General features: G+C 40.6%; 8 protein-coding genes, 1 long non-coding RNA gene and 1 pseudogene across 9 annotated transcripts in view; 9 read left to right on the forward strand and 1 right to left on the reverse strand.

Annotated features, from left to right (window-relative positions):
• Positions 1–412: 412 nt before the first annotated feature.
• Positions 413–2,270, forward strand: LOC115676688 (LEAF RUST 10 DISEASE-RESISTANCE LOCUS RECEPTOR-LIKE PROTEIN KINASE-like 2.7). Its single transcript, XM_030599651.2, has one exon. The coding sequence runs from the start codon at positions 987–989 to the stop codon at positions 2,079–2,081; it is 1,095 nt and encodes a 364-aa protein (XP_030455511.2). The 5' UTR covers positions 413–986; the 3' UTR covers positions 2,082–2,270.
• Positions 2,271–3,180: 910 nt separating this feature from the next.
• On the forward strand, positions 3,181–5,681 carry LOC115676692 (LEAF RUST 10 DISEASE-RESISTANCE LOCUS RECEPTOR-LIKE PROTEIN KINASE-like 2.7; annotated as a pseudogene).
• Positions 5,682–10,205: 4,524 nt separating this feature from the next.
• LOC115676581 (PR5-like receptor kinase) lies at positions 10,206–11,431 on the forward strand. The gene has a single exon (XM_056319334.1). It carries the CDS (start codon positions 10,245–10,247, stop codon positions 11,160–11,162), a length of 918 nt encoding a protein of 305 aa, XP_056175309.1. The 5' UTR covers positions 10,206–10,244; the 3' UTR covers positions 11,163–11,431.
• A 2,018-nt stretch (positions 11,432–13,449) lies between these two features.
• On the forward strand, positions 13,450–14,656 carry LOC115676691 (LEAF RUST 10 DISEASE-RESISTANCE LOCUS RECEPTOR-LIKE PROTEIN KINASE-like 2.8). The gene has a single exon (XM_030599654.2). It carries the CDS (start codon positions 13,596–13,598, stop codon positions 14,094–14,096), a length of 501 nt encoding a protein of 166 aa, XP_030455514.2. The 5' UTR covers positions 13,450–13,595; the 3' UTR covers positions 14,097–14,656.
• Positions 14,657–16,140: 1,484 nt separating this feature from the next.
• LOC115676580 (LEAF RUST 10 DISEASE-RESISTANCE LOCUS RECEPTOR-LIKE PROTEIN KINASE-like 2.4) lies at positions 16,141–17,531 on the forward strand. Its single transcript, XM_056319338.1, has 2 exons — positions 16,141–16,489; positions 16,669–17,531. The coding sequence occupies exon 2, from the start codon at positions 16,671–16,673 to the stop codon at positions 17,367–17,369; it is 699 nt and encodes a 232-aa protein (XP_056175313.1). The 5' UTR covers positions 16,141–16,489; positions 16,669–16,670; the 3' UTR covers positions 17,370–17,531.
• Positions 17,532–24,877: 7,346 nt separating this feature from the next.
• On the reverse strand, positions 24,878–28,820 carry LOC130140300 (uncharacterized). The gene is made up of 3 exons (XR_008818311.1): positions 28,707–28,820; positions 28,244–28,346; positions 24,878–25,083 (listed from the first exon to the last, which is right to left on the reverse strand). It is a non-coding gene; the product is annotated as an uncharacterized LOC130140300 (long non-coding RNA).
• Positions 28,821–33,350: 4,530 nt separating this feature from the next.
• On the forward strand, positions 33,351–36,283 carry LOC115676684 (LEAF RUST 10 DISEASE-RESISTANCE LOCUS RECEPTOR-LIKE PROTEIN KINASE-like 2.1). The gene is made up of 3 exons (XM_056319332.1): positions 33,351–34,206; positions 34,884–34,919; positions 35,030–36,283. Exons 1-3 carry the CDS (start codon positions 33,420–33,422, stop codon positions 35,884–35,886), a joined length of 1,680 nt encoding a protein of 559 aa, XP_056175307.1. The 5' UTR covers positions 33,351–33,419; the 3' UTR covers positions 35,887–36,283.
• A 16,263-nt stretch (positions 36,284–52,546) lies between these two features.
• Positions 52,547–53,514, forward strand: LOC130140286 (uncharacterized). Its single transcript, XM_056319308.1, has 2 exons — positions 52,547–52,618; positions 52,726–53,514. Exons 1-2 carry the CDS (start codon positions 52,547–52,549, stop codon positions 53,512–53,514), a joined length of 861 nt encoding a protein of 286 aa, XP_056175283.1.
• A 1,160-nt stretch (positions 53,515–54,674) lies between these two features.
• LOC115664091 (LEAF RUST 10 DISEASE-RESISTANCE LOCUS RECEPTOR-LIKE PROTEIN KINASE-like 2.3) overlaps positions 54,675–70,506 on the forward strand; it is a 16,247-nt gene continuing 415 nt past the window's right edge. Inside the window, exons 1-3 of the mRNA XM_056319331.1 lie at positions 54,675–55,925; positions 69,494–69,526; positions 69,737–70,506. The exon at positions 69,737–70,506 is cut by the window's right edge and continues 415 nt beyond it. Coding sequence (XP_056175306.1) covers positions 55,121–55,925; positions 69,494–69,526; positions 69,737–70,506 — 1,608 coding nt within the window. The 5' untranslated portion in view covers positions 54,675–55,120. The remainder of the gene's footprint in view (positions 55,926–69,493; positions 69,527–69,736) is intronic.
• LOC115664092 (LEAF RUST 10 DISEASE-RESISTANCE LOCUS RECEPTOR-LIKE PROTEIN KINASE-like 2.7) lies at positions 58,055–61,323 on the forward strand. The gene has a single exon (XM_030586039.2). The coding sequence runs from the start codon at positions 60,124–60,126 to the stop codon at positions 60,964–60,966; it is 843 nt and encodes a 280-aa protein (XP_030441899.1). The 5' UTR covers positions 58,055–60,123; the 3' UTR covers positions 60,967–61,323.

Genomic DNA, 70,506 nt, shown 5'->3' on the forward strand with positions numbered 1-70,506 from the left:
CTCCAAGGACATACAAATAATAGGGGGTAGAGACAGATCCCACGTCTCGATAAAGATAGTGGCTAGGTTAATGCCCATAAGATTGTAGTAAAATCCTCCTAAGCAAGAGGTTAAACTGCTTCAACATATCTTAGATGTAAAACACACAGAGAGTATTTCCTCCTCTTGGGAAAGGCAAAAATACATGAAAAATTGGAAGGAGTATGGCGTGCGAGCACCGGCACAATAAAATAAGAAACACGGTCTCAGCTTGCCGCGTTACTGCCTTTGATCATATTCCTCCTAGGAATTGGTACCTAAAAAAAGGATTATTTTCAATAATACTTGAGGCCCGAGCGATTTATGAGCTTTAGCAATTTTCTGTAATTGAAAATGATGGCAAGTTATTGCTTCCAACGTGGGTCACCATCTTCATCATCGTGAATCACGAGAGATGGGCCCGATTCGGCTTGACCCTGGAGCCATGGCCCTTTGCCATCCACTGATCTTTAACCAAGTGGCTTTTTCTGGGGGCTGATATATCATCAGGCAAAAGTTTACGGAAACTCGTCCAGATGACAGTTTAGCCGCCTCAGTTCTGCTGAGGCTCCGATCCCCTTCTGTGTTTCTAGTCTATCTAGAACGCTGCTAACCCATCTTTGAAGGAGATTGGCAAAGCTCGTTTGATTAGTCGGGGCTGCCGCGTGAAGGAATTGTAAGATGCGGAATACTAGTCCAAGTCCTCCAAAGTCAAGTATACAATTAGCCAACAGCTCAAGTTGCTTGGCTAGTTTCCACGTGCCTCCTCCTCCTCCTTCTTTTTTAGCTTTTGTCTCGGGCGCCAAAGTCTTGGTCTTCGGATGACTTAAGACAAAGAGGTTCTCATTTTAGTGCATTGGGGGTCAAGTCATTTCCCAAAAGCAGCATTGTTCTTATCCCTCTGCATCCTCTTCCTTTTTACATGCACCCTCCTCCCTTGTTTTGCTCCCAACGCCATCTCCCTTCGGATGGATCTTACCATGTCGTGTTCTTCTCTCTCCTTGCTCTTCTTCATCTCCCTCCATGTTCACTTCCTCTTGCCAGCTTCCAGCGAATTCCAGCCGTTCCAAGAGTGCGCTCCTTTTCATTGCGGAGATCAACAAATCAGCTATCCTTTCAGGCATAAAGAGCAAAAAAGTTACTGTGGGTATCCCGGCTACGAGCTCGGCTGTGACGGACATAACCTGACCCTTCTCTCCATGGAGTCCCTGGAATATCGGGTAATCCACATGACTATGAGCACGAAGATCCTTGAGGTGGCAAGGATGGATTTATCGGACGATATATGTCTTGGAAGACATGTCGACACCACTTTAAACTCCATTCTCTTCGACTACACTTTCAATGACCGCAATTCCACCTTATTCTATGATTGCGATTCATCGCCAGTCCCTGAATCTCATCGATTCTCTTGTCCCCAATCTCAAGATGGCTACTTTGCTGTTGATGTGGACCATGCAAACCCACCACACGAGCTATGCAAGTTCAGTGTCCTTGTCCCAATTTCACAGAGTGATGACGCTCCAGCTCTACCACCACTACCACCGGAGGACAGCGCTGTTAGTGCTCCTATTAATCGTGCCGCTATTAGTTTGTTGCTGAACAGAGGCTTTGAGATCACCTGGATTGCCAACACATCGCAGTGTGAAAATTGCATCAAATCAGGTGGAAGATGCGGGTATGGCTGGAAAAGGCAAGGATTCAATTGTTTTTGCGCCGATGGAGTCCATTCAAAGACTTGCGAGGGTATGTATGCTTACCCTCACCTAATATCTGGTTTTCAATTAGCTAATGTTCTTCCATGGGAGGGACACTGGGTTTGCTTGTTAATTGGACATCGCCCCGCTCATGCTTTTAAAAGCCTGACGATCTCATTTTGCTGGGCATGCCCTTCCCTCTTATATGATGAAGTGCTGTCATCTCATCCTCGCTATGACATGATCACGATACAATTTAGACTGCAAGTCCTAAAACTATATCACCCCATTCTCAACAACCTTCCTTGCCTTAACTGTTGGATCATTAGGTCGGTATCTGTAAACCCACGAGATCCAACGGTTTAAATACAATTAGCGAAGACGCTCCGAATTCACCATAAAACTTCACATCATGGGCAAGTAATTTAGGTCGGAATGCCTTAGCCGAATAGTCAATTTACATAAAAATTTAGGTTTGACTTGTTCTTTACTACTCATAACATGAACTGTTGACCCATCAAATGGGCTAGACTTTTTCACAAGTGGGAACCTAGAGAAAAGTTTCACTCTTCAAATTCAACTACATGGAAAGAAATCCAGAGGAAATTGCTTTGGACGGGGAAAATTGTCAAAAAAATCCTAAACCTATTGTACGGCGGCCAATTCAATCCTAAACCTTTTAATTTTGCTAATTCAGTCCTAAATCTATCTAATTCTTGCCAATTCAATCCTTCCGATCAATTTTGACCGGCCGGCGCTGACGTGGCCGCCAGCCGGCGCCGGCCATCCAGCCAACGCTGACGTGGCAATTTTTTATTATTATTTTAAATCTTTTTTAATCTTTTTTTTCTTTTTTTTTTTTTTCTTCCTCTGGCCAGTCCGGCGATCGGCGGCCAGCCAAAGGGCCGACCTCGCCGTCGCCTGGGTCGCGACGGCGAGGTCGACCCTCGCCAGATCTGGGCAAGGGTCAACCTCGTCGTTGCGACCCAAGCAACGGCGCGATCGGCCTCGCCGCTGCTGGGCCTCGCCTTGCCCAGCAACGGCAAGGCCGACCTCACCCAGCAGCGGCGAGGCCGACCTCGCCGTCGCGACCCAAGCGACGGAGAGGGTCGACCTCGTCGTCGCGAACCAGGCGACGGCGAGGTCGGCTTCGCCTCAGCAACGGCGAGGTCAACCTCGCCGGCCCTCCCCTCTGGCCGACCGCCGGTCACCGGTCGCCGGACCGGCCAGAGGAAGAAAAAAGATTAAAAAAGATTAAAAAATTGAAAAAAAAATAATAAAAAATTGCCACTTCAGCGTTGGCCAGACGGCCGACGCTGGTCGGCGGCCACGTTAACGCCGGTGGGCCAAAATTGACCAAAAGGACTGAATTGGCAAAATTAAAAGGTTTAGAACTAAATTGATCGTCCGCCGTATAATAGGTTTAAGACTTTTTTGACAATTTTCCCGCTTTGGATGTGTCCTTGCCACTCTTTCCTCATCACTTCCTCATCACCTTCACGAAATGTCAGAAGACTGGAACTGGTCTCGGTCAAAGTCAATGGTCAGAATAGTTTTTTTTATATTATACTTAGAAGAATTAACCACATCCATCTCTTTTACACTTCAGTCTTCGGAGAAATTGAATAAGAAAAGAATTTCTCCATCCTCAGCATGCCCCTCTGAACTCTAAACCTTCATTCCACATGATATTATCCACCCATGAGAGCGTGAACTTACTCAAATGGGTGACGCGGCCCCTCGCCATCTCTCCTCCCCTTCGCACTCCATCCTCGTCTTCATCCTCATCGTCGCATGAGTTCGAAGGAGACGAAGATGTCCACTGTACCGAATGCCGCCACTTTTTTATTTGCGGAACCGTCCAAAATTGAACTTACCCTTTCTGGGGAGGCGATCGACCCCAGTTCTGTGGACTTGAAGGATTCAAGGTCGAGTGCTCTGAGGACGAGTACCCTATCCTTGAGTACCAAGCGCAAAAGTATCGAGTCCTCGAGATTGATCAACATCTTCGTTCGTGCTTGCGTGAGTTTAGGAAATACTAGCATGATGGATTCCACTCTCTTCCATATGAACCCCGCCGTTAAGAGCCTCAGCATCTTCTATGGATGTTTGGACACGTTGAAGAACAGACACAACGAGTTCGAGCGCTTCTATGACGACTCCAGGAAGTCGGCTTTCTTCATGGATGACATTTTCTGCCGCCTCCTTCCAGTCCAAATGAATCTCCAAAACTTCATGTGTGGAGCTAATTGTCGCCAATCGGTCCTTGTCTTCATCTTCACCAACTTAGTCTATCAGGCTCTGTTGGATGATGCGCAATACGAGGCCCAAATGAATAATTGAGGCTTATAGATCATGTTCAAATGAATCTCCAAAAAGTATATGTATTTTTTGAGAGTTTTAGGATTTAATTGTACTTTTCCGACAAGTTTGAGGACTTAATTGTACTCTTCGAAAATTTTAAAACTCAATTATACTTTCGCGACAAATTTTAAGACTACCAGTGCACTTCTTCATATCAAATATCATCAGTCATAGTTAGAGAAACTCGTCCAGATAAGGTTAGCGTCAGTTTTTGAGGCTCCCATCCCACTTCTGTTTCTAGTCTTAGGCGATGGGCCTGCGCCTATCTAGAACGCTGCTAACTATTTCTTGAGGTCCTTATGAAGGGTCCTCAAGTGAATCGTGAACGAGATCGGCAAAGCTCGTTTGATTAGGCGGGGCTGCGTGTGGAAATTGTTGCGTGGGGATACTAGTCCAACTCCTCCTAAGTCAAGTTTACAATTAGCCATCAGCTCAAGCTACTTGGCTGGTTTCCACATGCCTTATTCTCCTCCTCCTTTTTAGCTTTGGTCTCGGGCGCCAAAGTCTTGGTCTTCGGAAGACTAATTCAAGAGTTTCTCATTTCAGTGCATTGGATCAATTCATTCCCCAAAGCAACATTATTCTTATCCCTCTGCATCCTCTTCCTTTACATGTACCCTCCTCCTTGTTTAGCTCCAAACACCATCTCCCTTCGGATGGATCTTACCATGTCGTGGTCCTCTCTCTCCTTACTCTTCATCTTCTCCCTCCATATTCACTTCCCCATGCCAGCTACCAGCTACTTCCAGCCGTTCCTGGATTGCGCTCCTTCTAATTGTGGAGATGAAGAAATCAGCTATCCTTTCAGGCATGTTACGCAACCAACTTACTGTGGGTATCCGGGCTATGAGCTCGGCTGTGACAGAGATAACTTTACCCTGTCCATGGGGTCCCTGGAATATCGTGTGATCCACATATATAGGAGTGAGCAGATCCTTGAGGTGGCGAGGACGGATTTATCGAAAGATATATGTCTTCAAAAATATGTTGACACCACTTTAAACTTCAGTCTCTTCAACTACGATTTCACCTACCTCAATTATACCTTATTCTACAATTGCAACTCATCCTCAACCCTTCAACCTTATCGATTCTCTTGTCCCACGTCTGGCGATGGCTACTTTGCTCCAAAAGTGGACCTTGGAAACCCACTGCACGAGCTATGCAACTTCAGTGTCCTTGTCCCAATTTCGTTAATTAAAGCTCTAGGTCTACCACCACCATCGGAGGGCAACAATGATAGTGCTACTATTAGTGAGGTCCTGAACGAAGGATTTGAGATCACCTGGATTGCCAACAGATCGCAGTGTGAAAATTGCATCATATCAGGGGGAAGATGCAGGTATGACTGGACAAAGCAAGAATTCAATTGTTTTTGCCCTGATGGAGCCTATATACCTGCCACAGACCGCCAGTACCAGCAATCGCCCCTTCGACACCGCCAGTACCAGGAATCAGCCCTTCAAGTATGTATGCTTACTCTCACCCAATATGTGGTTTTCAATTACCTAAAGTTGTTCGGTGAAAAGGATTGCTGGGCATAACCTTCCCTTTGCTTGTTAATTTGGAAAACTTCCCGCCCATGCCCCTAAAGCCTCACAATCTCATTTTGCTGTGCATACCCTTCCCTCAAACAAAGTGCAGAATCCTCACTACGATATACATGATCGTGTTACAATTTAGACTCAAGGTTTAAAACTTTATCATCCCATCTCCTGCAACCTTCCTTGCCCTAATCGTTTGATCATAAGGTCGGTATTTGCGACCCCCAAGATCCAACGGTTTAAATACATCGAGTGAAGATGCTCCGAATTCACTGTTAACTTTCACACCAGGGAAGAGTAATTCAAATGGGAGTAGTGCATTAGCCGATAGGTCAGTTAACCTAAAAGTTAGGTTTGACTTATTCTTTACTACTCATAACATAGAACTCTTGACCCCTCAAATGGGCTAGACTTTTTCACGAAGTGGGAACCTAGAAAAAAGTTCTTCACTCTTCAAATTCAACTACATGGGAAGAAATCCGGAGGAAATTGCTTTGCATGTTTCCTGGCCACTCCTTCCTCATCACTTCTTCATCACCTTCGCGAAACGTCAGAAGACTGAAACTGGTCTCGGTCAAAGTCAGCGGTCAGAATAGTTTTTTTATATTATACTTAGAAGAATTAATTACATCCATCTCTTTCACACTTCAGTCTTCGGAGAAAGTGAATAAGAAAAGAATTTCTCCATCCTCAGCATGCCTCTCTGAACTCTAAACCCTCATTCCACATGATATTCTGCACCCATGAGAGCGCGAACTTACTCAAATGGGTGACGCAGCCGCTCTCCTTCTCTCCTCCACTTCACACTCGATCCTCGTCTTCATCCTCGTCATCCTCATCGTCCCGCGAGTTCTTTTGTGCGAGGGAGACAATGATGTCCACTATACCAAATGCTGCCGCTCTTTTAATTGCGGAACCGTCCAAAATCTAACTTATCCTTTCTGGGGAGGCGATCGACCCCAATTCTGTCGACCTGAAGGATTCAAGGTCGAGTGCTATGAGGAGCAGCACCCTATTCTTGAGTACCGAATGCAAGGGTATCGAGTCCTCAAGATTGATGTCAACATCTTCATACGATCACGATTGCAAGGATGGATCTGATGGACGGTATGTGCTTGCGCGAGTTTGTGAATACTAGCATAATGGAGTCCACTCTATGCCATATGAACCCAGCCGTTAAGAGCCTCAGCATCTTCTACGGATGTTTGGGCACGTGTAAGAACATATGCAACGAGTTCGAGTGCTTCTACGACGACTCCAGGAAGTCGGCTTTCTTCATGGAAGACATCTTCTTTGACAGAGAGCTCCCTTTTAACGTCACCAGCTGCCTCAAGAGCATCAAGGTTCCTGTTCTACAGAGCACGCTCGATGATCTCGAAAGAGGCAATATCAGCTTGCAGGAAGCTTTGAATCGAGGGTTCAATGTTCAGTATAGTGACCAACCTGAGTGCTCGTCGTGCGCTTCTTCCGGCGGGTTTTGCAGTAGCAACTCCTCTTTGCCATCATCTAGTTTCACGTGTTATTGCCGCGACGGACCCTACGCTCGTCCCTGCAATCACCCTGGTACGTTCTTTAGGTAGCATTCCCAGGTGATCATTCTCAACTTCATTTGGTGGGCTCTTGTTTACATAGGCGTGTGAGATTCTGTTTTCGACCACGTAGAATATGCACGAAAATCGCTAAACCTCGAGCTGCTGTGGAGTTAGTTTCGATTAGTGCCTCGAAGATCATATGGCCAATGGACCCCAAGAATTTGTCGAGAGAAAACTCGATCCGATCAAATCTGATCCGCTTGTTTCTTTTGTTGGAAATTCGATGGCGCCATACTTTGTTTTGTCTTCCTCCATCTAAGAATATCATGCGACAAGAATGACTTCTCTTTTTGGGGCGCCTAGCAGGAGGAAATTTCAAGTTAGCTACTGCTTGGCCATCAATTCTTCAGGAGAGAGACTCGTTTTCGCTGACTAGTCACGAAGATTTGTATAATGGGAGGCTTGTTCCTAATTGTAATTTAGAGGTCCCTTTGACTAGGAATTTTCATGGTTTGTTCCACAGGATTTTGTGGAGCAATTTTTTCGCAAATTTTCTTCGTTGGGTGTTCGAATAATGCACGCATCAGACCACTTTTTGCCTCGCTTGGTATTTGCCTAGAAGTTGAAGAACTACTACACGACAGTGATAGGAGTTTTGACCAATTCAAACCAACTCCATTTGATGTTTCTGCAAATGCTTTCCACCCTCTCTCCTACCTCTTTCTCCTATACTCTGGAATCCTCTGCCTCCTCCTGGTCCAAATGAATCACCAAAACTTCATGTGTGTAGCTAATTGTCACCAATTCGTTCTTATCATCATCTTCACCAACTTAGTCTATCTGGCTCTATCAGATGATGCACAATACGAGGCATGCATGCCTCGGAACTGTAGATATGGGCCGAACATCAGCTACCCTTTCTGGCGAACAAGACTCATATTGTGGCTATCTGAATTTCGAGATTTCCTACAAAGAGATATACCCTGTCCTGACTTTCTCGGACGGGGAGTTCATTATCAATAGTATCTTCTATGCGAACAATTCGTTCCTCCTGGTTAATGCCCCTGTGTACCAGGAATCCTGTGATGCTCCGCGAGTAATATCAGCCTTGAAAAGACACCTTTCAATCTAAGTTTCACTAATGCCGATTTGTTCTTCTACTATAATTGCACCTCGCAGCCGACAGGTTTTTACTTATCCAGTGGATTGTGCTAGCAACTCCACCCACCATTCTTTTGCTTTTCTTCCCGAGAAAGCATTGCAGGAAATGGATTACTATTTTGCCGTCAGCACCTGCTATTCTGCAGTTAGCATACCTGTTTAGGTTAATGTCAACTTCACTCGCTTGATGACTATGAATTACAGTGAGATTATGAAAAGAAAGGGTTCCCATTGAACTGGACTGCAATTAATGCAGCAAGCGTGAGGCAAGTGAGGGATGGTGTCGATTCGAGAACACTAGTTTTGTTTGCCATTGCCAAGATGATCCTCATTCTCATGCCTGCAATGATGGTAAATGTGGGGGTGTCGTTCATACTTCCTGTTGGGGGTCGCCGGGGCAGCGCCCCTAAGCCGCTAGAGGGTTTTTATAGTTTGAGCCCGATAAAGGAAAGTTTCCTAATTTTATTAAGTTTCACAATTGAATGTGATGGAAACAGACGCGGAAAAACAAATACAGAACATAAGGATTTACGTGGTTCGATCACAAGGTGATCTACGTCCACGGGCGAGGCAAGACAAGATTCCACTATAATCAAAGAGAGTACAGTTTTCAGAAATCGAAACAACGACAAAAGCTCACGGCTCACAAAACTCTCCGAAAACAAAATTCTCTCTCGGTAACAATGAGAAAACCTAGCCGCGGTATAAATAGGGCTCTCCAAAAATTTTCTCGAGGGCTTAGCCCCCGAACCTCCCGAGGCATTTGTTCACTTGTTCCAGCTCGAGCGGACCGCCATAAAGATTTGTTCACTTGCTCCAAATTGGGCCTATCGGCCCAACCCTCCGCGTCACGAACCAAATCTCAATTTTTCTCCACTTTCGGGTCGCACAAAAAATATGTCAAGTCGGGTGATGAACTGGACCAAGTATATAAAATTCAAGACATATTTAACAGAATGGTTTCATAATTGGAGTAGGTTTCCTAGAAAGAGATTTCCTATTTTGAATTAAAATATTGCCTATATATATTTTCTTTCTCTTGTAATTGAGAGATATAATGGAGAGATGCGAGTTGCTAATATAGTGGAATTCTCAGCTGGACTAGCCCTAATTTGAGGGTGAACCAGGATAAAACCTTACGTCTCAAATTCTCTTTCTCACTTTTACTCTCTATTTTCTTTGTGATTGTGCGGCGAATCTTAATAGTAAATTCCTGGGGGATTCCTTTTTCTGCTTTTGCTTCTTGACTGAGATTTCATATCTACTGTTTTGCTTGATCTTTCATTTCTACTTGCGGAGGGATGGTGTGGATTAGAACTTTACCGCAACCTTCTCGGCCTTGATTGTTTGATCATGACGTTCCCTCTTGAGTCCCACAAGATCCAATGGTTTATATGTATTGAGTGAAGATGCACCGAATTCACGGTAAAATTTGCAAATATCAGACGAAAGCAACTTGCTTTTCTTGGTGGGATTCTTTTGTGCACGCAACCAAACAGAAAAAAGCTTCCGCCTCTGCTAGTGATGCTAAAATCTGATCCAGTGTGCAGTTGAAATATATAACATTGATAGATTTGAACTCTACATATAAAACCGTTTTTCAGTGTGGATCCAAGCATGAACAATACATACTTCCATTCGAGATATATGCACGATCTATTGCACCGTAGGCAGCACTCTTTTACTAGTTTCATCACAACTTCATTCAGGATTTATTTGATAAGCCTTTGTGTCCTAGCAGGGAAACGTGACATTTTGGGGACAAAAGCAATAATAGGTAATCCGTTAAATTGTGTTTTCATTGAATATTTTCTATAAAGATCCGCAACTTAGAAGCCTCGATGAAGTAAGATTGTTGTTTGAAAATGTTCTCTGTTTTTTCAGGAATAGCAGCATCAGGAGCTGGATTTGGGATTGCCCTTATATTGATGCTTTCCTTCAGGAAGAAACCAATGATCAGAAGAATAATGGGTTTGATAAAGCAGGAGAGTGAACATTACGATGGCGAAATGAAAATCGAGGGACTCATCTCTTTGAAAAGATACACCTACAAAGACATCAAAAGGATGACCAACTCTTTCGAAGAAAAGTTAGGCCAAGGAGGCTATGGCTGCGTGTACAAGGGCAAGCTTCGAGATAGTCAACTTGTGGCGGTGAAGCTTCTAAAGAAGCTGACAGGTGATGCAGAAGAATTTTTCAATGAAGTTGCGAGCATAAGCAGGACTTCTCATGTCAATGTTGTCAACCTCCTGGGGTTTTGTTTAGAAGGAAGCAAAAGAGCGTTGGTTTATGAGTTCATGCCCAACGGATCACTCGAAAAGTTCATATTCAGTAGGAGTAACACTTTGGAGGTAGATCAACAATTGAGTTGGGACACATTGTACCAGATTTCGCTTGGCATAGCTCACGGGCTAGAGTACTTGCATAGAGGATGCAACACAAGGATCTTGCACTTCGACATAAAGCCTCACAATATTCTTCTTGATGCAAACTATTGTCCTAAGATTTCCGACTTTGGTCTTGCCAAAATATGCCCAAGAGAAGAGAGCATCGTGTCAATGCTAGGTGCCCGGGGCACTACCGGATACATTGCTCCGGAGCTGATCATTAGGAACATCGGAGGGGTTTCTCATAAATCGGATGTCTATAGTTATGGCATGATGGTTCTGGAGATGGTCGGTAGGAGGAAAAACATTGAGGTCATGGTAGATCGTACTAGCGAAATATACTTTCCTCATTGGGTCCACCGACGCTTGGAGCTCCAAGAAGAGCTTGGGCTACATGGGATCACAAATGAGGAGGAAGAAGGAATCGCGAAGAAGATGATTATAATAGCCTTATGGTGAATTCAGATCGATCCCAGAGCTCGACCATCTATGACCCAAGTTGTGGAGATGCTAAAAGGAAGCGTTGAGGCCTTGCAAATTCCTCCCAAACCAACCCTGTCATCTCCCTCAAGATTGCTCACGGCTTGTCCTTGTGAAAGTTCATCTACGCGAGAGAGTAATGACTCGAATTTGGGTTATTCAATATCAGTTATATCAAATTGACATAGTTTGTAATAGAGTATTATTTAGAAAAAAAAAACAATCGTGACTATTGAACTGTTGACAAATTTGCGATCAAATGTCTAGGTTTAATTTCTATAGTATGATGCACACAAAAAAGTGAAAAGTGCATTAATTTAAACTATAAGTAGAGTTTGGCATTTATCCAAATAGAGTTTAGATTGTGTAAAATGGATAACATGTTAAGCAAATGTATTATATAACCTCCTTTTATTTGAGATCTTTCAAATGAACTCTTGAATTGGATAGGCCTAATCCATATATTAAGTATAGCTAAGAGATATGTCAGTTCATAGAAAGACTTTATTATAGATTATTCTAGATGACTAATTAAGCAACAAATGTTACTCTAACATGCCGACTTCCTTTGTAACTAAGATTGATCAATGTCTACAAAATTCCTTGTTATCTAGGTTTAGTAAGTGATTCTGAGGTACTCATTAATGATACATGTTCCGATATAAATTCCTCACAAATCGTTTTGTAGAATTTTCATTCTCCATTCTCCATAAAGTAGCTATCTACCTGACTGTAAAGGTATCGACAGATGATCCTGCATTATGAGAAGCTGATTTATCTTCTTCTATTTTTGTTTGATAGAGTGATTGTGCTTATGCTTTGTGACTCAAAGTGTTCATCTGGCATGATCTCAGGGATATATATTTTCTTCTAAAGTTAGACATTCTAAACCTCATTCCATTATCACATGTTTACCTGACGTTTTTCTTTTTACTCGTGAATCAAATGTTGACAGATGGGAAATCAAAAGGAGAGGAGTGGAGCTACCTATGATAGAAAACTTCTCGGTTTAGAGCATCCTTAAGTTCGTTGATGAGATCCCTGTTTTGAAATGGAGATATTACGCGATGCTCTCATTCCTCGGAGTATCTTGCTACCTAAGTCTCGTGCAGGAGCAGTTCCCCATTATTAGCTTAAACAAATATCCAATTTGACTTTCAACCATTACGCACTCTCTCGGTATAATTTTAAACCTTGAAAAAACTGTTCTTAGAGCTCAAGATGATTCACTTGTGCAAGCAACCGATCAGGATGGTGGGCTTACTTGGTCCTTTCTCCTTATGAATCCTTCATCTCATGTAATCACTATGAAATTGACATTTTAAAACTTGCATCATCTGCTGCATTTACATAGAATGTTCTGCAGTATGTTTTCAAATACAATACTGTAATAGCTTCTGTGATTCATATCATGGATTACGTATTTTAGGCTTGATTACAGGCATGAGTTTTCGAGTCCACTCGAATGAAGTCGGTTTCGCCATTGCAGGAAGGAATATGGGATGCTACATGTGCATGGAAATGTGAAAGACTCAGAGGAGAGTAGATGGGCTGAGTACGATGCAATGAAATTGCCAGATCTAAAGGTAAGAATTTGCACAATATTTTGGTGAACTATAATGTATGCATTTCGAGAAGGACTGAGAGGGGAATGATTTTCACACTGAGGAAGAATCAACCACATCCATCTCTTTCACATTTCAGTCCGGAGAAAGTGAACGAAAAACGAATTTCTCCGTCCTATAAAAAAGTCTTTTTCACAGTGAGAACCTACAAAAAAGTCTCACTTTTCAATCTCAACTACATGGGAAGAAATCCGGAGGAAATTGCTTTGCATGTTTCCCGGCCACATCTTCCTCATCACTTGCTCATCACCTTCACGAAATGTCAGAAGACTGAAACTGGTCTTGGTCAAAGTCAGCGGTCAGAATAGTTTTTTTTATACTATACTTAGAAGAATTAACCACATCCATCTCTTTCACACTTCAGTCTTCCGAGAAGGTAAATAAGAAAAGAATTTCTCCATCCTTGGCATGCCTCTCTTAACTCTAACCCCTCTTTCCACATGATATTCTGCACCCGTGAGAGCATGAACTTACTCAAATGGGTGACGCAGCCACTCTCCTTCTCTCCTCCCCTTCACCCTCCATCCTCGTCTTCGTTCTCGTCGTCCTCATCGTCCCACGAGTTCTCTTATGCGAGGGAGACGACGATGTCCACTATACCAAATGCCGTGGCTCTTTTAATTGTGGAACTGTCGAAAATTTAACTTATCCTTTCTGGGGAGGTGGCCGACCCCAATTCTGTGGACTTGAAGGATTCAAGGTCGAGTGCTATGAGGAGCAGCACCCTATCGTTGAGTACCAAGTGCAAAAGTACCGAGTCCTCAAGATTGATCAACATCTTCGTACAATGACGATCGCGAGGATGGATCTGATGGACGGTATGTGCTTGCGCGAGTTTTTGAATACTAGTATAATGGAGTCCACTCTCTTCCATATGAACCCAGCCGTTAAGAGCCTTAGCATCTTCTACGGATGTTTGGACACGTTGAAGAACGTAAGCAATGAGTTCGAGTGCTTCTACAACGACTCCAGGAAGTCGGCTTTCTTCATGGATGACATTTTCTTGAATAGTCACCCGTTTAACGTCACCAACTGCATCAAGAGCATCAAGGTTCCTGTTCTTCAGAGCGCCCTCGATGATATTGGCAGACGCAATATCAGCTTGCAAGAAGCTTTGAATCGAGGTTTCGATGCTCAGTATAGTGACCAACCTGAGTGCTCGGCGTGCGCTTCTTCTGGCGGGTTATGCAGTAGCAGCTCCTCTTCTTCATCATCTAGTTTCACGTGTCATTGCCGCAACAAACCCAACGCTCGTACCTGCAATCACCCTGGTACGTTCTTTAGGTAGCATTCCCAAGTGATCATTCTCTACTTCATTTGGTGGGTTCTTTTCTGTATCAGCGCATGAGATTCTATTATCGACAGCGTAGAATATGCACGAAAATCACTAAACCTTGAGCTGCTGTGGAGTAAGTTTTGATTAGTATCTCGAAGATCATATGGCCAATGGACCCCAAGAACTTGTCCAGAGAAAACTCGATTTGATTGAATGTGATCCGCTTGTTTCTTTTGTTGGAAATTTGATGGCGCCATACTTGTTTTGTCTTCCTCCATCTAAGAATATCATGCGACAAGAATGACTTTTCTATGATTTTCCATTTTGGGGCGCCTAGCAAGAGGAAATTTCAAGTTAGCTACTGCTTGGCCATCAATTCTTCATGAGAGAGACTCGTTTTCGCTGACTAGTCACGAAGATTTGTATAATGGGAGGCTTGCTCCTAATTGTAATTTAGAGGTCCCTTTGACTAGGAAGTTTCATGGTTTGTTCCTCAGGATTTTGTGGGGAAAATTTTTTGCAAATTTTCTTCATTGGGTGTTTGAATAATGCACGCATCAGAAGACTTTCTGCCTCGCTTGGTATTTGCTTCGAAGTTGAAGAACTAGCACATGACCGTGATAGGAGCAAACCAACCATTTGATGTTTCCACAAATGCTTTCCACATTCTCTCCTACCTCTTTCTCCTTTCCTCTGCAATCCTCTGCCTCTTTCCTGTCCAAATGAATCATCAAAACTTCATGTGTGTAGCTAATTGTCACCAATTGGTCCTTATCATCATCTTCACCAACTCAGTCTATCTGGCTCTATCGGATGATGCATAATACGAGGCCTGCATGCCTCGGAACTGCAGCTATGGGCCGAACTTCAGCTACCCCTTTAGGATTTCTGGCGAACAAGAGTCCTATTGTGGCTATCCGAATTTCCAGATTACCTGCAAAGAGATATACGCTGTCCTGACTTTCTCAACGGGGAGTTCATCAACAAGGATATCTTCCATGCGAACAATTCGTTCCTCCTAATTAATGCCCCCATGTACCAGGAATCCTGTGATGCTCCGCCTTGTAATATCGGCCTCGAAAGGACACCTTTCAATCTCAGTTCCACTAATGCTGATTTGTTCTTCTGCTATAATTGCACCTCACAGCCGACAGGTTTTTACATATCCAGTGGTCTGTGCTAGCAACTCCACCCACCATTCTTTGCTTTTTTCCCGAGGAAGAATTTGGAAATGGATTACTATTCTACCGTCAGCTCCTGCTATTCTGCAGTTAGCATACCTGTTTACATTAATGCCGATTTCAATAGCTTGAAGAAGGGGTTACTATTGAACTGGAATGCAATTACTGCAATTAATTGTTAGATCTTTATGGTTTAAATACATTGAATAGAGATACTTTGACTTTACTGTAAAATTTTGCAAATTTTGGGCTAAAACTACTGGTTTCTTCTTCGGCTTTTATTATGAACACAACCAAATGAAAAGAAAAACTATGTCTCCACAAGTGGTGCTAAAATCTGGTCATTTGTGTAGTTGAAATAAATTATTGATAGAGGTGAACTGCGCACTTATTTATACGTGCTGTTAATAATGTCCTTAAGCTTTTCCAATTTCTTCGCCTTGGCTTAGACTGTGGACTCGCTTACCACTGCATAGAAAACTCTCCAATCTCTTGGGTCCCAAGATTTGTTATCGGAATCTCATATATTTTTTATGTTTCTATCTTTCTACAATAGTTTGCGAGTTATCAAATGGGTGTTTACGATTCAAGAAGCTTGAAAATTCTTGCCTGAACATCAGCTGCCCACTTGTTTTATCCGTGGAATGACTTCTACTCAACCCTATAGGTCCATTTAGAAGCCAAAAGAGTTGAGACATGACTAGAACATCCCGCCCATTCAATTAGTGCCACAGAAAGTTTATATCTGCCTTCGCCTCTGATACCACATTGTTGATCATATTGCAGAGTATTTGCTACTTCTGTACCAGTTAGAATTTTTTTTTGCCTGTCTTCCTGTGCATCCCCTAGAGCTTTTTCCTGTCTTCCTGTGCATCCCCTGATAGCTCTAGTATCCAGGATTTTAGCTAATGTCTATCCTTGTTAGTCAATCAGCTACAGATCCATTAGCATGTGCTTCCAATTTCTCTAGAAAGATGTCACTAATTGATCCACGAAAAGAGTTCAAGAGGAGGACTGAGCCAAACTGGTGAAATTGTAATCTTTTCACTCGATCGTGGTCCTTTTTCTTTCTTGAAACTGAATGTGCTATAACCTCATGATGTTCCCTGATCCTTATATCTTAGACACTTTGAACTCATCAGTGTGCAATTCGGTTGACACATTTTTTACTTTTGACGACTGCTGTCTCAGGAAAACGAAAGGTTGGACTGAAAATCGGAATAGGTAATTATTTCAAGACTCACTCTTCCACTTCTCTATATTTTCTCTCCAATTAGTTCCGACTCTATGACAGTAAGCTTGTATCAGTGCTCAACGGAATCAATGTTTGCAATAAAATCTCAGAAGCCTTGATAAAATGATGAAGTGAGATTGCTACTCAAAAATATTCTTCGTTTTTTTAGGAATGGTTGCATTAGGAGCTGGAATTGTGGTCACCCTTATCTTAATGCTTTCCTTCACGAATAAACCAGTGATCAGAATGATTATGGCTTTGATAAAGCATAGGAGCGAACATTGCGATGGTGAAATGCAAATCAAGGGACTCGTCTTTTCGAGAAGATACACCTACAAAGACATCAACAGGATGATTAACTCTTTTGAAGAAAAGTTAGGCCAGGGAGGCTATGGCTTCGTGTACAAAGGCAAGCTTCGAGACGGTCAACTTGTGGCAGTGAAGTTGCTAAAGAAGCTGAAAGGTGATGCAAAAGAATTTTTCAATGAAGTTGCAAGCATAAGTAGGACTTCTCATGTTAATGTTGTCAGCCTCATAGGGTTCTGTTTTGAAGGAAGCAAAAGAGCTTTGATTTATGAGTTCATGCCTAATGGATCACTCGAGAAGTTTATATTCAACAGGAGTAACACTTGGGAGGTAGATCAGCAATTGAGTTGGGACACATTGTACCAGATTTCGCTTGGCATAGCTCATGGGCTAGAGCACTTGCATAAAGGATGCAACACGAGGATCTTGCACTTTGATATAAAGCCTCACAACATTCTCCTTGACGCAAACTATTATCCCAAGATTTCTGACTTTGGTCTTGCCAAAATATGCCCAAGAGAAGAGAGCATCGTGTCATTGCTTGGTGCTCGGGGCACCGCCTGATACATTGCTCCGGAGCTGATCATAAGGAATATCGGAGGGGTTTCTCACAAATCGGATGTCTATAGCTACGGTATGATGGTTTTGGAGATGGTTGGTAAGAGGAAAAATATTGAAGTCACGGTAGATCGAACCAGCGAAACATACTTCCCTCATTGGGTCCACTGACGCTTGGAACTCCGCGAAGAGCTTGGGCTATGTAGGAATGTAGGGTTCATCAACGAAAAACAACGCAGCGGAATATAGAACCCTAGACAGGATCCATGTGTATATTGAAATCGAAAAGGAATTTCGATACGTACCTTTTGCAGATCGAAGATAAATCAGCAACTGATTGTGTCTGGATGAGCGCCCCAAGCGTTGCGCCTCTACCGGTATCCACACACACGAACGGAATTCTCCAACGATCCACGTGCTAGCGAAAGATCTTGAAGTTCCTTTTCTTGAACGCCTTTTGATTTTCGATACTCTATCGAAAAACCCTAGACAGAGCACGATTCTCTATCTATTTATACAGCCTCATTATCTAGCGGAATTAAAAGGAGTGGGCCGGCCTATTTGGGCCCGCCAAACCGTCCACCATTCAATCGTACGTTTAATCGTTATCTCATAATGCGCACGATCGCATATATAATTTAAATAGGAGAATAAATTAAAATCTACTTCTTAAGTAGATCAAGGCGCATAGACAATATTAAGTCCGTTCGCTATTGTGTGCGACCCTGTAGGTTCACTAAACATTAGCAGTGTGCCCAAAACTCTTTTGGCCCACAAGTCATAAGCAGTCTCTAGCAAAACATTATGACTACCTAAGTATAGTGAAGATCGGTTTTCCGACACAACCTAATCCACAACTAATATTAGAGTATCAACATTGATTGATTCTTAGGGCAGACCACTAACAATCTCCCACTTGCACTAGAACCAATCATATAAACTAAGTCTCTTTGTCACTTGATTTCCGAGTTAAGCATAAGACAAGACAAGTGTCATCCTTATATAGCTTAAACTCATTTTCCCGATACCGCAGTTAGACTGTCAAAACAAGTAGTTGACTCTTCAACTAACTTGAGCATGGCCATGCATTTCACAGTCTCAACTCTATGGGAGGCCAGGAAATCATACCCTCGTTATATGAGAGGGACAAATCCCATCTTGTCTACTCACATCACTCAGCACGCTTCATGACATACCCAGCCATTACCTTTATAATCACCTGTTACGGCTGACGTTTGGCAATGTTAAAGCACGCCAATCCACGTCTAGGAAACCATGGCAGACTCAGGTCAAAGGACTATACTCTATAGCTATGATGAGAAATACTGATGACATTATATAACAATCCTACAGTATTCTCATAGCGGGTCGGTCCAATACAATGTTCTCCAACATGTATTCCATGTGATCAACTTTATATCTCTATATTCATGACCTGTGAAACTTGGTCATCAGTTGACTCACATGCTAATCTCAAACGCCATTTGCATCCCAATGCACAATGGCAATTGACTAGGGACATTTAGAATATTAATATCCACTCTATTAATAGAGTTTCACGATCAAATCACGTATTTGATTATCTATTAAGGATATTCAATATTCAGGGGGTAAAGATTTCGCATTCAATTATATACTCAAATTAAATCGAAATCAAATATAATATATATTTTATTAATGAACAATGAAAATGTATATCACATATACTCCCACTCACATCAAGACCAATCACTAATGTGTCTAAGGCCTAAAGCGTTACAATGACGCTCATGCTTAGGTTGTGGAAGAGCCTTCGTCAACGGATCAACTGTATTCAACTCCGTTGCAATTTTACACAACTTGACATCACCTCTTTCAATGAATTCTCGAATGAGATGATACTTCCTGAGTATGTGTTTGGTCTTCTGGTGAGACCTAGGCTCTTTACCTAAAGCTATGGCCCCATTGCTGTCACAATAGAGGTCCACTGGAATCGAACTAGTGGGACTGATTCCCAGTTCTTCTATGAACTTTCGAATCCAAACAGCTTCCTTTGATGCTTCTGAAGCAGCAATATACTCAGCTTCTGTCGTAGAATCTGCAAGAGTTTCCTGCTTGGAACTTTTCCAGCACACCGCTCCATCATTCACGCAAAAGACAAAACCTGACTGCGATCGAAGGTCGTCTTTGTCGGTTTGAAAACTAGCATCAGTGTAACCATTTACAGTGATCTGTTCCTCACCTCCATAGACTAAGAATAAATCCTTAGTTCTTCTCAAGTACTTAAGGATATTCTTGACAGCAATCCAGTGAGGTTCCCCTGGATCTGACTGGTATCTACTTGTCATGCTCAATGCATAAGCAACGTCAGGACGAGTGCATAACATAGCATACATGATGGATCCCACAGCTGATGCATAAGGAATCCTACTCATGCGGTCTCGCTCATCTTGTGTTGAAGGACACTGAGTCTTGCTAAGACTTATGCCATGTGTCATTGGGAGAAAACCTTTCTTGGAATCTTGCATATTAAACCTATTGATGACTTTGTCAACATATGTACTTTGACTCAGTCCAATAAGTCTCTTAGATCTATCTCTATAGATCCTGATCCCCAAGATATAGTTTGCTTCTCCCATGTCCTTCATGGAGAAAAATTTTCCTAGCGATGTCTTAACTGACTGAAGCATAGGAATGTCGTTTCCAATGAGTAGTATGTCATCCACATACAACACTAGAAATACAATTGCACTCCCACTAGACTTCTTGTATACACAAGCTTCTTCTTTGTTTCTGATGAAGCCAAACTCTTTGACAGTTTCATCGAAACGAATATTCCAGCTCCGTGATGTCTGCTTCAATCCATAAATAGAACGTTGAAGCTTGCATATCTTCCTAGTGTCATCTGGTGATGTAAAGCCTTCAGGTTGTGTCATATACACATCCTCCTCTAGGTTTCCGTTAAGAAAAGCTGTCTTTACATCCATTTGCCATATCTCATAATCATAATATGCAGCACACGCTAGGATAATCCGAATGGACTTAAGCATGGCCACTGGCGAAAAGGTCTCATCATAGTCAATACCATGAGTTTGTTTGAAACCTTTAGCTACTAGCCGTGCTTTATAGATGTGAACATTTCCATCCATATCAGTTTTCTTCTTGAAAACCCACTTGCACCCTATAGGTTTGACACCTTTAGGTGGATCAATCAAAGTCCAAACTTTGTTTTGATACATTGAGTCCATTTCGGATTTCATGGCCTGAAGCCATTTATCGGAGTCTGGGTCCATCATAGCTTCTGTATAGGTCGTAGGTTCGTCATTTTCTATTAACAATAGATGACGATGTTCTGTCACGTGAAAACCATATCTCATAGGCTCACGATGTGTTCTTTCAGACCTACGAACTATAGGTGCCACTGGAGTAGACTCTACAACTCTTTGTAGATCTAATTGAGGTTCCTCATGAACTGGAACATCCTCTTGTGGCACAATAACTTCTTCGAGGTTTACCTTACTCCCACTGGTTCCTTTAGTAAGAAACTCTTTCTCTAAAAAGACACCATTTCGAGCAACAAACACTTTGTTCTCTGATGGATTATAAAAGTAATATCCTTTCGTTTCTTTAGGATATCCGACAAAGAAGCATTTATCAGATTTGGGTCCAAGCTTATCAGAAAGTAAACGTTTTACATAAGCTTCACAACCCCAAATATTTAGAAAAGACATACTAGGAACTTTTCCTGTCCACATCTCATATGGTGTCTTCTCTACAGCTTTTGATGGACTTCTATTTAGTGTAAACGTAGCTGTCTCGAGTGCATATCCCCAGAAAGATAATGGAAGATCTGAATGACTCATCATTGATCGAACCATGTCTAACAAAGTTCGATTTCTCCTCTCAGAGACACCATTCCACTGTGGTGTTCCAGGGGGAGTGAGCTGTGAAACAATTCCACACTCTTTGAGATGGTCATTGAACTCTTGGCTTAAATATTCTCCTCCTCGATCAGATCGAAGAGCCTTGATATTCTTGCCAAGTTGATTTTGTACTTCATTATGAAATTCCTTGAACTTTTCAAATGAGTCAGATTTATGTTTCATCAAGTAAACATATCCGTATCTACTAAAATCATCAGTAAATGTAATGAAGTACTGATAACCTCCTCTGGCTGTAGAACTTAGTAGTCCACACACATCAGTATGTATAAGGGCCAATAATTCTTTTGTCATCTCACTTTGATTAGTAAAAGGAGCTTTTGTCATTTTCCAACTAAACAAGATTCACATGTATCAAATGATTCAAAATCAAATGAATTTAATAGTCCATCGCTATGAAGCTTGTGAATTCGTTTATCGTTTATGTGGCCTAATCGACAATGCCATACGTAGGTTGGATTCAAATCATTAGATTTAAACCTTTTTGTATTTATATTATAGATTGGCACATCAAGACTTAGAACATATATCCCATCCACAATATGGGCGCTACCATAAAATAATCCATTAAGATAAAACGAACAACTATTGTTCTTTATATCAAAACATAAACCTTCCTTGTCCAAAAAAGAAACAGAAATAATATTCCTGCGTATAGCAGGTACATAGTAGCAATTATTCAGTTCTAAAAACATGCCAGAAGGTAAAGCTACATCATATGTTCCTACGGCTAATGCAGCAACTCTTGCTCCATTCCCAACACGTAGCTCCACTTCACCTTTTGTAAGTGTTCTACTTTGTTTTAGTCCCTGCACATTCATACAAATGTGAGTACCACAACCGGTATCCAATACCCATGAAGTAGAACTAGTAGTAATATTTACTTCTATAACATAAATACCTGAATCGGAAGTCTCACTTCCCTTTTTCTTCAGATCCTCCAAATATTTCTTGCAATTCCTCTTCCAATGTCCATTCTCCCCACAATGGAAGCATCCAGCATCAGCAGTCGGACCCGGTTTGGTCTTGGATTTGGGTTTAGGCTTAGTGCCCTTGCCCTTACCCTTGACCTTACCTGGCTTCTTAAAGCCTTTCCCCTTTTGAACCATGAGAACATTAGGGGTAGGGTCCTTCTTGATATTCTGCTCAGCAGTTTTGAGCATCCCATGCAGTTCAGTCAAAGACTTATTCAGATTATGCATATTATAGTTCATAACAAACGTGTCATAATCTTGAGGCAATGACTGAAGAATAATGTCAGTAGCCAACTCTTGGCTAATGGGAGAGCCCAGTCGCTCCAGGTTTTCAATATAACCTATCATCTTTATGACATGTGGGCTAACTGAGCTCCCACTTGCTAGCTTGCACTCAATTAAAGTCTTTACCGTTTGGTACCTTTCAGTGCGTGCCTGTTCCTGAAACAAATTTTTCAGGTTCATGATCATATCATAGGCATCCACGTTCTCAAACTGCTTCCGAAGGTCTGAGTTCATGGTAGCTAACATTAGACATGATGCATCCAATGCATCATCTTTATGCTTCTGATAAGCATTCCTTTCAGCATGGGGAGCGTTGGAAGGAGGTGCCTTCTGAGGGAGTGGTTTCTCCAGGACATAATCCTTTTTCTCTTGCTTGAGAACAATTCTCAAGCTTCTATACCAGTCCAAAAAATTCGAACCATTCAATTTGTCCTTCTCAAGGACAGATCGCAGTGAAAAGTGTGATGCAGAGCTATTTGCCATTATCTACAACAAATATGCAAAGTGAATTGTTCATTAACATTATAAATAATAAACTCCAACTATACTTTTATAACATGTGTCACAATAAGTATAGTGGACCAAGATCCATATTTTACCAAGACTCGAGTAAACTTTGGCTTACCGCTCAAGACTAAGTTATTTAGGTAGACAACTATTTGTCAATTGTATCGAATACAACTCTTGGTTATTGGGGTTGACATCTCATATCTTATCCCCAAACACTATGCCTCAAGGCCCAAAACCGTTTTGATAGCCTCGTTAAGTAAACCAATCTTGACTTATGGATAACCATTATCCATCCTATTTTACTCAAATAATTAAAGACACCCTGCTTTGGCAGGCCCATCTTTTGACGATTCAAGTCTTAATAGGTGTATGATTGGAAAGGCATCATATTATTACTTAATTTTATGAGGGACTCTTAATAATTATGTAGTGGTGAATGTATGCATGTTCTGAACATCAACAAAGCATCACTTATAACAACAAAGATATATCAATCATACGGGAACGACCAATTCCATGCAGGGGTCAAGGGGGCTGCGCCCCCTTGCGGGGTCGAGGGGCAGCGCCACTCGCGGGGTCAAGGGGCAGAGCCCCTTGCGGTGGTCTCGCTGAGGAGAGCCCCGAAAACTTAGACAGAATTCTCAATTCTGTGTTCTCGGGAAACTTTCCGTCGCTGCCGCCTCCCGCGCCCTCACCGTACGCAACTGGCCGAACGCCGCGAGTCCTCGACGCGCCGGAAGACCAGGCGCGCTGCCGTCTCTGCCTCGAGCAGCAGACCCAAATGCGCCGTCGTCTTCGTCCGCCGTCTCCGCCTCGGGCAACAGGCCCAGACGCGTCGCCGTCTCCGCCCGCCGTCTCCGCCTCGGGCAACAGGCCCAGACGCGTCGCCATTTCCGCCCGCGGTCTCCGCCTCGGGCAACAACCCAGGCGCGACGCCGTCTCTGCTTCGACGCGAGCGGAACAGGATCGACCCATCCCTGCTTCGTTCCTTCTCAATTGATCATATCAATTCGTATTTTAAATTCATCTAACCCTAATTTAGACTCACTTCAGGCATACATCATATGTATCAACAATTAGGGTTTTCGATTCAATTTCAATATATCACAAGTAGCTCTGATACCACTGTAGGGTTCATCAACGAAAAACAACGCAGCGGAATATAGAACCCTAGACAGGATCCATGTGTATATTGAAATCGAAAAGGAATTTCGATACGTACCTTTTGCAGATCGAAGATAAATCAGCAACTGATTGTGTCTGGATGAGCGCCCCAAGCGTTGCGCCTCTACCGGTATCCACACACACGAACGGAATTCTCCAACGATCCATAGCGAAAGATCTTGAAGTTTCTTTTCTTGAACGCCTTTTGATTTTCGATACTCTATCGAAAAACCCTAGACAGAGAACGATTCTCTATCTATTTATACAGCCTCATTATCTAGCGGAATTAAAAGGAGTGGGCCGGGCTATTTGGGCCCGCCAAACCGTCCACCATTCAATCGTACGTTTAATCGTTATCTCATAACGCGCACGATCGCATAGATAATTTAAATAGGAGAATAAATTAAAATCTACTTCTTAAGTAGATCAAGGCGCATAGACAATATTAAGTCCGTTCGCTATTGTGTGCGACCCTGTAGGTTCACTAAACATTAGCAGTGTGCCCAAAACTCTTTTGGCCCACAAGTCATAAGCGGTCTCTAGCAACACATTATGACTACCTAAGTATAGTGAAGATCGGTTTTCCGACACAACCTAATCCACAACTAATATTAGAGTATCAATCTTGATTGATTCTTAGGGCAGACCACTAACAGTAGGACCATAAATGAGGAGGACGAAGTAAATGCGAAGAAGATGATTGTAATCGGGTTATGGTGCATTCAGATCGATCCGAGAGCTCGACCATGTACAACCCAAGTTGTGGAGATGCTAAAAGGAAGTGTTGAGGCCTTGCAAATTCCTCCCAAACCCATTTTGTCATCACCCTCAAGATCGCTTACGGCTTGTCCATGTGAAAGTTCGTCTCTGCAAGAGAGTAATGACTCAAATTGGGGTTATTCAATATCAAGTATAAGAGACCGACATAGTTTGTAACATACTATTTGAAAAAAAAAAAGCAACTGCAAAATTAATGATTATTGAGTTGTTCATAAATTTGTGATCAAATGTGTTGGTTGAATTTCTACAAGCACGATGCCAAAAAAAAAGAGAAATTGCATTGTTGACACCTAAATTTTCACATATGGATCTCTATCACATTTTATCAAAATTAGGAATCTAATTTATGACATAAATTGACCCCCTAACCCAAAAAATTGACCCCCATATCATTTAGTATTTACATAGCTTACTACATCTCATCACGATTAGGGACACTGTGATTTTAGAATTTTCACTACGGCATGGTTAATCCAATTCATAGACCATAAATAAAATAAAAAACAAATGAAAATAATAAGTTAAATAATTATAAAAAATGGAAACAAAGCTCGCAGATCAGTTTATATTTCACAAATACATTAACTTTATCATACCAATTAGGGGTGAGCATGATTTCAGGGTAGAACCTAAAATCTAAGAACCTAACCTGTGGGAACCGGTAGATTCCAGGTTCAAGGTATGCAAGATAGATTCCGAGTTCCAAAAATTAGGAAATCTATTTCGACGAATAGGTTCCAAGTTGTAGGTAAGTAGAACCTAAAACCTTACACAAGTTTTTTGTGTTTTTTCTTAGTCTATGTCTTCGCGTGATCCCGCAGTATTCCATTGTGTTAAATATATCTTGAATTTTATGTACTCGGTTCGGTTTATCACCCGACCCGACATATTTTTGTGCGACCCAAAAGTGGAGAAAAAATTGAGATTTAGTTCGTGACGCGGAGGGTTGGGCCGATATTTTTTGGGAGCCCTATTTATACCGCGGCTAAATTTTCTCATTGATGTAGAGAGAATTTTGTTTTCGAAGAGATTTGTGAACTGTGAGATTTTGTTAAGTCGTTGTTTCGACTTCTGCAAACTGTACTTTCTTTGATTATAATGGAATCTTATTTTGCCCCGCCCATGGACGTAGATCACCTTGTGATCGAACCACGTAAATTCTTGTGTTCTAAATTTGTTCTTCCACATTTGTTTCCAACACATTGCATTAGATAATTAGTGTATAATCTGGTACAACTAATTTAAGCTTTCATTTTATGACTTATTAATATTTCATATTTTTTGTGTGTCTAAATATAAGTTATGGTCGGTGGGTCGTAGCAGCAAGTGGTTGTCATTAAAGGTAATGATTCATTGCAATTGTTCAATTAATAATACATGTAAAACTTGGGTAGACTTTAGAACTGACCCTAGAACCTGTGACAGAATAGATTTCAAGTTCCAAGATACGTATGGTAGATTCTAGGTTCAAAAAAAATGATAAATCTGTTCCCATAGATAGGTTCCAGGTTTTAGGGAGAATCTATATAGAACTTGAAATCGCTCACCCCTAATATCAATTAACCACTAAGAATGGGCCTCATTTTGAAATGGAGCATAGAGAAAATATTGGTGGGACAAAGAGGAAGCACGCATCACATGGCCTCAAGCATGCAAGGAAGGAGGCACCCACTTTGCCCTAATCTTTTTCAGAACATTTGGCTTAAAGGCTTGAAGTATGTAAAGAAAAAAGGAAATGGGATTTTAAAGGACATATTCTCTCTCTCTCTCTCTCTCTCTCTCTCTCTCTCTTCCTCTTTCTCCCTCTCTCTCTTGTTTCTATGTAGGTTAGACGATATTTTCCTTGATTTTCTATATTTCTTATGATAATGTATATATCTAAGAGATTCTCCGTATCTCCATTTGATTATGCAAATTTGATATGTTACCTTAGCTAATGTAGCAACCTACACCTCGAGGGCCTCCTCGGGAAGTAGATTTAGAGGTATTTTATGGGACCTTCCCTAAGTTCATACCTTGCGTAATATTGATTGTTTAAATTTATATGTTCGATAGGAGTCGCCACTAATCACGATGAAGGGTCGGCTAGAAACCCTAATCAAGATAAGGGAGTGTTATCTCAAAAACATACGCAACTAGAGATTCTTAGGGATCAGAGACTTAATTACACTAGTTTTTTCAATTAATGCATTTTCAGTACCTAAACTTGATTATTTGCTAACCAAAATGTCAGGGCATTCTTTCACAAATCGAGAATTTAAAATTTCGTCCTAACCATTCTAAAAAAGAAAAACAACAAAAAAATGTATTTAAAGTGCGCAATCAAATGAAAACAGAATGAAAGTGCACAAACAACGACCTAGCATCGTCTCTAAAAAAAACAATAAAAAATCCCTAAGATAAAACCCTAAAAGCTTATTCAATTTTGGTTTCAATTTTTGTTCAAACCTAAAGTGTTTATTAAAAGCTCTAAACTATGTGAATTCTAATTTTTTTTATAGCTTTTTCCCCATTTTTTATTTTTCTGGATTTTCAGAATTTTTTTATTTTTTTATGAATTTTTTATTTTGAAAAAAGAAAAGGACTCCGGACCGGGTCAAGGAACCCGGTCCAATTAGCTAGTCTGATTCAGACTCTAGCGGTCCGGGTCAGATTCGCAATTCGGACCGGTCCTTGGGCCCAGTTAAAATTTGGGTCTCTTCTGATGAGCTATCAACAATTCAAGCCCAAGTTTTCCAATTTTTTTTATTCATTTTAGCCCAACTAAAAGTTCAGCCCAGTCACAAAAATGTTGATCCCATTTACCTGTCTTAATCTCTAGCCCATCAGCTCCTCTGCTCCGACCCAAAGAGAACCCGACCCGGTTTTCATTATATCCGAAATTTCTATTTCTTTTTCTGATTTTTTTTTAATTTCTTTTATTCTCTATTTTGTATTTCGTTTTTTTTTTTCTATTTTCTATTTTTCCTTTTCTCTGTGTCGTCATCCTCCTTACGTCTTCCTCACCAGAACTCCCCTGGACCAATTTTTAACGCGAACCTCATGCCGGAGCTCTGGCCAACGGATCCCGCCATCAACACTAACTGCCAACACCGACCACCACTCCCCGTCGGTCGGCCGACGCCAAATCACTGCCGGCCACTAGCTGGTCGGCAGTTTCTAAAACGCCGGTCACCTATTCCGGCCCAAAAAATTCATTCACCAAATCCATACAACTAATCTAGTATACAAACAAGCATATGCGTACTAAAACGGAGATGAGTAGACTAACTCGGGCGGCCTCAAACCGCTGGCTTAGCTCCGGCGAGGGGGAATATATCTCCGACGGAAGTCTCATCCATGACCGAACCCTTATGCATAAATGCCACGGAATCACGGAAAAAAACACCGGATTCAGTATTGATTCATCAAACTAAGACCGAATCAAGCACAAAAGAACGAGCTCCACGCATCGATTTCACGAAAATCAATTCGGTTCTTCAGTTAAGCATTTTGTCGAACATATGATATGCAACTTCGGAAACGATTTTTCCGATTTGATTTCCAAACGATTTTCCGCTTAAACACAGCATACAAAGTTCTGAATCACCAATATATTCCACAAATCCACTTCGGTCTCACACGATTTTGACCAGAAATCATTCATTAAATTCGGCGCTCTATGCCTCAGTGTAACATAGAGAACAAAGCATTGCAAGCAGGAAGTTTACCTGGTTACTGTGGCAAGAAGGAAACGTTAGGATCCAGTCAACTGAGTTCCACAAAGTCGTCAGCCTTCTTTTCCCGGATGACGAACAGTTTTAGTTGATGTCTTCTTCGTTGAAATTTCTATTTTTATAGTTTTGCAAAAGAAATGAATGCTTGGATGGTCTACGAAAATTCGGGTGTCAACAGATAATAATCTCATAAAACCTATAAGTAAGTTGTACCCTTCATAATTATACATCGAATACATAGAAATTTCATAATTTTCAATTTCACATATTTTTAATCTGTTGCCGTGATTTGAAGGAGCTCATTCGGGCCGAAGTACTGAAGGCAAGATTAATGTACTTGTTTCGTTTCAATCTTTATTTCCTCGATTCATCGTCATTAGAGCTTAAACTCCGAAGTTCAAAGTCGAATATGAGAGCAAAATGTCTCGATAGAGTAATGAGTAATGTGTTTTCACGTCTAGGAGTAATGTTATCTTAGGTAGAATCAGTCTTTTTTTTTTTTATGTTAATTCAAAAAAAGTTACATTTCGGTTTGTTTTAAGGTTGATGCTTGTCGGTATTTTAAATCCTAATATATCCCATTGCAAAGCCGTGAGTTCCTCATCATCTTTGTTGAATATTCATGTTTCCTTGTATCATTTCAGCTCATTTAGTGATTATTTAATTTTAAGGATAGCATACGACAACTCCATTTTGTATTTTGTACCATATGTGTCTGTTTTTGTGTTTAAATCCATCTGATTTGCTCGGGGAAAATTGTTTAAAGAGTCATAAACCTATTGCGCTTTTATCAATGTAGTCCTAAACCTTTCAATTTTGTCAATTGAGTTCTAAGTCTTAAATATTTTCACTTGTTGCCAATTCAACCCATTCGACCAATTTTAGCCAGAAATTGCTAACTTGGACGCCAGCCAGCTTACGTGGCGCTGACATAAACAATTTTTAAAAATATTTTAATATTTTTTAAAATTTGTATTTTGATTTTTCTTTTCTATATTTTTTCTTTTTTTTCTTTTTTTTTCCTCCTCTTCTTCCTCCTCCAGCCGGGCTCAGCCTCGCCCAACGACGGCGAGGCTCAACCTCGCTGGCCCTTGCCTTTGGCCAATTGCCAAGGCCCGGTGACCGGCTGGAGTAGGAAGAAGGGGAGGAAAAAAAAGGAAAGAATAGAAAATCAACTTTCATGCTTATACAAAATCAATTTAGACCGAGTTCGATTTTCTTCTGAGCTCGAGTTCGAGATATCATTTCAACAAATCCTTTTGCTACTCTCCACTCTTCTCCTCAGCTTTTTCCACTTTCAAGTCCATTGGTATAATTTATGCGCCACTTGCGAAACATGGTTGTTTGCGACGACCAAGACCAAGACCAAGACATTCCTTCACAGCCAAACATTTTTCCCCATGCAGCGCGTATTACATATACGAAGTTGAAACAGGAACAAATATGTCGAAGAATGACACTAGGTATACTAGAAAACTAAAAAATTACTTTTGTAGTCTGGAACACTACTCAGTACATCAATTTAATGTAACAATCTTAATATACCTAATGTCGCCTCATCATCTGAATATTAACATCCTCTATTATAATATAACCATGGCTGATAATTGCGTCGATGCATGGTGCCGACTAACCTTGGATTTTTCCATGATAGTTTTTCAGTATTATTGTGCCGTAAAAGATTATTCTCGAGAATTCTAGAAAATGAAAGTACCATGACGTTATAATACTTGATTACACATGAAATCTTATTTGTCAATGATTTAAGATGATTAATTCCTTAATCTTACTGTAGCCACATATATTATACAAGCCATCGATCTCACTCCATCGAGTTATCAACTTATTGAAGACTAAAAGTGTAAAAGAGAATATAGCAAATTACACTGCGAAAAGTTTTGTTACCACATAACTTACTAATAAATACCGGGGTTCAAAACACTAACAGCGGGTGATTACTAATTTCATGATTGCATTGGGCTATAAGTTACATTAAAGGGAGCGGGAACTCCGATAAGGGACAAGAATCCCAATGAAATGTGCAACATAATATAAACAATTAATTTTTGTTGGCACTAAAGTTTTGTATGTTGGAAGAAAAGACAGGGACAAGAATCCTAAGCGCAATTTCAACGCGTTGGCGAGTCCTCCATCCATATTGTGATTGAGAGGTCCCGTTGACTAGGAAGTTTCATGGTTTGTTCCTCAAGACTTTCCAGGGCAAATTTTTCCGCGTGGGACATTGATGCATTAACATCGAGTGTTCGAATAATGCATACATGTGAATTCAATTGACATGGACTCTTGAATCGGATAGACCTAATTCATTTAACAAGCATAGTTGAGAGATTTGTCATTTCACTTAAAGTTTTTATCATGGATTATTCTAAAGAACTAGTCAGGAATTAAATTTGAGAAAATTATCTGAAAAATCCTAAACCTATTTCACTTTTATCAATTCAATTCTCAACTTTTCAATTTTGCCAATTAAATTCTAAGTCTTTTCAAGTTTTGCCAATTGAATCCATCTGTCCAATTTTGACCAGAAATCGCTGACGTGGACGTAGGTCGTCCTACTTGGCACGACTAGTGCTAACGTAGATTATTTTAAAAATTATTTAAATATTTTTTCGAATTTATTTATTTATTTTTCCTTTTTTTCTTTTCTTTGTTTTTTTTTTTTTGGTTAACTCTGGCCAGCGACCCTCGCCTAGAGCCGGCAAGGGTCAGCCGGCAACCCTTGCGAGCGAAAGCTAAAGAAAAAAAAAACGCACCGACTTCCTTTGTGATTAAGTGTAATCAACATGTTAGCAATTCCTTGTTATCAATGCTCAATCAATGATCTTGATGTCAAGCATGGTAGTCCAGTTAAGTCTAACCCTTTGTGGTATCGTCTCCTTTCCATTCCGATGTTAGAATGAACTCTTCATGGTCGATGCCTACTCAAGCCTTAGATCTGAAACCAGATCCGTTAGCACCACGCATTGATGCAATTAAAATAGGATATCAGTATTCTAGTATATGGTAGCTAGCCTACGTGAATATTCAAATGATGAGGTGATATTAGGTATATCACGATTAGTCATTTAACTTGATTTACTAAGTGATGTCTCAGACTATATAAGTCACATTTCAATTACCTATTACACTTTTCATTAAAAAAAATCACCCATTATACTTAGCATTATTCTTCCAATGGCATAGAATTACCTATTTCTTTCCCTTTCTTTACCTTGCAGAAAGAAAGAAAAATGATTGATCGTCTAATTTTTCCTAGAAAAGAAGATACAAGCAAAATTAACAATTCATGTTTCAATGATTTATGCATTAGTAAATGCGCCGTGAAGATATATAGTGTATTCTTTTCGTTTGAGTCCGGGGTCACCAGTCTCGTATATAGATACACTCAACCGGGCTGGAAGAGAAACTTTGATTTTGACTCGTTCAAATCAGTGTAAACGCTGAACATTTGAAGTGTCATTTTCTGGTTTTCTTTTGATTCTTCTTCTTGGCTGCCTTTTTGGTTGAGATATTTTCTCCGAAACATGACATTTGGAGAGAGTGTCTAAGGTCCAACTTTAAACCATTGATTAGACTCTAAGACAATATGATTACACCTTAAAATGCCAATGCACGATATTCCTTCTATTTAGAGATGAATCTCACTGGTGGGTCCTCTAGAAAATATTTTGGTGAACTATATTGTATGCATTTCGGAAAGGACCGAAAGGAGGTGGATTTTCACATTGAGGAAGACTAAGTGACGCAGATAGAAGTGATAACTTGGAAAACTCTTCCACGATTCGACTGGAATTCAATTCAATTTCATAATATCTGAATAAAAAGCTGGACGTCCTTTTATAATGATAGGACTCCTAAAGATATCCGAATTAATGAAGATAACATCAAAGCAAATCAAATCAAATCTAATCTTATCTAATAAAATCAAATCTAATCTTATCTAATAAAATCAAACGAAATATTGATAATTCGAAATTGCCTAAAGTAAAAAAAACTGCCTAATCAGAAAAACTGCCGAGATTTCCGGCGATTACGGCAATCACATTCTTTAAGATAATCACAGGCTAACTGTTCTACATCACTAAGTTAAGAGCTTCCCATTAGTGCATTGGATCAAGTCATTCCAGTCATTCCACTTTCTCGATCATTTGCGACACCATCTCATCCTTGTCCCAATTCGGCAACATCTCCATATTCTGGACTGTTGGCAATCATGCTGTACTCTGCGGCTTCCCTGGCCAGAATTGCTTGTCTGGCTCCGATTACCCGATGCTCTCTCTTCCGGACAACACCTACTTCGTCACCAAAGAGGACATTAAGGAGATTGGTCATATTACAAAAGAAAAGGACGGCCCTATACTTTATTGGGTGGTTCTAAATTTTGTTCCCTGAGAATTGTAAGGCAATTGCCTGGCGATCTTTTATGCTTAGGAATGAGCTCAAAAAACTCTGATAATTAGTGAGGGTTGCGCGTACAAACTGTTATATGGGAATACTAGTCCAAATCCTATATCAAAGTCTTGGTCTTCGTTCAACTAGGAAAGGTCTCAGTCTCTTGGCAAGACAAAAAGCTTCTCATTAGTGCATTGGATCAACTCATTCCCAAAGCAGCACTATTCTTATCCTCTGCATCCTCTTCCTTTATATGTACCCTCCCTTGTTTGCTCCAAAACCATCTCCCTTTGGATGGATCTTACCATGTCATATTCCTCTCTCCCCTTGCTCTTCACCTTCTCCCTCCAAATTCACTTCCTGGTGCCAGCTTCCGGTGAATTCCTGCCGTTCCAAGAGTGCGCTCCTTTTGTTTGCGATAATCAACAAATCAGCTATCCTTTCAGGCATAGCGAGCAACCGAGTTATTGTGGGTATCCAGGCTACGAGCTCGGCTGTGACAGAGATAACCTGACCCTGTCCATGGAGTCCCTGGAATATCGGGTAATCCACATGAATATGAGCACGCAGATCCTTGAGGTGGCAAGGATGGATTTATCGGATGATATATGTCTTGGAAGACATGTCAACACCACTTTAAACTCCAATCTCTTCGACTACACTTCCAGTGACCTCACTTCCACCTTATTCTACGATTGCAATTCATTGCCTTCGCCGATCCCTGGATCTTATCAGTTCTCTTGTCCTGCATCTCGAGATGGCTACTTTGCTCCCAATGTGGATCTTGCAAACCCACCACACGAGCTATGCAACTTCAGTGTCCTTGTCCCAATTTCACCCAGTGATGACGCTCCAGCTCTACCACCACCATCGGAGGGCAGCAATGTTAGTGCTACTATTAATCGTGCTGCTATTAGTTTGTTCTTGAGCAAAGGCTTCGAGATCACCTGGATTGCCAACACATCGCAGTGTGAAAATTGCACTATTTCGGGGGGAAGATGCGGGTATGACTGGACAAGGCGAGAATTCAATTGTTTTTGCTCTGATAGAGCCTATCCAAGGACCTGCCACGGATCTTCGGGTATGTATGCTTACTCTCGCCTAACATGTCGTTTTCAATTCAGTTGTTCAATGAGAAGGATTGCTGGGCATACCCTTCCCTTTGCTTGTTAATTGGAAGCGACCCGCTCTTGCCCCTAAAGCCTGACAATCTCATTTGGCTGGGCATACAATTTAGACTGTAAGTTTTTAAAATTCTTGAGACCTCCATCATCACATCCTCTGCAACCTTCGCTGCCTTAATTGTTCGATCATGAGGTTGGTGCCTGCGTCCCAAAATATCCAACAATGGTTTAAATGTATTGAGTGAAGCTGCGCCGATTTCATGGAAGAATTGGCAGATCTTGGACTAAAACAACTTGCTTTTCTTCTTAGGATTTATCGTGCACATAACCACACAAAAGAAAGCTTCCATCTCTATTAGTGGGGCTAAAATCTGATCAAGTGTGCGATTGAAATATATAACAACCGATAGATAGGAGCTGTACATAGAATTAGATCTTAACCCTATAAGTAAAACAGTTTTTCAATTGGGCATGACCTCATTTACAAATAGTATAAGTGTGGATCAAAGCATGAGCCCTGTATTATTCAATACGATATATATGCACGATCTATTGCACTGTAGGAAGCACTCCTTTACTAGTTTCATCGCTACTTCATTTGGGATTCACTTGATAAGGCCTTGTGTCCTAGCAGGGAAACCAGGCATTTTGGGGACAAAAGCTATCATAGGTAATCCGCTAAACTGTGCTTTTCGCTGAGTATTTTATATATTCGCAACTTAGAAGCCTCGATAAAGTGATGAAGTGAGATTGTTGTTTGACGATATTCTGTTTTTTTAGGAATAGCTGCAATGGGAACAGGAATTGGGATCGCCTTTATTTTAATGATTTCCTTCAGGAAGAAACCAATGATCAGAAGAATTATGGCTTTGATAAAGCAGAGGAGCGAACATTTCGATGACAAAATGAAAATCGAGGGACTCATCTCTTCGAGAAGATACACCTACAAAGACATCAAGAGGATGACCAACTCTTTCAAAGAAAAGTTAGGCCAGGGAGGCTATGGTTGTGTGTACAAAGGCAATCTTCGAGATGGTCAACTTGTGGCGGTGAAGCTTCTAAAGAAGCTAAAAGGCGATGCTGAAGAATTTTTCAATGAAGTTGCAAGCATAAGCAGAACTTCTCATGTCAATGTTGTCAGCCTCCTGGGATTCTGTTTTGAAGGAAGCAAAAGAGCTTTGGTTTATGAGTTCATGCCCAATGGATCCCTCGAAAAGTTCATATTCAGCAGGAGTAACAATTTGGAGGTAGATCAACTATTGAGTTGGGACACATTGTACCAGATTTCCCTTGGCATAGCTCACGGACTAGAGTACTTGCATAGAGGCTGCAACACTAGGATCTTACACTTTGACATAAAGCCTCATAATATTCTCCTCGACGCAAACTATTGTCCCAAGATTTCCGACTTTGGTCTTGCCAAAATATGCCCGAGACAAGAGAGCATCGTGTCAATGCTAGGTGCTCGAGGTACCCCTGGATACATTGCTCCGGAGCTATTCATGAGGAATATTGGAGGGGTTTCTCACAAATCAGACGTCTATAGCTATGGTATGATGGTTCTTGAGATGGTCGGCAAGAGGAAAAATATCGAAGTCGCAGTAGATCGTACTAGTGAAACGTACTTCCCTCATTAGGTCCATCAACGCCTAGAGCTTCGAGAAGAGCTTGGGCTGCGAGGGATCACAAATGAGGACGATGAAATAATCGCGAAGAAGATGATTATAATAGGCTTATGGTGCATCCAGATCGATCCAAGAGCTCGACCATGTATGACCCAAGTTGCGGAGATGCTGAAGGGAAGTGTTGACACCTTGCAAATTCCTCCCAAACCATCCCTGTCATCACCCTCAAGATCACTTGCAGCTTGTCCATGTGAAAGTTCATCTCTACAAGAGAGTAATGACTCGAGTTTGGATTATTCAATATCAATTGTATGAGACCAACATAGTTTGTGAACAAGCAACTGCAAAATTAATGATTATTGACTTGTTCATAAATTTGTGATCAAATGTCTAGGTTGAATTTCTACAAGTACGATGCAAAAAAGAAGAAGAAGAAGAACAAGTGAAAGGTGCATTGTTGACACCTAAATTTTCACATATGGGTCTCGATCGCATTTTATCAAAATCAAGGATCTAATTTCTAACATAAATTGAACCCCCCCCCCCCCCCCAACCCAACCCAAAAAATTGACCCCGTATCATTTAGTATTCACATTGCTACATCTCATCACGATTAGGGACATTGTGATTTTAGAATTTTCACTACGGCATGGGTAATCCAATTCATAGACATAAGTTAAAATAAAAAAAATTGTATAATAAAAAGAAAAAAGGAAACAAGGCTCGCGGATCATTTTATATTTCACAAACACATAACTTTGTCATACCAATCAACCACGAAGAACGGGCCGAATTTTGAAGCCCATCTGGTGGGTTCGCCCCTGGCCCACTCGAGAGGGCCTTAATTTCGGCCCACGAGAGAGCTTTTGGTGGCCGCCCAGACGCTCTCAAATGGAGCATGCATTGGCCGGCCACCCATGAAGAATTAGGAGGGAAAAAGTTGAAAACCTGAAAAATTGGAGGGACGAAGAGGAAGCTCAAGTTAAACGGCCTCATGCATGCAAGGGGGGAGGCACAAACTTTGCCCTAATTTTATTCAAAACATTTGGCTTAAAGGCTCGAACTATCCAAAGAAAAAAGGGATTAGGGTTTTAAAGGACACATTCTCTCTCTACTACTCTCTCTCTCTCTCTCTCTCTCTCTCTCTCTCTAGCCGCATCTATGTAGGTTAGACGATAATTTCCTTGACTTTCCATATCTTCATTAGATTATTCATATATGATATGTGACCTTAGATAGTCATTTCATATAACCTATAAATAGGCCACACTCTTCATCATGATACATCAAAGACTTAGAAATTCCACATATTTCTAAACTCTTGCCGTGATTCGAAAGAGCTCATTCGGGCCGAAGTATTAAAGGTAAGATCGATGTATTTGTTTTGTTTCAATCTTTATTTTTTCGATTCATCATCACTAGAGCTTAAGATTCGGAATTCAAAGTCGAATTGGAGACCAAAATGTAATGGTCACATGGAGTAATGGGTTCCTTTTTTATAAGGAAATGTATGTGTTCTCACGTCAAGGAGCAATGTTATCTTCGGTAGAATCAGTCCTTTTTTTTATGTTGGTTGAAAAAAAAAATTACATTTCGGTTTGTTTCAAGGTTGATGCTTGTTGTTATAATAAATCCTAATACGTCCCATTAAAAAGCCGTGAGTTCCTCATCATCTTTGTTGAATATTCATGTTTCCTTGTGTCATTTCAGCTCATTTAGGGGTTATTTAACTTTAAGGATGGCATACGACAACTCCATTTTGTATTTCGCGGCATATGTGTCCATTTTGGTGTTTAAATCCATCTCATTTGCTTGTATTTAAATTCTGTCGAGTATCTTTTTGTTCTTACTTAGCATAGTTGTAGATCGCATTTACATCACATTTGTGTATATGTTGATGTATGCATGCATAGTAGTTGGTTTACTTCGATTTCTAGACATTCCGGTGCGATTTTTTACTCGTATATGAGGTGTTACATGGTCACATGTTGCTGTCCATGAGGTCTTGTGCTGTCCATGAGGCAAGTTCCCAATCGACCCTCACGGGTCTCCAACCTTTTCATGTAATTTTTCGGACTCAAGGCAAACCTTAATGCCTGCTGTGCATCTTCGGGGAGTTTCATGTTGATCTTTCGTGGCCCGAATGGTCAGTAGGCGCCCCCAGAATATCAGCGACTGTGTGAGAAATGTTCATAATTCCAAAAAAAAAAAAAAAGGCACCAATTCTACTTTGAGTAACAATTCTAATCCGAACTTTTTTTATCTCATAAAAAATCATCTTTCACTTAAATTTCAAATCTGACCAGAATAATTTAAAAATTTTACATTACGGGGGCCAGATTTTGAATTCGAGTGAAAGTTTGTACTTTTTATTGGGACAAAAAAAAGTACATATCAAAATTGTCACTCAAAATAAAGTTAGCGCTTTTTATGGAATTAGCCCGCGAGAAATGGAGTCTTAATGCTTGCTGTAGGGACTGTCTATCGGCACGCCCCTTACGTGTCCGGTCAATTTTCCTTCACTTCTCCCTATGTTGGTAGCCAATTTAGTTCAATTTCCAGCATTATCTTCATTTTTGGGGGCATTACATTTTGTCTTGATTTATATTTAAGTCATTGTTATTATGAGGGAAAAATTAACATTAATACAAAAAATAAAGTTGCATTTAGTTAAGGCTGCGTTAGTTTTGCGGAAAATGTAACATTTCTAAAAAATGTGTTTGAGGAAGTCATTTTCCAAGAAAATGATTATTTTTTGGTATTTGGCTAAAACCTGAAAATGAACTGAAAAATATTTTGTCGTTTGGTGTGGAAAATTTGATTTGATTTTCCTAATAGACATACACCATTCAAGCATTAATTGCTTGCGCATAGCTAGCGGAAGAATCGGGTATGGGTACTAGAGTCCCGAGTTTGGCCTAAAGAGACCCCGACCTGAGTGCCGAGGATCGGGGCATAGGCAACTGGGTCCCAGGCGCGGCCTCAATGGACCTAAGCGTGGGCACTGGGGTCTCAGGCCTAACCTCGTTGGACCAAGCACGGCCTTTGTGGACCCTAGCTCGGGTGTTGGGGATCCAAGCTCGGGTAATGGGATCCCGCACTCTGCCTTTATGGGCCTCGGCCTAGGTTTTAGGGCATCAGACCTGCCCTTGATGGACCTAGGCATGGGCAATAGGGATTTGAACCTAGGCACCAAGATCCCAGGCACTGCCTCAATGAACCTAAACCCGAGCCTCGGAAAACTGGTCTTGGGCACTGGAAACTTGCATTGAGATTTCCATATATAAGCGTGGAGTTTCGGATCGAAGCATCCAAATCTAGTCATATTTTGGAAAATGATTTCCGATTTTAATGATTTACAAAATTTAAGCATAGGTGTTTCATTGACTAGGAAAACATTTTCCTAAGCGAACCAAATGCCAGAAAATGAGAAAAAAAATTTCCGCGAAACAGATCGAGCATAAGCGAACCAAACGCTAGAAAATGAGGCTCTGTTTGTTTTGCGGAAAATGTGATGTTTTTGAAAAAATATTTCCAAGAAAATGACTATATTTTCTTATGTTTAGTTAAAACCTGAAAATGAAAAGAAAAATATTTTTTTATCGTTTGGAAAGGAAAATATTTTTTTGCTAAAAAACGAAATTCTATTGTTCGGTTGAGAGCTCTTCCCCATGTATAGAAGTGTACATATATAATTGAAGGATTATTTTTTATTTTTTTGCGGACACTTTTGTGTCAAAAGCAGCTCCACTCCCACTCTCTGCACCCGAATGCTTTTGGGTCGAACCAGATATGAATAACTGCCGCCACCACCATCTTCATCGACTTGAAAAATGCCCCAAATGCTTTTGGCATATGTGTCCATTTTGGTGTTTAAATCCATCTCATTTGCTTGTATTTAAATTCTGTCGAGCATCTTTCGTTCTTACCTAGCATAGTTTTAGATCGCATTTACATCACATTTGCGTATATGTTGATGTATGCATGCATAGTAGTTGGTTTACTTCGATTTCTAGACATTCCGACGCGATTTTTTACTCATATATCAGGTGTTACATGGTCACATGTCACTATCCATGAGGTCCCGTTCGGTCCATAAGGCAAGCTCCTAATCGACCCTTTGCAGGTCCGCAACCTTTTCATGTAATTTTCGGACTCAAAGCAAACCTTAATGCTTGCTGTCCATCTTCAGGCAAGCTCCTACGAATGGTCCGTAGGCGCTCCGAGAACATTGGTGACTGTGTGAGAAATGGGCCCAATTCCAAAAAAAAAGCACCAACTCTACTTTGAATGACAATTCTAAATCCAAACTTTTTTTGTCTTATAAATAATCACCAATTTTCACTTAAATCTCAAATCTGGCCCGAATAATTTAAAAATTTTACTTAACGAGTTCACTTAAATCTCAAATCTGGCCCGAACAATTTAAAAATTTTACATAACGAGTGCCAAATTTGGGACTCAAGTAAAAGATTGTGCTTTTTATCGAGACAAAAAAAAGTTTGGATTAAAATTATCACTCAAAATAAAGTTGATGCCTTTTGTTGGAATTAGCTAAGTGAGAAATGGAGTCATAATGCTCGCTGTAGAGACTGTACCGGGACGCCCCTTACGTGTCCGGTCATTTTTCCTTCACTTCTCCGTATGTTGGTAGCCAATTTAGTTCAATTTCCAGCATTATCTTCATTTTTAGGGGCATTACATGTTGTCTTGATTTATATTTAAGTTATTGTTATTATGAGGGAAAAATTAGCAGTAATAAAAAAATAGAGTTGGATTTAGTTAAAGCTGTGTTAGTTTCACAGAAAATGTAACATTTCTAGCAAATGTGTTCGAGGAAGTCATTTTCCAAGAAAATAACAATATTTTTCAGTATTTGACTGAAACTCAAAAATAAACTGAAAAATATTATATCGTTTAGTATGAAAAATCTGATTTGATTTTCTTAATAGACATACACTATTATGGTGTTAATTACTTGCGCATAGCCAGCGGGAGAATTGGGTACGGGCATTAGAATCCCGAGTTTGGCCTAAATAGACTCCGACCCAGGTGCCGAGGACCGGGGCATAGGCACCTGGGTCCCAAGCGCGGCCTCAATGGACTTAAGCGTGGACACTGGGGTCTTGGGCCTGACCTCAATGAACCAGGCACGGCCTTTGTGGACCTTGGCCTGAGTATTAGGGATCTAAGCTCGGGTAGTGGGATCCGCGCTCGGCCTTTATGGCCCAAGCCCAGGTGTCAAGGCATCAGGCCCGCCCTTGGTGGAGCATGGGCTCGACCTTGATGGACTTGGGCACAGGCACCAGGGATTTGGACCTGAGCACCAAGATCCCAGGCACAGCCTCGATAGACCTAGGCCCAAGCCTCGGAAAGCTAGTCTTGGATGTTGGAAACCAGCGTTGACGTTTCCATGCCCAAACGTAGAGTTTCGGATTCAAGCGTCTATATCTAGTCATATTTTAGAAAATGATTTTCGATTTTATAAAGAGGAAATCATTTTCCTGAATTTAAGCATAGGTGTTTCATTGACTAGGAAAATATTTTCCGTTGACTCATTTCCTTAAACGAACCAAACGCTGGAAAATGAGGAAAATGTTTTCCATGAAATAAACGGAGCATAAACAAACCAAATGCCAGAAAATGAGACTCCGTTTGTTTTGTGAAAAATGTGATATTTTTAGAAAAAAATTTCCAGGAAAATGACCAAATTTTTTTATGTTTGGTTGAGACCTAAAAATGAAAAGGAAAACATTTTTTGTCATTTATAAAGGAAAATATCTTTTTTTTTTCTAAAAAAACCAAATTCTATTGTCCGGTTGAGAGCTCATCCCCATGTATAGAAGTGTACATATATAATCGAAGGATTATCTTTCATTTTTTTGCGGTCGCTTTTGCGTCAAAAGCAATTCCACACCCACACTCTTTGCATCCGAATGCTTTTGCGTCGAACCAGATATGAATAACTACCACCACCACCATCTTCATCGACTTGAAAAATGCCCCAAATCCTCAAGCACTAAACCCTAATTTCACTCGCCCCTACCAACTAGCACCACCGCAATAATGGCCAAATCTTCCCTCGCAATGGTGCCTCACCAGCCCGACCCCTCGTCTCTCCCCCTCATCATCACCCTCAACTGCATCAAGGAATGGAGCAGTCCTCCCTCACTAGTCTCCTCCTTCGAGCTCATCCCCCTCAGCCGCCTCACCTCCTCTGACTGCACCATCACCTCCACCTCCGTCGTCCTCCACCATTCCCTCACCCTTCTCCTTCGCACCACCCAATGCCGCCTCCGCTCCTACCGGCTCGTCCTCTGCCTCGGCTCCATCGACCACGCCATTGACTCCACCCTCACTACTAAGTTGGGGCTTCGCCTCGTCTACGTGGACACCTCTCGAGCTAAGGAGATCACTGGAGAGAAGCACGAGCCGATAAGGACGAGGAGGAGCGTAGGAGGCAGAGAGAGATGAGCAAGAAGGCAAAGAGGAGGAAGGAGGAGGCGTGGAACAAGAGGAATGGAGCTAGGGCTTTGCCTCAAAAAGTGGGAAAATGATTTTCTTTTTCTAGAAAGTAGAAGTCATTTTCCCCTATTTCAAAGGATTTTTTCCAGTTGTCGGAAATTGTTTTCCTTGGGCCAAACAGTGGAAAATTCGGAAAATATTTCTTGCTAAACAAATGGAGTATAGAATCACATATTTAGGACTTAGTTAATTCATGCTTAGTCTAGATTTTATTTTGTTCAAAACTTCATTTTTTTCATCTAATCTAGGAAATTAAATTCCAAAGCTAGGTTAATTGCATGTTTAATTTTATGCATAACTCATAGGGTCCTTCCTGGAGGTTAATAATGAGGCCATATATTAATTTTGACAAACACAGCTTGTGTTTTTCCTTTATCGTACTTTATTTTATGTTAACGTTATGGGTTAATACCACAAAAAATCCCAAACTAATACACATGTAACAAATTTATCCCAAAAATTTTTTAATCACTAAAAACCTCAAACGGATATACTTGTAACAAATTTACCCTGATTAGTTTCATTAAATTTTTACCGTCAAATTGCTGAGTTGGATGACGCGTGTCAGTTGATAGGTGTACTTCAAATCTTCGTCCGTTAACAAAGTGGCAGAAGAAGGCCAACGTGAAGGGGTAGACCTTTCTAGACGTCTCATTAAAGAACAACCAAGAAAAGTTGCACCAGATCCTCATATGTTGGCCACCATGAAGAGATTGTTTAAACATGATCAATCGATCATTATCAATGCCTTGAATGATATTTTCTCGATGCCAATCAACCACCACTATCTAATACAATGGTAACAGGGTATGTTCCTAGTCCCTCTTCATTTATTGATGCCAATAATGTTGATCAGAGTAATCAACCCCTATAAGAAATAAGGCCTGAATCTTCCAATTAATGTCACAATACCGAGAATAATCGGACTGATGTTGGTCAAAATAGCCGATGACAACAATGTGGCAAATTAAACTGGTCCACACCAGTCAATTGTCAAATGTTGAAGATGTAAGGCCAATTCCACACAATGTATTCATATTGGGCCTAACATGCCGATTTACATTTATAATCTAGCAAGACAAGCGCTTAACATCTAGGGGGCAAAATGGCCAGCTAAAATTATACTTGAACATAGCACAATTTGTCGAAGAAGCTTGACAACGATTGGAGTTAGATAGGGGTGTCATCATATATGTTTTTAGGAAAAAACCACATGATGAATGAGTCAATAACCAGCCTTTTCCCAGAGGTTTTGAAATCCTGAATTTTCCATTTTTATTAGCGAAGATGAACAATCAACTATTAAACACACTGGCCGATTTATAGCCAGTGCAGAGAAGTAGAACAAATGAGTTTTTAAGACTTAGATTATTTCAATTGTCTTTGTCGAAAATTGCTTTTACCCAGTACACTAATTTACCACTTAATTTGGTATGTAATTGGGCAAAAATGGAGAAACAATTCCATTCTCAAATTTATAGAACCATACCTGAGGTATAGATTGTTGATTTGGCCATCCTCAATCAATACAATAACAAGCCAGTTGATCAATTTATTGCTATATTTATAAAGGCTAAAAATAGATGTCTTACTTCGCTATTGTTGGGGCTAATAATACAACCTAGAGGAGGGGTGAATAGGTTGTTTAAGAATTATGAAAAACATTTGCGGAATATAAGAAGTTTAACTTAAAACATTGGCAGAAACAGTTCGCATAAATTATATGCGTGCTGCTGTTTGACAAATCGTGATAATAAAGATCAAGTAATGCTAATAGTAAAGAGATAGAAGATTCACAAGCAGATATATAGTGGTTGGGCTTTATTCTCAAGCCTACATCCACTCTCAACACTAACAGCCACAACAAGGCTGGAATCCACTAGTAATCTTCAAGAGGAGTTACAATCAGCAAGCACCGCCTTTCCAATAGATGACACTATCAGGACTCACGTATTGCTATTACATCTTGTACACTTCCTTTTATCACTGATTACAAACATCACCACCACACAAACATTGACATCATGAACAAATAGAAGCTAACAATAAAATCAGAGTAAAGAAGAAGACTCAAAGCCGAAGACACGTGCTATTCGTTTCCACCCCAACCTAATTAATTCTCTTGGACTCAATATAGCCAGCCATCTTCATATGACCATTGCCTATCGAAATCCTCAAGTAGCCGTTGGTTCTAGCCGTTGCCAGCAGCTGACCATTGCTAAAGATCGTCAGAATGGCTTTCTAACATCAGTAATGTCTCTCTGACAACGGCTGTTTCCAGAACAGTGTTAGTGTTAGAGTTTGTCCCTGGTCATTAATGTCACAGCTGCTTCTGTCCAACTCTAGTGATCTTTTCCAGATTCTAAACTTTTGCAATGTCTATTTTCTTCTTTTTAATGTTCTAAACAGTTGGTCAAGTGTCCAGCACCTTCCAGGACTAAACGTCGGCATAATCCTTTACCCATAATCAGGACGTTCAGATCTTTACTAGTCTGTTGATGCTGTTCACTGGCAAACCATGTGGAATGACTTGCGATTAATCTTCCAATGATCCTCTTAGCTTCTTCAGCATACAAAGACTTCCAAGGACATCAGCATCCTCGCTAATTCCTCATCTTCGCTGATTAACCATATCAGTTTCCAAAGATCTCCAAGGACATCATCATCCCTGCTAATTCCTCATCTTCACTGATTTGACTGAATCAGCTTTCAAAGATCTTCAAGGACACCATGCTGGTTCCTTATCTTCACTGAACTCATAAGGACCATCGGTATTGTCACGGTCTTCCACCTCATTTAAAATCGGCAACTGCCCTCACCCGATATCGATGCTGATCTTTCTGGTCCTTCCAAGCATATTGGCAATTTCGACTTTACCAAGCTATTCATCTTCAGGGCCCTTCCAAGCTCTACCAAACATCCTCGTTCTAGGCTTGTTCACCATCACAAGTCCATCCAACTATTCACCCGATCTCTATACCTCCAAGCCATCACGAACATCTCCGTTCTTCTCAACTTGTTCATCCTCGATCAAGGTCCTTTCAAATCTTCACTATATCTGAACATCCTTCCAACTCATAGACATTTTCAATTACCCAATGTCTTGTTCACCTTAGATATCAGCAGAACATCTTGACAGTAGCAGAGCACTCCTCATATCAGAATGTCTCTTGTTGTTTATGACAAACATCTGCATCTCGGCTTGTGCATATATCACCTGGTACTACTCGACCAATAAACACATTAGAAGCCTTTGATTGTCTTTGTCATCTTCAAAACAACATAGAGGATTTTCCCAACAATCACCACATGGTGATTTTCCCAACAACTATCAGAGAAAAAATTCGCAAATTTCGCTTTTAATAGATTGAAATTTAATCTTAGAGAAAATTTTTGAAGGCCAAAATTTTGCAATTTATTTCAATTGGCAATGAAGGTGTCTAAGCATGAGCAACTACCTAAGGACATAAATAAAGGGCCACATGAAAACTTTACACTAAACGTAACTTTCATGGAAAACCGTGTCAGATGATGAATCTCACCAAGCTAAGATTTAGCAAGGAAAAATCGAATTTACTGATGATAAGGGAGCATAGAATGACTCGTGATTATTTAATTTAAAACAATTGAATGATTAATAAATCATTCAATTTTTTAAAAAATGGGCATATATTTACACCAAAAAATGACCAACTTTTGGTTATTATCAACAAGTGATAGATGTAGCCGATAGGAGCAGAGTTTGATCATTTATGAACCGAATTATCGTAATTTGAAGGGAATCGACAACTTGCTTGTGAAGTTATCGACAGTACAACGTGAAGTTATCGACGAAAGTCTGGAAGTTTCTCGATATCGATAGCGAGCAATCAACACAAAGATAACCATTGTGTGGTTATGTCTGGATTTGTTAGTTTAGGATTTGTGTGACTTAATTTGAATTAGTGTTCGTGAAGTATTTTCTAATAACCACCAAAAGGATTAAGGAACTATTTATTCTTTCAAATTTAGTAACTATCATGTATAACCGACATTTGTAATTGTTTGAAGAGGGTTATAAATACCCCAAGTGCCCTTTTGTAGAGGCTTCTCTCGATCAACCACAAAACTTAACGTTCTCGCAAATTTATCTTTATTTTTCCGCAATTTCAATATCTTTCAATTCCCGTACTTTAGTCATAGTTGTATCTTTATCATCACACTTTGTCGTCGATTAAATTCCAGCAAAGCTTTTTTATTTCATCAGCCCTGATCGTTTATTAAACCTCATTGAAGCGCATCTGTTCCTTGTGTTCCATTGATAAAACTCCTATCCTGGAATCACAACAGAACCTGTCTCAATCTTAAATAAAGCCAAAGAACGAATTTTGATTAAAGATATTTCGTCGATGATTCAATTTTTGCAAAACGGGTCCATGAGACAAACTCCAAACCGACCCTCGCGGGTCTCCATGGTCCGGGGTTGTGTCGGGTTAATATGTAGTCATTTTCATGTAATTTTCAGACTAATGCCCGCTGTATAGACCGTGTGAGGTTTGGAAAGCGGGCGTCAAGGCCTTATTTCGGCGTTAAAAGGGATCCTAAATGGTCCCAGGACGCCCCTTTACTTGTCCGGTCATGTTTACTTCACTTTGCCGTAAGTTGCTAAGCCAATTTAGTTCAATTTCCAGCATTATGTTCATTTTTAGGGGCATTACATTTAGTCTTGATTTATATTTAGGTCTTTGTTGTTATGAGGGAAAATTTAACAAAAATAAAAAAAATAGAGTTGCTTTTAGTTAAGAATCACATTTTTAGGACTCAGTTAATTCATGCTTAGTCTAGCTTTTATTTGATGCAAAACTTCATTCTTTTTTTCATCTAGTCTAGGAAAAATGATTTCTATAGCTATGTTAATCGCATGTTTAATTTTATGCATAACTCACGGGGTCCTTTCCGAGGCTTAATAATGAGGCCATATATTAATTTTGCTCAATGCGGTTCGTGTTTTTCCTTTATAGTACTTTATCTTACATTAACGTTATTACGTTTCGTTCAACTATTGTTTTGTTTAAATTTGATGTTTGAACACCCTTTGCTTGATTATATAGAGTCATACATTTTATTTTCTTTAGGAAAATAAAAAGTAAAAGTTAAAAAAGATCGTATGATACGTTATTTTTACAAAAACATGAAAGAAAAAAAAAGAAGGTACCGATTTAGGGCATTGAATAAATATTAAGTGTAACCAAGTCCCCAATCCTAATCTCTTGTTGTAAAATGAACTCCCCTTATTACCAGATTCCAATCGACACACAAAAGATTAGCGGCGACTCTAAAGAAAAACCAATTTGCATAGTAAAAATGAGTACATCAATGTTGTTATCAGTAGGCTTGGAAAAGCCCATGCCAAGCGTAAATGCCACCTCGCAAGATGAATCATTTGCGCCCACTCGGTTAATTGATAAATCCCTCGAAAATTAGGCCCCTCTGGAATGTCGTGACATGCATTATTTCATGTTTTTTTTTTCATGTTATCAGTGGAGTTTGTCATTTATCCATATAGGATTTAGATTGTGCAATATTGATGACATGTTAAACAAAATTTATTAAATAACCTACATTCATGTGAGTCCAATTCACATAATCTCTCGAGTCAGATTGCTGTGGAAGAGAGAAAGTTGGTAAGAGAAGAACAAGAAAAAATTCATACAAAAAAAAAAGGAAGCGAGGAAGTAAGACACTAAAAGCGAATTATTTTTGTACACGCTACATCAATCTGTAGACTTGACAAAAACATATGACAAATGCATGCTACAACACCCGGTTGTAGCATTAATGCTGCAACTCGGCAGCAGCGTAATCCTTTCCTAAAAAGCAGAGACACGAAGTCCGCCCTCTTTATACACGATGCAACTCGGTATACACGCATCTAGATTTCAACCGGCATGAACTCGAGCATTGAGTTGAGCATGGTAAAACATAACACACAAGTTTCCTTCTCGCTGTTGACAGCAACTTATTGATTTGATGCTAATTTCCAAAAGTTAGGCATCATCATAATAGGCATTAGATAGGCACATGAAGTCATAGAGCTTATAAACTTGGAGGTGATCAAGTCAAAGAGTGAGATCCGGGCAAAGCAGACCTTGACTCCAAAACCACTTGTGAAGAGACCCAGTTGACCATTTCTATGGGCCAAGGAGAGAACAAAAAAAAAAAATTAGATGAAATATGAAAGTCTAAGTTTCATCACGCGGTTTCTAAATCGTCAAACGAAGCTAAATTCAACAACCACACTATCAAGTTGGAATTCTTTTTTTTTTCTTTTTCTCTTTGGCTTCTTTTGTGTGTTATATTCCTTCATATCCATAAAGCATACGATTGTGTCGTCATCTCTCTCTTTTTTCTCAATTTTTTTATGAGAAGAATGTCGCGGCTTCTACTAAATTCAATGAATCGTGAAACTTTCTTTTGAAGAGTCATGGAAAGAAATTTGTCTTGTTCATCAAAGTGGGAAAGATGGAAGTTTTCAACATCCTTAGATGTCCATAATATCCCCTCTGTAACACACATACCTCATTTAAGACCAAAGGATGTAGTAAATCACTGCCCCCTTCTCCAAAAATAGAAAAAGAAAAAAAAATTAAGAAATACTTTGGGTTGCTACTTGGAAAGTGTTTGGTCGCCGGTCAATGAGGTTCACAGAGTGGACCCTGTCTCAAATGAAGTCCCAAACTGACCAATTCAGTTTCAAATAAGACCCCGACCTAATTAGATGTTGAGCACATATTTTGATTTATGGCAATATTTTTGAGTAAGCAGGCTCATTTCATGTTCTTATTTGAAATTTTCCTTTTCAGCTATAGTATTCTTATCATTTATGGCAAGGAAAACTCAACCACATGAAAGTCCTCCTCTATTCATTCTCGAAATGCATACATTATAGTTCAACAAATATTTTCTAGAGCACCCACCAATGAAATTCATCTGGAAATAAAAAGTCTATTGTCACATTGGCAATTTAAGGTGTAATCAAATTCGTCTTCGAGTCTAATAAATTGTTTGAAGTTGGACTTAAACATTTTCTCCAAATGTCTTGTTTGGTGGAAATTACCTCAACGAGAAAAAGACAAAGGTGAAGGAATCTATGCTAAGTTCACACCTATCTTTGTTTTTTTCTCTTTTTCTAATTTTAATATCCAAAGGAACGTGGAGGCCACGGGCCCTTCGTTTATTTTAATGCAACTCGAGCAACGCACATATCTAGAAGTAATCTCTTGAGCTTATTTTTCTAATATTTTTGTGCTGATTTGAACAAGTCAAAATGAAAATACTTACAAGCCAAGTCCAAGCCCAAGCCAACGTTGATTTTAATGAAACACCAATGTTGGTTCTCGAGTTCTTGGCATTCGGGATCGGGTCTCCGGCGCCCAAGCCAAGTCCATTGAGGTTGAGCCCGTAACCCCTGGTGCTCGTGCCTTGGTCCCTGGCGTCCACGCTCGGGTCCATCAAGGTCGGGGTTGGGACTTGGTGCTAGGGCCCAGGTCCCTCCAATTGGATTCATCAAGGTTGAGTAGGGAACCTCGGTGCCCATGCTCAATGCCCTGACACGCGGGCCCTAGTCCACAAAGGCCAAGCATGGGATCACGCTACCTATGGTCAGGTCCCCGACACCCGGGCTCGATTCCACAAAGTTCGTGCCTGACACTCGAGCTCTAGTTCCTAGCACTTAGGTCTTGGTCCATAAAGGCCGTGCCTAGGTCCTTGGCGCTCAGGGTCGAGTCCCTGGTGTCTGAACCGGGGTCTATTGTGGCCAAGGCCTGACATCCCAGTTTCCGTGCTTAGGTTCATCGAGGCCACAGTCGGAATCCAAGTGCCCATGCTCGGGTCCATTAATGGCGGGCCTGGTACCCTAGGGACGAGGTACCCGGTTCCCTGGATACACCCAAGCAGAAGTGTGGCAACCTCCCCACGGGCGGCCCCTCGACTGGTTGTGGGGGCGGTTAAGAGGCTAATGGATTAGATTTTAGATGTCAACAACAAGTTACCAGCACTTGAATAATGTATATCTATTTAAAAAAATTAAATCAGATTTTCTATATCAAACGTTGGAAAATATTTTTCAGTTCATTTCCATGTTTCAGCCAAACACCGGAAAATATTTCATGGAAAATATTTCCGCAAAATAAACGGAACCTTACAATATATTCCTTTCAACTAATTTCCGCCAAAAATCGCGACAGTGTGCTATGTAGAACGGCCGGTGATGATTGGACAGCCACGCTGGATACTATAATGGATTTTTATACGAACGTTTATGACTAAATAGAAAAATTGAAAATTTTGTGCGAAATCGATATCCATACAATAAATTTAGGATTGATTGAGTAATCGTCCCTTGCTCTAAGAACCCACCAGTGAAATTCATCTCTAAGTAGAAGGCCTAATGTAAATCAATTGTCTTAGAGCCTAATCGATGGTCTAAAGTAGGACTTAGACACTCTCTCCAGTTGTCGTGTTTCGTGGAGATCACCTCAACGAAAGGACAAAAGTGAGAGAATCTATGCCAAGATCACACCTGTCTTTGATTATCTTTCTAGCTTTAATATTCAAAATGAACGTCGAGGCCAGGGGCCCATCGTTTATTTTAACGCAACTCGAGCAATAAAACATATCTGAAAGTAATCCCGTGAGCTGTTTTTGGGATTTTGCTTCGTTGGCCTCCACATGCAAAACCAAAAACGAATCCCAAAAACAGAACAAAAAGATAAAAAAACAAAAGGAAAGCAAGAAAAAGATACTTCAAAAGTACAGCGTTTTACGCTGATTTGAACGGGTCAAATTGAATATACTACAACCATTATAGTACTTGATTGCATATGAAATTTTGTTCGCAATGATTTAAGATCATTTATCGCTTAATCCCACTTAGCCTTATCAAAATAGATCATAAACTCATTTCTTAATTCATATATTAATAAATTGATTATAAATAGATTAATTGTATTTAGTAAATGGGTCATAAATATGTATAAGTCTAATATGAATATTAAATGGGTCATAAATGAATCGTAAATGGATCAAAAATAAGTTTACAACTAATTTAAACTCAACTCATCTCTCTCACCTTCACTCAATCTCGTGCTCACTCATTCCGCACTCTCATCTCAGTTTGGATATAAATTTTCATAGATTTAGTTAAATATGGAAGTGTTTTAGCAATACGAGTCGGGTCGGATATGAGTCGGGTATGGATCAAGAAAATTACGTTACGCATAAATGGGTCATAAACGGGTTAATTGGTCAATTTGGATCGGACCATTTATGACCCAACCCAAACCAAACCCGATCCACCCATTGATAGATCTAATCTCTTTGTAGCCACTTATACAATACGAGCTATCGAATCACACTCCATCAAGTTATGAACTTATTGAAATCTAACACTGTAAAGATAATATAGCTTGTTGAGTTTGAATTTCAAAATCCGTCGATTCTCTGGTGATTTCTTCGTCTTTGCGTTAGATTTGCATTGCAAGATCTGTGAACTTCTTTGTCATTTCTCAATATGGAAAATGCCGACCACTGCTACTTTATTGTTAAAGATTGTATCTTTATAAAATTTAATTATGAAAAATTGCGCTAAAATAAAATCTCCCTAAATATTTTTATAAAAAGGCGTAATCAAGCTCTAAATGTTTTTAAGAGAAAAGGTGTATCAAGCTCTAAATCATGCCTTTGTTTTTAAAGAAAAATCGATATGAGAATAAATAATGTACAAAACAATTCCAACTTCTTACTTAATTAAGTAAGCCAGCTACTTCGACCAATAAAAAAAAAAAAAGGTAAGCCAACCACGAGTGTTGAGCTTGCATATAGAGCGCCCATAGATATCGATATGGAAAATTCTACTCGCTCGTGTAATTATAAATTGTTTCTACGCCAGCGACTTCCGATCACAGCAAGCCGTTATTAGCCTAGTAGAAATTTTTATTTTTTCCACGTGCGATTACTCGAACGATGCGCGCAAACGAAATATCAAAGTCAAATTTGTGTAGCCTTGAGTGCCAACGTAAGACTTTAAACACATTATTATTATTTAGGCGGTCCATTCTATATTGCCAGACCACGATCTGCTTCCTCACCAAGACAAGAACCAAGTAAAATGCCAAACCGCCACCATCTCTGCACTCCCTCTCCTTCCATCTCGCTCTTCCTCTTCATCTTCTTCTTCTCCGTGAGCTTCCATGGCGTCCGCTCCGCTTTCTCGACCATTTGCGACCCTGCCGCATCATTGTTCCTATGCGGCAACGTCACTGTCCGATATCCATTCTGGAATGACAGCGACACCCCCCCGTGCACTGCGGCTACCCAGGCCTCGGCCTCGAATGCCCGTATGGCTATCATTACCCGATCCTCAATCTTCCGGGCGACGCCTACTTCGTCACCGACATCAACTACAACGACGAAACCCTGACTCTCGTCGACATCAACGTCACCGACGTAGCCGGCCAGGGATGCCCCAGGGCCCGCCACAACCTCACGATCGGCTCGCTCCCGCTCGGTTACAACTCCGCCGACGTCAATCTCACCTTTTTCTTCAACTGTAACACTTCTCTGGGGATGCCCATCGACACTGTGGCCATCGATTGCTTGCTATCCGGTGATAAGCGGTCGTACGTGTTCGTGAACATGAGCCGGGAGGAAGAGGCGGCGTTCGATGAGGTGTGGGACTGCGAGGAGATGGTGGTGGCGGCGGTGAAGGGGACGGAGGTGACGGCGGCAAACGTGGTGGAGCGGTTCGCCGGGGCGATGAGCCAGGGGTTCGTGCTCGACTGGGAGGCGGCGAAGGAGTGCGGCACGTGCGAGCACTCCGGCGGGCGATGCGCGTTCAACCAGACCAAGCAGGTGCAGTGCTTCTGCAACGACGAGTCGATTCACGCGGACGGTTCGGCATGCAAAGGTAAGAACGAGGTTTGTGTCTGTCAGTTTTCTTTGCCATTGTTCGTAAGTGGTTTCTGCATTTTGTTCGCCAATCGCCATGCTTACTTTTTCAATGCTTGTCACTTCTTAGTTGCGTGTGATTTGATTTCTGCCATATGTTTTGATGTTGCCGCAGCCGTTAGAATATAGAAAAGTATGTGCTCGGTTGGTCAATTTCTTAATCAATGCTTTTCCAAAATTTGAAATGTAGCCACTTGTGCATGTTTAATAAAAAAATTTAAAGTGGAGAACTATCACTATCACGTATAAATATAAAACGATAGACAAACGAGGTGGGATATATTAATACCCCTCTTGTACGCAAATCGAATTAAGAACCACAAATCGGATTTGACTAATTGAGGGCGACCCACGCGAAAATAAATTGGGATACAAAAGCTTGTCAAAATTTAATTCAAAGATCTAACACAATAAGTGTATGAAGACCGCGTATATAAAGATAATACAAAATCCCCTAGACAAGCGATGTTAGTACTTTAATACTCTAAGCTAAAGTTAATTTCTCTCGAGATTGATAAAGTATAAGTACTTGCACGTAGTGAATGGAAGAGATAAATATTTTTTGTTTGGGGAAATTTCGAAGGTGGGTTTTATCAATTGGTTGCAACTTAAAATATAGTCTTACGGAAATGTGGTGGTTTCTTTTTCAGAAAGATGTCTTTTCTCCTTTCTTGCTATAATTGTCTTTCGGAACTGAACAACTCCTTATGGCGGGGAGTTCCAGTTGAGTCTTAGGTCCCAGTACTCCGAGGACATAAAAATAATAGGGGGTAGAGGCAGCTCTCATGTCTCGATAAAGATAGTGGCTAGGTTAACACCCGTAAGATTTTAGTAAAATCCTCCTAAGCAAGAGGTTAAACTGCTTCAACATATCTTAGATGTAAAACACACAGAGGGTATTTCCTCCTCTTGAAAAAGACGAAGATATATGAGAAATTGAGAGGAGCAAGACGTGGGAGCACCGGCACAATAAAATAAGAAACACAGTCTCCGCTTGCCGCGTTATTGCCTTTGATCATATTCCTCCTAGGAATTGGTACCTAAAAAAAGTATTATTTTCAATAATACTTGAGGCCTGAGCGATTTATGAGCCTTAGCAATTTTCTGTAATTGAAAATGGTGGCAAGTTATTGCTTCCAATGTGGGTCACCATCTTCATCAACGTGAATCACGAGAGATGGGCCCGATTCGGCTTGACCCAGGAGCCATGGCCCTTTGCCATCCACTGATCTTTAACCAAGTTGCTTTTTCTGGGGGCTGATTTATCATCGGGCAAAAGTTTACGGAAACTCGTCCAGATGACAGTTTAGCCGCCTCAGTTCTGCTGAGGCTCCGATCCCCTTCTGTGTTTCTAGTCTATCTAAAACGCTGCAAGCCCATCTTTGAAGGAGATGGGCAAAGCTGCTTTGATTAGTCGGGGCTGCCGTGTGCAGGAATTGTAAGATGCGGAATACTAGTCCAAGTCCTCCCAAGTCAAGTCTACAATTATACAACAGCTCAAGCTGCTTGGCTAGTTTCCACTTGATTCCTCCTCCTCCTTCTCCTTCTCCTTCTCCTTAGCTTTTGTCTCGGGCGCCAAAGTCTTGGTCTTTGGATGACTTAAGACAAAGAGGTTCACACATCGGGGGTCAAGTCATTCCCCAAAAGCAGCATTGTTCTTATCCCTCTTGCATCCTCTTCCTTTTTACATGCACCCTCCTCCCCTGTTTTTGCTCCAAACACCATCTCCATTCGGATGGATCTTACCATGTCGTGTTCCTCCCTCTCCTTGCTCTTCTTCATCTCCCTCCATATTCACTTCCTGGTGCCAGGTTCTGGCAAATTCCTGCCGTTCCGAGAGTGCGCTCCTTTCGTTTGCGGAGATAAAAATATCAGCTATCCTTTTAGGCATAATGAGCGACCGACTCACTGTGGATATCCAGGCTATGAGCTCGGATGTGACGGACATAACCCAACCCTGGTTATGGAGTCCCTGACATATCGGGTAATCCACATGAATACGAACATGCAGATCCTTGAAGTGGCAAGGAAGGATTTATCGGACGATTTATGTCATGGAGCACATGTCAACACCACTTTGAACTCCAGTCTCTTCAACTACACTTCCAGTGACCTCAATTCCATCTTATTCTACGATTGCGATTCATCGCCGATCTTTGGATCTTATCCGTTCTCGTGTCCTACGTCTGGAGATAGCTACTTTGCTCCAGTTGTGGACCTTGAACACCTACCACAAGAGCTATGCAACTTCAGTGTCCTTGTCCCAATTTCACAAAGTGATGAAGCTCCAGATCGACCACCACCATCGGAGGACAGCGATTTTGGTGCTCCTATTAATCATGCTGCTCGAATTAGTGAGATCCTGAACAAAGGCTTTGAGATCACCTGGATTGCCAACACAGCGCAGTGTGAAAATTGCACTGAATCGGGGGGAATATGCGGGTACGACTGGAAAAGGCAACGATTCAATTGTTTCTGCACTGATGGAGCCTATTCACCGACCTGCAACGGAACACGAGTTCCAGGAAGCTTCCCTTCAAGTATGTATACTTACTCTCACCTATTTTGTGGTTTTCAATTAGCTAAAGCCGTTCAATGAGATGGATTGCTGGGCATAACCTTCCCTTTGCTTGTTAATTGGAAAACAACCTGCTCATGCCCCTAGAGCCTGACAATCTCTTTTTGCTGGGCATACCCTTCCCTCTAATACAATGAAGTGCAGTCATCTCATCATCGCTACGACATGATCATGTTACAATTTCGACTCCGAGTTTTAAAACTTAATCACCCCATTCTCAACAACCTTCCTTGCCTTAATCGTTTGATCATTAGGTCGGTATCTGCGACCCCCAAGATTCAACTGTTTAAATACATCGATTGAATATGCTCCGAGTTTACTGTAAAATTTCACGTCATGGACAAGTGATCTAGATCGGAATACGTTAGCCGATAAGTCAATTAACCTAAAATTTAGGTTTGACTTGTTCTTTACTTGTCATTACATGGACTCTTGACCCCTCAAATGGCCTAGACTTTTTCGCAGTGAGAACATTAAAAAAGTTTCACTTTTCAATTTCAACTGCTTAGGAAGAAATCCGTAGGAAATTTCTTCCCATGTTTCCTGGCCACATCTTCCTCATCACTTCCAACCCCAGACCCAGTTTCAACGTTCGATAGCCATCTTTTAGATTTCCATCCTTCACGAAATTTCAGAAGACTGAAACTTGTCTCGGTCAAAGTCAACGGTCAGAATAGTTTTTTTTTTATATTATACTGAGGAGGAATTAACCACATCCATCTCTTTCACACTTCAGTCTTCGGAGAAAGCGAATAAGAACAGAATTTTTCCATTCTCAGCATGCCCCTCTGAACTCTAAACCCTCATTTCACATAATATTCTCCACCCATTATAGCATGAACTTGCTCAAATGGGTGACGCAGCCCCTCTCCTTCTCTCCTCCCCTTCACACTCCATCCTCGTCTTCGTCCTTGTCGTCCCATGAGTTCTTTTGTTGATGGAAGGAGATTGGCAAAGCTCGTTTGATTAGTCGGGGCTGCCGCGTGAAGGAATTGTACGATGCGGAATACTAGCCCAAGTCCTCCAAAGTCAAGTATACAATTAGCCAACAGCTCAAGTTGCTTGGCTAGTTTCCACGTGCCTCCTCCTCCTCCTTCTTCTTCTTCTTTTTTAGCTTTTGTCTCGGGCGCCAAAGTCTTGGTCTTCGGATGACTTAAGACAAAGAGGTTCTCATTTTAGTGCATTGGGGGTCAAGTCATCTCCCAAAAGCAGCATTGTTCTTATCCCTCTGCATCCTCTTCCTTTTTACATGCACCCTCCTCCCTTGTTTTGCTCCCAACGCCATCTCCCTTCGGATGGATCTTACCATGTCGTGTTCTTCTCTCTCCTTGCTCTTCTTCATCTCCCTCCATATTCACTTCCTCTTGCCAGCTTCCAGCGAATTCCAGCCGTTCCAAGAGTGCGCTCCTTTTCATTGCGGAGATCAACAAATCAGCTATCCTTTCAGGCATAAAGAGCAAAAAAGTTACTGTGGGTATCCCGGCTACGAGCTCGGCTGTGACGGACATAACCTGACCCTTCTCTCCATGGAGTCCCTGGAATATCGGGTAATCCACATGACTATGAGCACGAAGATCCTTGAGGTGGCAAGGATGGATTTATCGGCCGATATATGTCTTGGAAGATATGTCGACACCACTTTAAACTCCATTCTCTTCGACTACACTTTCAATGACCGCAATTCCACCGTATTCTATGATTGCAATTCATCGCCGGTCCCTGAATCTCATCGATTCTCTTGTCCCCAATCTCAAGATGGCTACTTTGCTCTTGATGTGGACCATGCAAACCCACCACACGAGCTATGCAAGTTCAGTGTCCTTGTCCCAATTTCACAGAGTGATGACGCTCCAGCTCTACCACCACTACCACCGGAGGACAGCGCTGTTAGTGCTCCTATTAATCGTGCTGCTATTAGTTTGTTGCTGAACAAAGGCTTTGAGATCACCTGGATTGCCGACACATCCCAGTGCGAAAATTGCACTGAATCGGGGGGGATATGCGGGTTTGGCTGGAAAGGGAAAAAATTCAATTGTTTTTGCGCCGATGGAGTCCATTCAACGACTTGCGACCAAAAGGGTATGTATGCTTACCCTCGCCTAATATCTGGTTTTCATTTAGCTAATGTTCTTCCATGTGAGGGATACTGGGCTTGCTTGTTAATTGGACAACGCCCCGCTCATGCATTTGAAAGCCTGACAATGTCATTTTGCTGGGCATGCCCTTCCCTCTCATATGATGAAGTGCAGTCATCTCATCCTCGCTATGCATGGTCATGATACAATTTAGACTCCGCATCCTAAAAACTTTATCACCCGTTCTCAACAGCCTTCCTTGCCTCAACTGTTGGATCATTAGGTTGGTATCTACGAACCCACGAGATCCAACGGTTTTAATACAAGTAATCTAGATCGGAATGCCTTACCCGAATAGTCAATTAACATAAAAATTTAGGTTTGACTTGTTCTTTACTACTCATAACATGAACTGTTGACCCCTCAAATGGGCTAGACTTTTTCACAAGTGGGAACCTAGAGAAAAGTTTCACTCTTCAAATTCAACTAAATGGAAAGAAATCCGGAGGAAATTGCTTTGCATGTGTCCTGGCCACTCCTTCCTCATCACTTCCTCATTACCTTTACGAAATGTCAGAAAACTGAAACTGGTCTCGGTCAAAGTCAATGGTCAGAATAGTTTTTTTGATATTATACTTAGAAGAATTAACCACATCCATCTCTTTCACACTTCAATCTTCGGAGAAAGTGAATAAGAAAAGAATTTCTCCATCCTCAGCATGCCCCTCTGAACTCTAAACCTTCATTCCACATGACATTATGCACCCATGAGAGCGTGAACTTACTCAAATGGGTGACGCGGCCCCTCTCCTTCTCTCGTCCCCTTCGCACTCCATCCTCGTCTTCGTCCTCATCGTCGCATGAGTTCGAAGGAGACGAAGATGTCCACTGTACCGAATGCCGCCGCTCTTTTAGCTGCGGAACCGTCCAAAATTTAACTTATCCTTTCTGGGGAGGCGATTGACCCCAATTCTGTGGACTCGAAGCATTCAAGGTCGAGTGCTCTGAGGACGAGTACCCTATCCTTGAGTACCAAGCGCAAAAGTACCGAGTCCTCAAGATTGATCAACATCTTCGTTCGTGCTTGCGTGAGTTTAGGAAATACTAGCATGATGGATTCCACTCTCTTCCATATGAACCCCGCCGTTAAGAGCCTCAGCATCTTCTATGGATGTCTGGACACGTTAAAGAACAAACACAACGAGTTCGAGTGCTTCTACAACGACTCCAGGAAGTCGGCTTTCTTCATGGATGACATTTTCTGCCGCCTCCTTCCAGTCCAAATGAATCTCCAAAACTTCATGTGTGGAGCTAATTGTCGCCAATCGGTCCTTGTCTTCATCTTCACCAACTTAGTCTATCAGGCTCTTTCGGATGATGCGCAATACGAGGCCAAAATGAATAATTGAGGCTCATAGATCATGTTCAAACGAATCTCCAAAAATATATATGCATTTTTTGAAAGTTTTAGGACTAAATTAGACATTCCCGACAAGTTTGAGGACTTAATTGTACTCTTTTAAAATTTTAAAACTCAATTGTACTTTCACGATAAATTTTAAGACTACCAATGCACTTATTCCTACCAAATATCATCAGTCACAGTTAGAGAAACTCGTCCAGATGAAGGTTAGCCTCAGTTTTTTAGGCTCCCATCCCACTTCTGTTTCTAGTCTTAGGCGATGGGCCTGCGCCTATCTAGAACGCTGCTAACTATTTCTTGAGGTCCTTATGAAGTGTCCTCAAGTGAATCGTGAACGAGATCAGCAAAGCTCGTTTGATTGGGCGGGGCTGCGTGTGGAAATTGTTGTGTAGGAGTCCAACTCCTCCTAAGTCAAGTTTACAATTAGCCATCAGCTCAAGCTAATTGGCTGGTTTCCACATGCCTTCTTCTCCTCCTCCTTTTTAGCTTTTGTCGCGGGCGCCAAAGTCCTGATCTTCGGATGACTAAGTCAAGAGGTTCTCATTTTAGTGCATTGGCGTCAAGTCGTTCCCCAAAAGCATCATTGTTCTTATCCCTCTTGCATCCTCTTCCTTTTTACATGTACCATCCCTTGTTTTGCTCCACACACCATCTCCCTTCGGATGGATCTTACCATGTCGTGGTCCTCCCTCTCCTTGCTCTTCTTCATCTCAGTCCATATTCACTTCCTGGTTCCAGCTTCTTGCGAATTCCGGCCGTTCTTAGATTACGATCCTTTTGTTTGCGGAGATCAACAACTCAGTTATCCTTTCAAGCATGTTACGCAACCAAGTTACTATGGGTATCCAGGCTACGAGCTCGACTGTGACGGAGATAACTTTACCCTGTCCATGGAGTCCCTAGAATATCGTGTGATCCACATAGATAGGAGTGCAAAAATCCTCAAGGTGGAGAGGTCGGATTTATCAGACGATATATGTCTTCCAAAATATGTGGACACTGCTTTAAACTTCAGTCTCTTTGACTACGCTTCCCAGTACTTCAATTTCACCTTATTCTACGGTTGCAACTCATCATCGACCCCCCAACTTTATGATCGGTTCCCTTGTCCCCTGTCTAGAGATGGCTACTTTGCTTTTGATCCGTTCTGTGAAACAGTGCTACACAAGCTATGCAACTTCATTGTCCTTGTTCCAATTTCACTAAGTGAAGCTCCAGGTCTACCAACACCACCACCGGAGGGCGGTGACCATGGTACTACTGTTATTGGTGCTACTATTAGTGAGTTACTGAACAAAGGCTTTGAGATCACCTGGATTGCCGACACAACGCAGTGCGACAATTGCACTGAATCGGGGGGAATATGTGGGTATAACTGGGAAAGGAAACGATTCAATTGCTTCTGTCTTAATGGAGCCTATTCACCGACCTGCAACGGAAAGCGAGTTTCGGGAAGCTTCCCTGCGAGTATGTATGCTTACTCTCACCTGTTATGTGGTTTTTAATTAGCTAAAGCTGTTCAGTGAGATGGATTGCTGGGCGTAACCATCCCTTTGCTTGTCAATTGGAAAACAACCCGCTCATGCCCCTAGAGCCTCACAATCTCAATTTGCTGGGCATACCCTTCCCTCTAATGAAATGCAGTCATCGATAAGGTTACAATTTAGACTCCTAGTTTTAAAACTTCTGTCATCCCATCCTCTGCAACCTTTCTTGCCTTAATCGTTTGATCATAAGGTCGGTATCTGTGACCCCAAAGATCCAACGATTTAAATACATCGAGTGAAGATCCAAATTCACCGTAAACTTTCACACCAGGGAAGAGTAATTCAAATGGGAGTAGTGCATTAGCCGATAAGTCAGTTAACCTAAAACTTGACTTGTTCTTTACTACTCATAACGTGGACTCTTGACCCCTCAAATAGGCCAGACTTTTTCACATGTGGGAACCTAGAAAAAAGTTCTTCACTCTTCAAATTCAACTACATGGGAAGAAATCCGGAGGAAATTGCTTTGCATTTTTCCTGGCCACTCCTTCATCATCACCTTCGCGAAATGTCAGAAGACTGAAATTGGTCTCGGTCAAAGTCAGCGGTCAGAATAGTTTTTTTTATATATTATACTTAGAAGAATTAACCAGATCCATCTCTTTCACACTTTAGTCTTTGGAGAAAGTGAATAAGAAAAGAATTTCTCCATCCTCAGCATGCCTCTCTGAACTCTAAACCTTCATTCCACATGATATTCTGCACCCGTGAGAGCGTGAACTTACTCAAATGGGTGACGCAGCCATTCTCCTTCTCTCCTTCACTTCACACTCCATCCTCGTCTTCGTCCTGGTCACCCTCATCGTTCCACGAGTTCTTTTGTGCGAGGGAGACGACGATGTCCACTATACTGAATGCTGCCGCTCTTTTAATTGCGGAACCGTCGAAAATCTAACTTATCCTTTCTGGGGAGGCGATCGACCCCAATTCTGTGGACTTGAAGGATTCAAGGTCAAGTGCTCTGAGGACGAGTACCCTATTCTTGAGTACCAAGAGCAGAAGTATCGAGTCCTCAAGATTGATTAACATCTTCATACTATGTGGATCACAAGGACGGATCTAATGAACAGTACGTGCTTGCGTGAGTTTGTGAATACTCGCATGATGGATTCCACCCTCTTTCATATGACCCCAGCCATTAAGAGCCTCAGCATCTTCTATGGATGCTATGGCACGTGGAAGAACATAAGCAACGAGTTCGAGTGCTTGTACGATGACTTCAGGAAGTCAGCTTTCTATATGGACGATGTCTTCTTGAACGGACAGCTCCCGTTTGACGTCACCAGCTGCCTCACGAGCATCAAGGTTCCCGTTCTTCGGAGCGTGCTTGATGATGTCGGAAGAGGCAATATCAGCTTGCTGAAAGCTCTGAATCAAGGGTTCGATGTTCAGTATAGTGACCAACCTGAGTGCTCCGCATGTGCTTCTTCTGGCGGGTTTTGCGGTAGCAACTCCTCTTCGCCATCATCTAGTTTCACGTGTTATTGCCGCGACAAACCCTACGCTCGTCCCTGCAATCACCCAGGTACGTTCTTTAGGTAGCATTCCCAGGTGATCATTCTCAACTTCATTTGGTGGGTTCTTGTTTATATCGGCACGTGAGATTCTGTTTTCGACTGTGTAGAATATGCACGAAAATCACTAAACCTCGAGCTGCCGCGGAGTTAGTTTCGATTAGTACCTCGAAGATCATATGGCCAATGGACCTCAAGAATTTGTCGAGGGAAAACTCTATCCGATCGAATCTGATCCGCTTGTTTCTTTTGTTGGAAATTCGATGGCGCCATACTTTGTTTTGTCTTCCTCCATCTAAGAACGTCAAGCGACAAGAATTAAAACTTTTACTTTTCATTATTCTTTGTGGTGGCGCGAAGCAAGAGGAAATTTCAACTTAGCCACTGCTTGGCCAGCAATTCTTCATGAGAGAGAGAGAGAGAGTCGTTTTCGCTGACTAGTCACGAAGATCATGTTGAAATGTCAATGGTCAATGGAGAAGGAGCTCCTGAGAAGCACCCCTTAGATTGGACTTCATTTTAGCCCCAGCATACCTTTCGATTTAGGTCCATAAAAAGTCCCAAAACTATGGGTCCACCGATGTGGATTTGAGCCCATAATTTAGACTATAGGGTCCTTAAAGTCAATATCTGTTAAATTTGCAACTATATATATATATATATATATATATATATATATATATATATATATATATATATATAATTCCAAGACCGCGTCGGGTCCTAAACTACGCTAAGGGGAGTGGGAACTCGGACATGGGATAAGAATCGAGTGACATGTTATTAATTTTTGTCCGCGCCAAAGTTTGGTATTGGGAAAGGAAAAAAAATTAGACAACCAATAATTAATTTGCGTTTCTTGTTTTGCCTTCCTCCATCTAAGAATATCACGCGACAAGAATGACTTTTCACTTTGGTGGCGCAAAGCAAGAGGAAATTTCAAGTTGTCTACTGCTTGGCCATCAATTCTTTATGAGAGAGACTCGTTTTCGCTGGCTTGTCACGAAGATTCGTATAATGGTGTCGCCACCTACCCCTCGATGTAAATTTAGAGGTAATTATTCATGGGAATGTTCCAAATGGCATATCCCAAAAAATGGCTCAAAAAAACATCATTCTTTTGGTTCATCCATAAGGTTCACTAACCATGAACATGGATTCCCTTTTAATCCATGCCTCGCATGACACGGGATCATTTTTTTATGTTTTTATCAATTAGGAGTCGCCACTAGCCTTTGTTGGGAGTTGGTTAGAATACACAATCGAAACGCAGGAATTTTACTTCAATTTCTTATGAAACCGAAGATCTAGTTCGAGGACTAGGTTACATTAGTGTTTCCATTAACGCCCTTTCGGTACCGCTAACTTGTTTGGCTGTTATCTAAATGGCCATATATTTGAGTTTACCATTGTTATGTCAAGTCTTAATCCACTAAGGCTGCGCATGACAACTTACCAAACAGTGTTTGATTCTGTTCTTTTGTTCCCAGAATCAGTTTGGGAACAGAAATGCGTTTGTTTAATTTTTTGATTCTGGGCACAATTTTGTCAAAAATTGTTCCCAGAATCAATTTTCAAGAATAAAAAAAAAGTAGCTTCTTGATTCTGGGAACAATTTTGAGAATCAATTTTTTTTTTCTTCTTCCTTTTCTTGGTTTTTAATGTAGCTTTTAATGTTCGGCCCAAGGACCGCCCTCGCCGGATCTGACGAGAATAAAATATTTTAATAAAAATATTTTACCGGCCATGGCCGACGACGTGCCATGGCCAAAAAAATAAAAAATATATTTTTAATAAAAATATTATTAATAAAAATATTTTACGCCATGGCAGTGACTGTGCCATGGCAAAAAAGAAAAAATATATATTTTTAATAAAAATATTTTAATAAAAAAAATATTTTACCGGCCATGGCCAGGGACCAGGCTATGGCAAAAAAAAAATAAAAATGTATATTTTTAATAAAAATATTTTAATAAAAAATATTATTAATAAAAAAAATATTTTACAGGCCATGGCCGGCGATCAGGCCATGGCCAAAAAAAAGAAAAAAATATATTTTTAATAAAAATATTTTAATAAAAAAATATTTTACTAGCCATGGCCGGCGACCAGGCCATGGCCAAAAAAAATAAAAATATTTTAATAAAAAAAATATTTTACCGGCCATGGCCAGCGACTAGGCCATGGCAAAAAAAAATAAAAATGTATATTTTTAATAAAAATATTTTAATAAAAAATATTTTAAATAAAAAAAATATTTTACAGGCCATGGCCGGCGATCAGGCCAGGGCCAAAAAAAAGAAAAAAAAATATTTTTAATAAAAATATTTTAATAAAAAAATTATTTTACTAGCCATGACCGGCGACCAGGCCATGGCCAAAAAAAATAAAAATATTTTAATAAAAAATATTATTAATAAAAAGAAATTTTGTGGCGTTACCAAACGCATTTCTGTTCTTTTTCTATTCCAGGGATGGAATTTTTGGACAGTTAACAAACGCCTTAAAATGCTCAGAATCAATTCCGGGCACAGAATAAAAAAGAATCATTTCTGAGCAGAATCTGTTCCCGGGCACAGAATCGTTGTCATGCGCAGCCTAAATGTCCATGCATCTTGTTTTTGTGCTTTTTCATTTATGATTTTAAACTAACCCTAAGAAAATAGAAAATTAACAAGCAATGTATTGAAAAGACAGAGCGTAAAATAAACACTCAATGAAATTGAAAGGCGAGCTAATCTAAGAACAAGGAATGAAAACCCGTAACTCGTCAGGTGTTTATTACACAACAAATTGAGGACTCGAGACATGGTCGGGTGTCATGATTGGTACAAAATGAGATTGGATTGGACATTGGTATTTAACCTCCATTCTTAGTTAATCTATTCGTTGTTGGCCAATATGACCAGTCTAGCATGCCATATATTCACATCATTATCATGAGAGTTAGAAGATGTAAATAAGCAATAACAAACATCAACATCTCTAAGTCGATATTCAATACAATGAAACCATCTAGAAAATATTCCGAACCATAATTACTTGTTCCCATAGACAAGTCAACACCATTATTATGAAAGTTTAATTTAAAACCAAGCTTAACTGAAACCAACATAAAAACTAAGTTCCGACGAATTTCTAGAGCATATAATACATTATGTAGGAACAAGGTGTGACCACCATGCATATTCAATTAGCAGGCGCCAATCCCTTTAACTTCCAGTCTGGAATTGTTTCCCACACATATCTACTTTGTTCCTTGTGGAACTCATCGAAACTCCATGAAGGTATCTCTATCCTTCGCTCCATGGTCTATGGCCCCTAAGTCTACAGTCCACGAAAGATGAGATTCAGTTAGAAAAATCGAACTAGAAACATAAATAGTACTCTCAAATGTACAAAGGGTTTCTACCATCTTTGGCTCGTCACAGTCAGAAGCAAAGTGACCTTTCTTTCCACAGTTAAAACATTTCACTTTTGAGATGTTCTTTTTTAAAGGATGCTTTCCTTTTCCATGTTGGTTAAACCTTGGTTTCTTCCCCGAAGAATTTGCTTCATTGCCCTTCCACTTCTTAAACCCACCATGACGCTTACGCTTGAAGCCTGAAGCCCCTTATGAGCTAGAACCAGCAAAATAAATGTCAGTTTCTAGTTTAGTAGCCAAAAGGCGATCCTCCTCTAGCTCAAGATAGAGCATAGCATCCTCAAAAGTTTTTATGTTTTCATTGTGGGTCAAGTGGACTTTCATATGGTCCCAGCTTTGAGGCAAAGAACGGATTACTGCTTGCACTTGCTGCTCATCAGTTAATATGTGGCCAGCATCTTTCAGTTCATCAATCATGTTTAACATACATCTCAAATATTGTTTCATGGTTTGTCCATGAGGCATCTTATAGGAGTCAAACCTTATAGTGAGTTGTCTCGGTTTAGTAACAAATGATTAACCAAACCTAGCTGCTAATGCTACCCACATGTCTTTAGCATTGTCAAAACGCCTGAAGTCTCGCATGATATCATTTTCCATACTACTCAGCAATGTAATGCGAGCAATAGAGTTCCTTTTCTTCCATGCAATAAATGCTTCTTTATCCCTTTTATGTTGTGTATTATTTCCATCTTCAGGTTCTTCCATAACTAGATTAAGAGCTTCTAGTGCTTCTTGCTCTTCAAGCACATACTAGATTTTCATATTCCAAATTTCATAATTTTCGCCGTTCAATTTCTCTTCTTTGTTGAGCTCAGCTACAATATTCTTAAATGCTGAAGCCATAAAATCTGAATACAAAGTTCTTTAGACATATTTGCACGAATTATTGATGCCTAACATAAATGCATCAACTTTACACAAACTAATTACATTAATGAGCAATTTCATATAAGGTTTTAGATTTAAAAGGTCACTATGTTCCTAATCATCATCTACGAATCCTAATTTGAAATTTTCATCAATATAATTATATATGCAAATTTAAGTTCTTTAAAGTTACTAAAACTTTCTAGAACTTCCCAATTATAATATACCATGAATAAACCAACATCAATTTAAAATACTGTTATTGAATATTCACAACTAAATATCTCATAAACAATGCATAAGACAAACAAGAAAGAAAATATCAACATAAAAATAAAAAAAATTCACTAATGACAACAAGTCCTAAAGAAATAACCTCAATATTCATAAATCTTCACAAGAGTGGGGATAGACTCATAGAAGTCCATAGGAAATTCTATGGTTGAAACTGGTAGCCAAGAGAAGACCATTGCTGGACGCACTAATCTGTGCCAGGTCGAATTCATCGCGAGCATTGATGTCTTCGTTGCCCCAATCTTAATATACTATTTCAGAAAAGCTTCCACAAGAATATCATATTGTGGACATTCGTCGAGTTCCCAAAGATCATCAATGATTGTTTGCCATTCTTTAAGAAGGGTATCTGACAAGGCATCGACTTTGTCAGCATCTTTCGTAAGGAAACCTCTCCAAATTATATGTTGTATTATTTTGTTGACCTTGATAACATGTTCCAACATGTTAACATTACCATCCCATCAATAAACGGCCAACTCTTTTCTTAATCTTAAAAGGTTCAATTTTTGTGCCTTCGTCCTCGGTATTTTGGGAGTGCGAATGATTCATACCATCGTTTTTGTAACAAATACATAATATTAAAAAGGATTACTCATAATCCATGATACAACAAAAAATTGGGTTTTTTTATTAATTTTTTTAATTATTAAAAAAAATGAAGGGCAGAATCGTAATTTTGCGGAGACGAGCAACAGGCGCGTGCACGTGCTTGTACCGCTACGTAGGTGTGAACCTTGAACAGCACGCGCACGTGCCTGCTATTACCGCTCATGTGTGCGACGCACGCGCCTATGTTTACTGCGCACGTGTGCATGCCACACGCCGACAACGAAACAATGACTTGTGGCCACGCGTGGGGGCGCGTGCAACATTCCCCAGAGGCGAGCTACCTACTGTTTTGCTCGTCTTGATGAGATCTATCACCCTATGTGATCAAAAACAATTTTCATCGAAAAAATAATTTCGAGAAAGATTCAACCGGTACAGTTGTCTTTAACTTCGAGTCTCTTCTAATTTCCAGGTTCATAATGACTATCCATACAGCAATTTCAGGGCAGTACTACTGATCTACTTATCAAACAATAAGCAAAAACTTGACATCAAAACAAAAAAATCATAACCTGGCTTCGATACCAATGTTGGGAAACAAATTTCGCATTCTACGCAATGTTGGAAATAAATTCCCAATTATACACTTGAGAAACATGCCCAGGAAATTCATGTATCATTGATCAAACTGGGTATATTACAATTACGAACATTCCTTATGTCCCCATATTAAATGCCTTTTGCAACAGCCTTGAAAGAGAGTTCTTCCTTTTTTGTTCAATCTTTAGTCGTAGTTCTTGTTATTCGTCTACTGCCTTCTTCTTGTCTCTTTTTTTCAGAAGAAAACAACGCAACCCCCATTTGGAAGTTAGATCCCACTAAAATACAAGTAACTGCCTTTTGCAGTTACTTTTGTTAAACATGAGCTTATTTGCCCAACATGGGCGGCCTACAAACTATCATTTGAAATAAATTATTGATAGAGGTGAACTGAGCACTTAATTAAATCTTTGCACAAATCTGATCATTTGTGTACTAAAACTGTTTTTCCTGATATTCAATTGATCTATCATTTCTACATGCTGTGGCTAACGTCCTTAAGCTTTTCCAATTTCTTCGCCTTGGCTTAGACTGTGGACTCGCTTACAGCTGCAAACAAAACTCTCCGATCTCTTGGGTCCCAAGATATCTTATTGGAACCTCATATATTTTGATGTTTCTATCTTTCTGCAATAGTTTGCGAGTTATCAATTGGGTGTTTACGATTCAAGATGCTTGAAAATTCTTACCTGAACATGAGCTGCCTGCTTGTTCTATCTGCGGAACGACTTCTAATCAAGCCTATAGGTCTGTTTAGAAGCCAAAAGAGTTGAGACATGTTTAGAACATACCGCCCATTCAATAAGTCCCACAGAAAGTTTATATCTGTCTTCGCCTCTTATATCACATCGTTGATCATATTGTAGAGCCACTTCTATAGCAGCTAGAAATTTTTATTTCCTGTCTTCCAGTGGATTCCATGATAGCTCTAGAATTCAGGATTTTAGCTAATTTCTATCCTCGTCAGTGAATCAGCCACAGATCCATTTGCATGTGTTTCCAATTTCTCTGGAAAGATGTCACTAATTGATTCATGAAAAAAGTTCAAGAGGAGGATCGAGCCAAACTGGTGAAATTGTAATATTTTCACTCTATCGTGGTGTTTTTTCTTTCTTGAAACTGAATGTGCTATAACCTCATGATGAGCCCTCATCTTTATATCTCTTTGACACTTCATCTGTTTGCAATTCGTTGACACATTTTTCACTTTTGATGACTACTGTCTCAGGAAACAAAAAGATGGGTCTCAAAGTTGGAATAGGTAATTATTTCAAGACTCTCTTCCACTTCTCTACACTCTCCTCTGCAATTTGTTCTGACCTTTTGACAGTATGCTTCCCTCATTGCCCAATGGAATAATGTCTCCTCTTCCCTAATTGCCCAATGGAATAATGTTTCCAATATAATCTTAGAAGCCTTGATGAAGTGATGAAGTGAGATTGCTGTTCAAAAATATTCTTCGTTTTATTAGGAATGGCGGCATTAGGAGCTGGAATTGTGGTCACCCTTATCTTAATGCGAGCTTTGATAAAGCAGAGGAGCGTACATTTCGATGGCGAAATGAAAATCGAGGGACTCGTCTCTTCGAGAAGATACACCTACAAAGACATCAAGAGGATGACCAACTCTTTCGAAGAAAAGTTAGGCCAGGGAGGCTATGGCTGCGTGTACAAAGGCAAGCTTGGAGACAGTCAACTGGTGGCGGTGAAGATTCTAAAGAAACTGAAAGGCGATGCAGAAGAATTTTTCAATGAAGTTGCGAGCATAAGCAGGACTTCTCATGTCAATGTTGTTAGCCTTTTGGGGTTCTGTTTTGAGGGAAGCAAAAGAGCTTTGGTTTATGAGTTCATGCCCAACGGATCACTCGAGAAGTTCATATTCAACAGGAGTAACACTTTGGAGGTAGATCGGCAATTGAGTTGGGACACATTGTACCAGATTTCCCTTGGCATAGCTCACGGGCTAGAGTACTTGCATAGAGGCTGCAACACGAGGATCTTGCACTTTGACATAAAGCCTCACAACATTCTCCTCGATGCAAACTATTGTCCCAAGATTTCTGACTTTGGTCTTGCCAAAATATGCTCGAGACAAGAGAGCATTGTGTCAATGCTAGGTGCCCGGGGTACCCCTGGATACATTGCTCCGGAGCTGTTCATGAGGAACATTGGAGGGGTTTCTCACAAATCGGATGTCTATAGCTACGGTATGATGGTTTTGGAGATGGTCGGCAGGAGGAAA

The sequence above is a fragment of the Syzygium oleosum genome, unplaced genomic scaffold (genome assembly GCF_021117445.2).
Source record: "Syzygium oleosum isolate NSW1041296 unplaced genomic scaffold, Sole_v2.1 Sole_v2.17, whole genome shotgun sequence".
Classification (NCBI taxonomy): domain Eukaryota; kingdom Viridiplantae; phylum Streptophyta; class Magnoliopsida; order Myrtales; family Myrtaceae; genus Syzygium; species Syzygium oleosum.

What these genes read in the sequence shown, in the direction of transcription:
- LOC115676688 (XM_030599651.2), top strand. Translation starts at nt 987, where the DNA reads ATGGATCTTACCATGTCGTGTTCTTCTCTCTCCTTGCTCTTCTTCATC.
- LOC115676581 (XM_056319334.1), top strand. Translation starts at nt 10,245, where the DNA reads ATGCTTTCCTTCAGGAAGAAACCAATGATCAGAAGAATAATGGGTTTG.
- LOC115676691 (XM_030599654.2), top strand. Translation starts at nt 13,596, where the DNA reads ATGACGATCGCGAGGATGGATCTGATGGACGGTATGTGCTTGCGCGAG.
- LOC115676580 (XM_056319338.1), top strand. Translation starts at nt 16,671, where the DNA reads ATGGTTGCATTAGGAGCTGGAATTGTGGTCACCCTTATCTTAATGCTT.
- LOC115676684 (XM_056319332.1), top strand. Translation starts at nt 33,420, where the DNA reads ATGGATCTTACCATGTCATATTCCTCTCTCCCCTTGCTCTTCACCTTC. An exon ending in GACCTGCCACGGATCTTCGG is followed by an intron (nt 34,207 to 34,883) that starts GTATGTATGCTT and finishes GTGTCCTAGCAG; the next exon opens with GGAAACCAGGCATTTTGGGG. An exon ending in GGGGACAAAAGCTATCATAG is followed by an intron (nt 34,920 to 35,029) that starts GTAATCCGCTAA and finishes CTGTTTTTTTAG; the next exon opens with GAATAGCTGCAATGGGAACA.
- LOC130140286 (XM_056319308.1), top strand. Translation starts at nt 52,547, where the DNA reads ATGCCAAACCGCCACCATCTCTGCACTCCCTCTCCTTCCATCTCGCTC. An exon ending in TCTTCATCTTCTTCTTCTCC is followed by an intron (nt 52,619 to 52,725) that starts GTGAGCTTCCAT and finishes CTGGAATGACAG; the next exon opens with CGACACCCCCCCGTGCACTG.
- LOC115664092 (XM_030586039.2), top strand. Translation starts at nt 60,124, where the DNA reads ATGGATCTTACCATGTCGTGGTCCTCCCTCTCCTTGCTCTTCTTCATC.